Genomic DNA, 72,089 nt, shown 5'->3' on the forward strand with positions numbered 1-72,089 from the left:
TTGAGAAAGCTTATTTATTTGTATGACAAATGTTTACTGTGTTAAGCCTTTTACATCATACCAAGAAATATAAAACATAGCTTTTACTTGTGAAGACTTTATCACCAAATGGGAAGAAAAAAACACATGCATGCATACACATATCCACACACACAGATAAGAAGGGTTAAGGAACACTATACAATTAAGAGTGAAGTGAGTAATTTACACCATGAGTGGTATAGGAATTTGATCGGGGGATGTTTCACTGTTCAGTGGAATTGTGAGAGTTCATAAATGAGTTAGAAAGTGAGCTTGGCCTTCAAAAGAAGAAGTGAATAGGGTTTGGACAGGAAGAGCGGCAGAGCAAGGGCATCCCAGATGAAAGGATAGAACACAAGCGAGGACTTGTAGGCAGAAATGAGCAAAGCATTTAGTGAGAACTCTAAGGGCTGTTCTAGATAAAATGGAGTGCATCTTGTTGGGGGATACTGATATGTACATTTGGGCATATGAGGAAGTGTGATATTTGTGGAAGACCTTGAATGTCAGTCTAGGGAGTTTGGACTTGATCCTTCAGAGAATGGGGAGTCAAAGAACTTTAGGGGAAAGAATATTTTATTTAAAATTATGCCATAGTAACTTCTTTCAAGATATGTCTCCAAAGGCAAAGGAAACAAAAGCGAAAATGAACTTTTGGGACTTCATCAAGATCAAAAGCTTCTGCACAGCAAAGGAAACAGTCAACAAAACAAAGAGGCAACCCACAGAACAGGAGAAGATATTCGCAAATGACAGTACAGACAAAGGGCTCTACAGACAAAGATCTATAAAGAACTCCTCAAACTCAACACACACAAAACAAATAATCATGTCAAAAAATGGGCAGAAAAAAATGGGCAGAAGTCATGAACAGACACTTCTCCAAAGAAGACATACAAATGGCTAACAGGCACATGAAAAAATGCTCATCATCATTACCCATCAGGGAGATTCAAATCAAAACCACATTGAGATACCACCTTATACCAGTTAGAATGGCCAAAATTAACAAGACAGTAAACAACATGTGTTGGAGAGGATGTGGAGAAAAGGAAACCCTCTTACACTGTTGGTGGGAATGCAAGCTGGTACAGCCACTTTGGAAAACAGTATAGAGATTCCTTAGGAAATTAAAAATAGAGTTTCCCTATGACCCTGCAATTGTACTACTGGTATTTATCCCAAAGATAAAGATGTAGTGAAAAGAAGGGCCATCTGTACCCCAATGTTCATAGAAGCAATGGACACAGCCACCAAACTGTGGAAAGAGCCAAGATGTCCTTCAACAGACAAATGTATAAAGAAGATATGGTCCATATATACAATGGAGCATTATGCCTCCATCAGAGAGGATGAATACCCAACTTTTGTATCAACATGGACGGGACTGGAAGAGATTATGCTGAGTAAAATAAGCAGAGAGAGTCAATTATCATATGGTTTCACTTATTTGTGGAGCATAAGGAATAACACAGAGGACATTGGGAGATGGAGAGAAGTGAGTTGGGGAAATCGGAGGGGGAGACAAACCATGAGAGACTGTGTGGACTCTGAGGAACAAACTGAGGGTTTTGGGGGTGGGTGGGGTTAGCCTGGTAGTGGGTATTATGGAGGGCATGTATTGCATGGAGCACGACATGTGGTGCATAAACAATGAATTCTGGAACACAGAAAAGAAATTTTAAAAAATAAATAAAATTTTGTTAAAAAAAGATTTCTTTCTCAAGGATATATAGGGTGACTCAGTGAGGAGAAGGAAGCAAGGAACTCATTTTTTCCTGTTTTTTTCAATTTTTTAAATTTTTCTCTTTATTAATAAAACAAATATAAAGTAAAAACTCATGGTTAGAGTGAACATCTATGAACCCACATCCCAGTTTCTGATGAGGAATAAGACCATTATCTGACAGTTCTCTGTTTGGTTCTTCAAATCTCTCCCTTCTCCCACTACCTGATAGCTAACCCCTATCTTGAACTTTTAGTTTATCATCCCTTTGCATTTCTTCATAGAGCTACTACTTAAATTTGGTCCCTAAAAATATGTTAAACAACTTTGTATAAAAATGAAAATTAATTAATCAGTAAACTTAAATAAATAAATAAGAACAGTAAAAGAAATTAAGATAAATCAGGAGAAATATATGAAAAAATGAGAAACTAATTGACTTTAAATAAAACAAAATCACAACTGACAACTAAAATCAAGGCATATTTCTTCAAATATAACAATAAAAGTGGTACACTTCTGGCAACTGAGATCAGGGAGAAAAGAGAGGAGAGTGTAAGTAAATAATGTTTGAAATGAAAAAAAGATGCTTTAAAATTATATAATGTATCTTCATTAATTATTTTGAGAATCTACATTAAATAAAAGAATTTATGGGAAAACATAACTGACCAAAATTACTTAAGACATATAAACAGCAGTGATAGATAGGAAAACATTCTCAAAGATAGATAGAAAACATTCTCAAAGATTTACTATACAAAAAGGCGCTTGGCTCATATTTGTATATAAATGGAGCCTATCATTTTATTTTATTATTTTTTTTATTATGTTAGTCACTACACAGTAGTGACACAGTAGTGACTAACATCATTAGTTTTTGATGTAGTCATTCACTATAGTCACTCACTATATAGTACATCATTAGTTTTTGATGTAGACCATCATTTTTTTAGGATATTTCTGGAATTATTATATTAAAACAGGTATTTCTTGGACTATTTAAATAGCCCCATAAAACAGAGAAATATGGAAATCTTTCCAATTCATTTGTTCATAGGTAGTATTAGTTTGATATCAAAGTCTGACAAATAAAACACAAATCACCTATTTATAATTTTAATGGTAAATATCTAAACCAAAAAATAAAAAACTAAATATTGGAAGATTATATTTAGCAGTATCTGTATATGTGTATCATGACTAAATAGGGTCTTTTCAGGAATGCAAGGTATTTTAACAGTAGAACATTAAAATCCAGCATAATTAATTAACTACATAATGATTAACAGAATAATTTTTTAAATGCACTGTCCTCATTAAATATTCAAAAGACATTTGATAAAACCCAATATCCATTCCTCTTTTTAAATAACATTTCTTAGTAAATTTTCAAAAAGTCTTAGTATGATAAATGGGAAATATAAAACTTAATGAATGGTATAATAAAAACATTGTCTTCAAATTTAGAAACAATACAAGTGTCTGTTTTCATTATTATGATTCGACATTTTTATAGTGATTTCTGCCCATACAATAAGGCAAGGAAAAAAAAACAAATAGGAATATTAAAAAGGAAAAGAGTAAATGATGGTTATTTATAGTTCATATTATATTCTACTAGCTTAATTAGAAGTCTAATTTCCTCCAAGGCTATAGGACGAGTATCTGTAATAATTGAGGCTAGAAGCTTCCCTGTCTATGTCTGAAGAGATGATAGAGACCTGGATTCTTATAGCTTTCAAAGAATTGAGGAATTCCTTTGCAAAACCCTAGAAAGCTTCTTCTTCAATAGGCTCAAATTCAATCACATTTTTATTCCTGAACCAGGCATATTTTGGGGGGGTGCGGGGAATGATTCTGATAGGTTTAGACTAATCAGTGCTTACTCTTAAACCTGGGTTAATTGATCTTACACCCAAAGCCTATAATTGTGTAGAATAAAGGGTAGAGATCCAAATGAAAATCTGGTACTATTAGAAGGAGAATTTATTCGTGCTCACTTCAGTAGCACATATAGAAGGAGGATTTAATAGATGACAAGTAGACAATCAGTAATTTTCACTATAATATCAACTAGAATCTTGTGTGAAAGTATAAGAAAGTTCATTAGGATGAACAGTTAATAGATATATGTATATAGAAATAGACTTTTGCTTGTAATAGTCAGCTTGAAAACAGAATAAAATAAGGGATTCTTTCCTAACTCCAAAAATAAATACAACCAAATATCAAAAAAACTTAAGAATTTGCAAGACCAATGGAGAATGGGTGCAATGTAATTTTACTGGAGAACAAAAAAGACTTGAATAAATGGAGAGATGGGAATAATATATCTGAATGGAAAAATTCATATTATAACTTTATAAAGTTAATGCTTTCTCATTCATTACAGTTGGGAAGAGAAGGAACTTAAAAAATAATTCAAAATTCACCTAGCAAATAAATATTTGAAAATAATAATGAGGAGTTTACCTACTCTAAGCAGAAAGACATCAAAAAGTACAGCAGGACTAGAGTAATTTTAAAAATCACAATTTTATTTTGGGGAATTTTTTATGTAAGATAGATGGAATTTCAAATCAAATAGTGTTGGAAAACATGTCAAAATAATTGGGAAATATATTAGAGTCCTACCTTATGCTATATATCATATTCTAGAAAAATTTAAAATTTAAGTATAAAAAGAAAAATTATGAAAATATTGGAAAAAATATAGGACAAAATTTGATACTTTTGTAATTTTGGCGTTGATCAGGTCTTTTTTAGAATAAATAACAACATTGGAAACCATATAGAAAAAGGCTTATAGGCTTGAATACATAATTTTTTTACATTTCTATGTGGCAGCCATATACTATCATAAGTTAAAAATAAATGATTAACTGGAAAACAATTTGCCACATATAACAGATAAAAGATTTATATCCTATATTGTAAAGAGTGACAAAAAATAAATTAAAAATTAATCATTGTATTAAAAATTGATAGAGAACAATAACATGAAATCCATAAATGAATAAATACAAATAGCTAACACAGGAAAGATGTTCAACCTCACCGTTAACCAAAGAAATGCATATTAAAACAATATTATTTTTTAGCTGTTATATCAGGGGAACATTGAAAAAATTTATATTAACCAATATTGAAAAGAATGGGAGCAATAGGTACTTTAAAGCACTTGATAGATGCATATTCTTTGATAAGTAAATAATTCAATTTCAAGGAAGTTGTGCCAAGAGGTAAGTAAGTAGATACAGAAGAATGTTAATTTAATGGTGGAAAGTTAGAAACATCTGTCTATCAAAAGGAGCTGGTTAAATTATGGCATATTTGTACAATGGAATGTTATGCAGTCATTAAAAAATGAGTTATACAGGGGTGCCTGGGTGGCTCAGTCAATTAAGCATATGACTCTTGATCTCAGCTCAGGTATTGATCTCAGGGTCCTGTGTTCAAGCCCCCTATTGGGAGTTGTACATTCGCATTGAAAGATAAACAGAGTAAATTGGAAGGGGAGGTGAATCATGAGAGACTATAGACTCTGAAAAACAATCTGAGGGGTTTGAAGTAGCAGGGGGGTGGGAGGTTGGGGTACCAGATGGTGGGTATTATAGAGGGCACGGATTGCATGGAGCACTGGGTGTGGTGAAAAAATAATGAATACTGTTATGCTGAAAATAAATTAATTAATTTTAAAAATCCACTAACCTAATATCAAGGGAAAAAGTATTTATATAGATCTACTGAAAAAGAATTCTGCAGATATATATTCCAGCCTGTTAACAGTGGTTATCTCTGAGGGCTAGAATTAGGGGAGGTTTTTATGTTTTAATTTAAATATTTCTGAATTAGTTTTATTTTTTTCAATGTAATATGATTTTATGCTGGCTATTTTCTCCCCAAATAGAAAAGAAAGAATGTGGAGAAAACCAGTGAAATGGTTGCCCAGAATTGCTTATTTATATTTTCCCCCAAATTTGTATGTTTAAGGCCCTAATCCCCAATGTGCTAAGATTCAGAGGTGGGGCCCTTGGGAGGAAACTGATTTTGAATGAAGTCTTGAGACCACAGTCCCCATCATGGGACTGGTGTCCTTAACAGGCAATAAATAGATAGGATGTCTCCCAGCCACATAAAGATACAGCGAGAAGATGGCTATCTGCAAACCAGGAAGTGTGCCCTCACCCAAACCCAACCACACTGACACCTTAATTTCAGTCTTGTTGTAATGGCCCAAATGATAAAACAAGGAATTTGAAGTGGAACAACTCTAAAGGAATGTTTTTCTGGACAGGTAAAACCTGAAGTTGCTTGTCAGCACTGGGAAAGAAATCAGCGGAGGAAAGAGATTGAAAGTGTGAGGAGTTTATTAATCAGTGGAGATCCTAGAGGGGCTAGAACAGTACAGTAGCATCAGGGCTAGGCTTAGAAAGAAGGAAAGAAAAGGAGGACGACACAGGTAAAATTAGGGCAATTTTTTTTAGTAGGAGAGGCACAAAAGCTACTATAGCTAATGAACTCATGTTTTTCCCCAATGGATTCAGAGAAAAGTATATCAGCTGAGCAAGAGGTTTGGGACAGCTCTCTGGAGGGGCATAGAAAATGTATTGATGCTGCATAAAATGAAATAAAGCAGGGTATCTGAGTCATCGGGTATATGCTTATGAGATCCCTGAACTCCATACCGCATTTGCTAAATCATTATCTCTGAAGGTGAGTGATCTTAATGCACACAAGAGTCCAGAACCTTTGAAATAAATGGTTTACTAAGAATATGCACCTACTGCTGATGCTAGATCACAATGATCTGAAACAGATGTCTAGTGCTAAGGCATTATATAGTCTAAGAGACAAAGACTTCCAAATGAATATCATATAGTAAAACAGAAGCATATGGAAAGTACTGAACTAAAATTCCACCTATCCCCACATGGACATCTGAGAGGTCACTGTACATTGCCAACATATTGACTCGTTTTGCCACCAAGAGTTCTAGAACCATGCTCTCATGATCTAGAGTAACCGTCTTTTCCTCCAAAATCAATATGTCAATATGATATTCTCCAGCATCATTCAACACGCCGGGAAGACAGTATTTGAGAGAAACAGGTGGCTAGGTATACTCAGAGTTAGGCTTTAGCAACCTAGATGGGGAATGAAATCAGTGTCAGTGGATCCCGAGATACTAGTAAGCACATCGTTAACCTGGAGGATCATGAGGTTAAGAACTGGGTGGAGAGGAGGGAAATGAGAGACTGAAATTTATGAGAAGGATGTGTAGCACATTTGCGAAAGAGTAGTGAAAAGTGAGAAGTGGAAGTTTTAGTCAGTGAGATGTGCCATGTTGTGAAAGATTTTCAAAGAGGAGATGGTGACACATCCCAACAATGGCCATCAAAGGGGCTTCTTAACTAGAGTGGAAATAGAGTTGGCCAAGTAGAAGAGGTTGAGGAAGTGAGGTCAGAGTGTGATATAGTTCTTCTGATGAACACCAGACTTGCTGAATCCCATGAATGGAGGAAGAGATGGTTACTCAAGGTCCAACTAGATAGAAGAGAACGTTGGTGTCATGGAGTGACAGAATCAGGAGGAAATGGGTAACCTGGCCCTGGAGAATCAGCATGGCACTGCATCTAGGGGGGCATGGTTCTAGAATTCTTGGTGGCAGCACGAGTCAATATGTTGGCAATGTACGGTGATCTCTCAGACGTCCATGTGGGGATAAGGGGAATTTTAGTTCAGTGTTTTCCATGTGCTTCTATCTTACTATATGATGTATTCACTTGGAAGTCTTTGTCACTTAGATTATAATAATGCTTTAGCACCAGACATCTGTTTTCCTAATTTTTGAGTCCCATATATCTGACACATGGTATATACTCAATGCAAGTTTTTTCTAAATTAGTAAGTGAATGAAGGAATGGATGGATGGATGGATGGATGGATGGATGGATGAATGAAACTAAGTGCCCCTATATTTCCAATAGGAACTTTGGTGTGAGGGTGCAAAGGAGAGTGTGAGTTGCGCTTGTCAAGAAGCTGTTCATGGTGAGGCAGGCGAGAGTGTGCTGTCATCTGGAAGCAGAATAAATCAGATAACAAGGATTTCATACTCCACATGTGCATGGGATGTCCAGTACTGCAAATTCAACCTCTGCTTTCTTCAAATTCTGCCCTCAGGCAAGCTAACCTTTATTCTTGGCTTCAATTATCACGTCTATGAGCACGCAGTCCTCTCCTCTGACTCTAATATCACATCCCTTCCTACGCACTGGCTTCTCTCCGAAGCACCAGAGAGCCCCTGAGGCTTGATCTGCCCATACAGATGTCATGGTCTGCTGCAGCAGTCCTGGTCCTCTCTGGTATTTTCTCTCCCAGTACTTAGCACCTCCTTCCCCAGCAATCAACTTTGCTGAGTCCCTCTCCTCACCTTTCATAGCCAAACTTTCAAGTTCTTCCAATTTTAAGATATGAAGAACTCTTGAATCCTTGCATTTCTCTCCATTGTCAAAGCCACCCAGTCCTGGAAGTCCATAATATCCCCCAATGGGTGCGTCCTGGAATTCTGTAATATCCCCCAATGGGTCTACCTATGCTTGCTTTAGGCGCTCTCCAATCTCCGTTCCACCTCACAGCCAGGACAATTTTTTTTTTTCAAAGATTTATTTATTCATTTGACAGACAGAGATCACAAGTAGGCAGAGAGGCAGACAGAGAGAGAGGAGGAAGCAGGCTCCCTGCTGAGCAGAGAGCCTCGACGTGGGGCTCGATCCCAGGACCCTGGGATCACGACCTGAGCCGAAAGCAGAGGCTTTAACCCACTGAGCAACCCAGGCGCCCCCAATTTTTTTTTTAACTCAAATTTGGTAGTGTCATGTTCTCGTTGCTTTTAGCCTGAATATGATTTATAGGCTCCGTATGTGTGGTCTGACTCCCACCCATGGCTCCGGGCTCATTTTGCACCGTGTTCCTTCACTGTCTCTGGGCGTCCAGCAGTAGGTTTCTTTTGTTCTTGGACAGGCATCATGCTGATTCCCACCTCCACTCCCCAAGGCCATTGTATGTGCACTTCCTTCCCCACTTCATGCAGTTAAACCCTACACTTCCTTCTGATCTCAGCACGGACATGACCTCCCCGGAGAAGCCATCAGAGATATCTATTGAGGTGAAATCCCCCTCTTTTATTTTGCTCATAGAAATGTGTCTTCCATCTTTATAGCGTACATCTCTGTTGCGATTATCATATTCCTGCATGTGTGATTTATTTCACTATACCTACTTCCCTCACTAGACTCCGAGTTCTGTAAAGGGCAAGAACAGTGTGTGCTTTGGTAAGTGCCGTGCTTGGCACATAAGTATGCCATAAATATTTGTTAGATGAGTGAACGAAGAGACCAAAGAACACCCTTGTGTGGTGTTTGTTCATCACAGCTGTAAAGTCCTGTTCCTCTGGTCCGTCCACTGGGACTTGGGAATAGGGCAGTCATAAGTAATCCTTCTAGACAAAGGTATCCATGATAACTTAACCAAGAGTTAAAGCCGAAACGCTGCATTCTTGTCCTGGCTCTACAATGGCGTGCCCTCCGGAAAGCTCTAATTTCTTTAGGCTTCAACTCTGTATTTTACGTATAGATTGGGTATCTCCTCTGTACTTAGGCTCTCAATAGCTGTTTTTTCTAGATCTCTCCTCCCTTCCTGCCTCCTCAGCTGGAAATGACTGTAGGCCTCCTGCAAAGGGCGGGGAAGGCCTGAAACAGAACTGGCTTCTCTGTGGGGGGACTGGGAGGAAGCACAGAGCATGGGTACTAATTCCATGAAACTGGCTTGGTATTCAGAAACAACTGCTGGATTCTCTTTCTTCAGACAAACTTGTTTTGAGAAGCAAGGCTGGAAAGTTGACATGGCAGAATGCTAGTCCTAAACAGCCTGTTGTCGGCAAGGATGGTAATTCATCACACTTAAATGATATAACCTAGAAGCCTTGTTTCAGTGTGTTTAATCCCTTTCTTATTTAACTGGGGTGTCTCTCTGATCTTCAAGCTGTGTGGTTTCAAGTTTACCTTCTATGTAATTTTGCTTAAATATTTCATGGAAAATGAAGGGGAGCACCTTGGTTCTCAAACTGGAATCCTTCTTTAGAAGAAAGTCAACAAGTTGCTCTCTCCGTCATTTTGATTCTTGGATCCCGGTCTGTCCTCAGTAGATGAAACCCAGCTACAGTAATCAAGGAGGAGAGCCATCCTGTCCTAAAGTCTTGCAATGTGAAACTTGCAGTGGTTTCTTTGTATGTTAATTTCTCCATCTCTAGAATGGATACAATTGTTTTTACCACCCCCTCCCCTTAGGGAGGGATCATTTAAATCACTGAAATGATATTGGAAGAAAACAAGAGTGATTTTATCTTGCAGAACACCACATCTGTATTTTCTCCATATTCTCCAACGTGCATGAAAAGTTCCTTCAGAAGAGAATGTTTACACGGGATGTATGTATACCTGATTTGATAATCCCAAACTTCTCCTCAACCACCCACTTCTGAATAGGGGGAAAAAAAAAACCAGAAGCCTGCAATTGTGTAACATGCAAATCTCTTCTGGACCAGAGCCCATCGCTGTGGTTTGGCAATACAACGAGCACAACATCTCTTTTCTCATCTCTTAAAAACAAAACAAAACAAAACATAACAAAAACCAACAGAGGAAAAAAAATATCTTGAGAATAAAGGTAATGATTAATCTATCAGGCACAGAAAGAATCGTTTTTGGGGATTTCAGATTCTAACTTGCTAAGTCAGGTAAACAGCCGTGGACAGGAGATGACAATTTCACCAGAAGAGGATTAAGTCACGGGCTCTAATTGGGACAGCATTTGCACAGTCAGAGAATCTCACCAGACATCTCCAGGAATCTGTGAGCAGTTGTCAAAACTTCCATTTTCACGTGCGAGTGAAGTAAGGACCAGAAGAAGCGGGTACTGGTGGAGAGAGTGATCCTTGGAGAAACCTCACGATGCAGCCTGGGAAGGGAAGAAAGGGGAAAAGCTTCAAGCAAAGGCTGGTCTTGAAGAGCAGCTTAGCTAAAGAAACCATCTCTGAGTTCTTGGGCACCTTCATAATGATCGTAAGTATTTCCTGGATTTTGACCCAATTATGCCTCTCCTTCGTAGCCGGTGGCGGATGTTTTGTTTTCTTTAAGTTTGTCACGAGAGTCATCTTTTCCAGGCAAGAGCACATTACTTCCAGGCTATTTTGGGCTATTTACTGGCCACAGGTTAGGTTTCCATTTACTCATTTTGTTTATTCACAAGAGTTTGGGGGTGGAAGAAGGGGAGTCAACTACTTTCTTCATTTCAGAGATTTACTCAGACTCTGAGCTAGCTTTGATAGAAAGCCAGTCAATAGAAACTTTTCTCATTGATTAACTGATGTATACCTTGTTTGTTTCCCACAAACACTGAGGTGACTCAGTCCCTTGAAATAAGGATCGGCAGTCAATAAATATGAATGGCAAGAAACAACTCAGTAGTACAAATGCTTAGCAAAGGACTGTGTTGTCAGAGCACTTGACTTTTAGTCAGAAATTTCCCTAGATAGAAATATGTTTTCTGCAACCCTCCAGATTTGGTTTCACGTGATTTTCCCCCCTCTGTTTACCTTAAGCCAATCCCTAAGGTCTTTAACGAGACAGATCTATATACAAAGGAAGGACTGATTCTAAGAACCATTCAAGGATCTTGGCCAGGAAATTGTGCAGCTATTAACGGAAGATTGGACAGTCTACTAAAGTGGCATGGGCTCTAGGCTTCCGTCCTACTGCACATCATCGTATTCTTTGGATGCTGAGTTTTTAGTTGGAGCCAGACCATTTGTGAGCAAAAAATGAAATGTTCAATTATTCTCATATGCAACAACTACCGACTTTAACTAGCTCTTAAAAAAAAAAAAAACCACAAACACCCTGCTCAAAGATTCCCTACTTTAGGCATTAATAATTTCATTTTTCTTAAAGTTATAGAGAGTTGTCCATAAATTTTTTACTTTAAAAGTTCTCTGGTAATGTACAGCATGGTGACTACAGTTAGTAACATTATATATTTGAAAGTTCCTAAGAGGGGCTCCTGGGTGGCTCAGTTATTAAGATCTGCCTTCAGCTCAGGTCATGATTCCAGGGTCCTGGGATTAAGCCCCTCATTGGGCTCCCTGCTCAACAGGAAGCCTGCTTCTCCCTCTCCCACTCCCCCTGCTTGTGTTCCTTCTCTCTTGCTGTCTCTCTCTGTCAAATGATGAATAACCTTAAAAAAAAAAAAAAGAAAAGAAAGTTCCTAAGAGAATAGGTCTTTAAAGGTTGTTATCAGGAGAAAGGAATGTGTAACTATGTGGTGATAAGTGTTAATTAGACTCACTGTGGTGATCATTTTGAAATATATATAAATATTGAATCATTATGTTGTATACCTGAAGCTACTATAATGTTATATGTCAGCTATATCTTAAAAAAAAAAAAAAGTTCTTTGCTTGGTATAAATACATTATAATTTAGGGGATAAGCCTAAGAGCAAGAAACAAGTGTGAACTCAAACATTTGAACTCATGAAAATTGAGAGAGAGTCCTAAGTTTTCTGGTCTCTGAGATTCTCTTTTTACTGGATTCACTTGAGTATTTTCAAGGCATATGGACAACTCCTTCTTGACTATCCTCACTTATCTGAGTTAGGAATGTGGATAAAGTGAGTAGTTTGAAGGAAAAGAGAGAAAATAAAAGCCCATGATTCTTCTGATCTTACTCAGTGCTTTCTGGAACATCACCCTCAGTGAGACAGGAATGCTGGGGTCATATTAATTGACAATTTGGTCCCAGTGAGGAGAGTCAATTCAGCTCTTTAGTGACCTGAGGTACAGAGAAGTAAAGCAATTCAGTTATAATCTGCAGGGCCCTGCAGAAAACACAGGAGGAAGTGAACTAAACACCCATTTTGCAATTTGAAAAAGCTAAAACCTCCTTTATTTCTTAATAAGAAGCTGTTTCTGGACCTGGGTGGCTCAGATAGTTAAGCGTCTGCCTTTGGCTCAGGTCATGATCTCTGAGAAGCTGTTTCGTAATTCTATCCCCTCTGTGTTGAGTAAATAAAAGTTGCTTTCAGATGTTCACCATTCTACTCATATAAGTAGTAGCATATCTTCCTCTAGTATTCAAGGTGGGAGCTAAAGAAATATCTTCATATTATATGTTGAATAAAACTTTGTATCTTCTGGTGAAAGAAAATAATTGCCTAAATGTTTCATTTCCACCTACATTGCACACTTACTTTTTAAGGCAACCTCTGATGGAATCCATAATTGTGATTATAATCTTTTTTTTTTAAGGTTTTATTTATTTATCAGAGGGGGGGGGGAGAGAGAGCGAGCACAGGCAGACAGACTGGCAGGCAGAGGCAGAGGGAGAAGCAGGCTCCCTGGCGAGCAAGGAGCCCGATGTGGGACTCGATCCCAGGACACTGGGATCATGACCTGAGCCGAAGGCAGCTGCTTAACCAACTGAGCCACCCAGGCGTCCCTGATTATTATAATCTTTTTATTGAGGCTTGAGGGGTATATAAACAAGGCATTTTTGCACAAACACAATATTTTTTTTTAACCAATTAGTCTTCGTGGTTTTGCTCAACTATTAACGAAAGTCATTGTTGGTATGCTTCTGTATAGTAAAAAGCTTTTCACGTTGATAATCCATGGGCAAAAGGGAACATAAAAATGGATATACAGGACACACCAGTACTTCAGATATGGTTTGCCCCCAGATGTTGGGAATCCGGTGCCATTTTCCCCCCTCCTCACAAAACCTGCTCTTAGGAGAAGCATCTTAAACTCATTTACACCATGGCGTAAATGACCGATGAGGCCCACTTATCATTACCATTGAAGTCCATGAAAAATTCTCTGTAAACTACAACTAAAAACAGCAATGATTAAGTCATAAGCCAATGAATTAGCTCTAATTTGGGCTTGTAGTCATGGGATAAGTAGGCTTTTTTGCCTTTGCTTGGTTTATAATGTATCTTCCCTGATACGTAGAAGAGGTTTTGAAGACTTGAGCTGTAAAGGTAGGGAAGAGCATGTATTAAGTACCTCCCATATGTTAGCTTTTTATATACGTCTGTTTAACCCTACAATAGCTACAGTAGGAAGGCTTTATTAACACTCATAAACAGTTGGAGAGATGAGGGCTCAAAGAGATGAAGCAACTGGGCCAAACCAGGAAAGCACTGAACTGGGATCCCTTCTAATTCTAGAGCCTACACTTCCCATCTACTGCTGGAATTCCTTCCCCGGTGTCCCTGATAGATAGTAAATCCGACTCTCTCTACTTTAACATCTCCGTAGCTTGGAACTGTGCATGAGCTCTCTTTGGCTCGTGGGCATTTCAGTTTAGCTGATGAGCACCTGGTAAGACCAGACCATGAGTTGTACCCCAAAGCTGTCTGAAGCAGAAAAGACAGCTCCGGGGGAGCCAACAGATAGGAGGGGAAGGTAGAGCACAGGGGACTGCTCAGTCCCCTGCTCATGGCTTGTGGCCTGGGGATTTCAAGCTGCACATTACACATCCACTCCATGGAAATTTCCCGATGTACGAAACACTCATTAAATGTTGGCTCCCTGTCCCAGTCCCCGTGCCTTCCCCTCTTCCACTTGAGAGTTTTCGTAGTGTCTGAAAGAACTGCTTTGTCTCCTTCCGGACATCTTGTAGGCTCCTTTCCACCAACATCTGCCACAGAACTCTGCACGTACATGACTGGGATTCCCCCAAAGGGGTGTTCAATTAAAATGTCTTTCAGGGGCTGTTACCTCCCAGAATCTCTAGTCATTCCTTGCAGTAGCTGTGTTCACTCCTCCCTATTCTATAGAGAAGTGACATAGAGGAGAGATTCTCTGACATAGCATTCGCCCTGCCGAAGATGCTGAAGTGAACAAGCAGCCATATTTCCCCCCGCGGCCGAACGGCGTCCTTCCGGGGCTGGATTTATGAGTGGGTAATTATCTACTTGGGTAATGAGAAAGACTCTAAATTGTTGTCTCACTCTGTCAAGCTTCCACATTAGAGATCTACCTTTTGGCATCTCTAAGAAAGAAAAAATGTAAATACTTGCTATAGCCTTGATCTGTGCCCCGAAGGGAGACAGGATGAGCAGAGACCCGGGACATAGGATATGGAAGGCATCGGGGAATGGGCCACGCAGGAGAGAGGGCAGAAGTGGGGTGGACGGGATGTGAGGAATGTCAGACCCCACAGTGTTTTCTGAAACTGCTCTTGCCTTCCTCCACGACTACATGACCAAACTCCCCACCTTGCCAGAGTCACTGAGTTGGTCATTCTGTCTTGAAGAGATCTCAGATATGCTGACTATAGAAATTCTGTGGCTTTAAAATTATTATTACAAAGCGTGCTCAGATCTTGGAGTGGGTGGAGTGCAGATTAGAAAGCTTTTGAAATAAAAGAATATATGATTAGCATTTACAGTAAAATGGGAAAATTCTTAAAATAACCCAGTTCTTGGGGCGCCTGGGTGGCTCAGTGGGTTAAGTCTCTGCCTACCTCTCAGGTCACGATCTCAGAGTCCTGGGATGGAGCCCCACCTCGGGCTCTTTGCTCAGAGGAGAGCCTGCTCCCCCCCGCCCCGCCCCCTGCCTGCCTCTCTGCCTACTTGTGATCTCTGTCAAACAAATAAATAAAATCTATATAACAAATAAGCTAGTTCTCAAAACAAGTGCTTTGCAGGGCATAATTCTGCACATTTTGGACTGCTAGGAATTTAGAATCCCCAGGTACTAGTAGGACAGCTCTGAGATAGATGCTGCTTGCCCTTCTTAATTGATGGGGAAGCTGAGGCACGGGCCTATGCAATCTTGTGTCCTTTAAATCAGTGTGGAGCCCAGGTGCCTTGCCCTAAACATGCACTTGCCCTTGGTTTCCACTGTGCATTCCTCCAAGAGGCATAGAATGCTCTCTCATATACATTCTTTCTTTTTTTAGTTCCAGTATCATTAACATACCGTGTTATATTTGTTTCAAGTGCACCACACAGCGATTCAACTATTCTGTATAGTCCTCAGTGCTCGTCACGACAAGTGTGCCCTTAGTCCCCATCACCTACTTCATCCATCCCCCCGCCCACCATCCTTCTGGTAACAACCATCAGTCTAGCGTTAAGAGTCTGTTTTTTGGTTTGTCTCTCTTTTTTTTTTCTTTGTCTGTTTTGTTTCTTAAATTCCACATATGAGCAACATCATGTAGTATTTGTCTTTCTCTGACTGACTTTGCCTAGCATTATAGTCTCTAGATCCACCCACATTGTTGCGAATCTCATATAGATTCTTGTTTATTTTTATATTTATATCTTTCCTGGAAGGTGGGGTGGGGGGAGAAAGAGAGATCAACTCCATTTTGCCAGGTGGAGAAACAGGTGTGACATAATTAAGAGGTTCGCCCAAGTGACCCAGCTTATGAATGCTAGAGCTGGGCTTGATATTGGACGTTAGTTATTCCTGATGTGCCATTGCTTAGTGGGAATTAACTCCTTTCCTGGGAAAGCCCAAGAGAACCTTATTAATTTTATAGTGTAAAATATATTAGACAGTGAAGGCATCAAAAGACGATTATATGGAACAGACATGATCAGGGCAGGGAAACGTTATAGGAGACCTGTTAGCATAGAGTTTATGGGCCACTTCAGTACCTACAAACACATCCAAACCTCTTGTCACATGGGGTTTCTGAGGTGGTTCATTTATATCTTCATGTCCCCCATGAACACATTGACCATGCATTATACTGTGTTCCTTCTAGTGCTTCTATTTCTTGGGTTCTCCTTGAGACCATCCTGTGGCTCAGAGCAAAGGACTGACAGGCCAATGGTCATAAAGAGAAACCGTAACTCCTCTCTCTTGCTTTCCGACTCAGCAGTCACTTGTCCTTCCTCTGATTCCTCCTTGGTCTGGCTCATTGCTTTGCAGAGACCTGCCCCACTCCAAGCTGGGATGTCCATGATGAGGGTCTCACTGAGCTTGAGCTGTCAGTCTTCCCACAGCTGATAGGACAGAAGCCTCTGCTGTCAGCAGTGCCTGGCAGACTCTGACCACAAATGGCATGTCTGTGGGAGCAGTGGGAGAATCTCTGTCCTCAGGCTCTCGTGCACTGCCTTAGAAATGAAGTGGCATCTGTCGTCCTGCCCCTGTGTCTTTCGGATGAGGAAACAGAGACCCACATGCTCACAGAAGTCTTTCAAGTGCTTTTGCCACCACAGGAGGACATCAGAGAGAACTTGCACAGTCAGTCTCACCTGATTCCTATGATTTACTTATGATTTATGTTTGGTTCTCAGCTTCTCATTGACTTATACCTCTGGTGTGTGTGTGGGGGGGGGGCATTCTGTTACTTTAAGACAGTGCCCTCTTCTAACTATGAAAATGAGGAAGTGCTGAACATGGCGGGATGTGTGGACCCCTGCCCTGGGCCTTCAGCTGGCAGGAGGGTGTGAGAAGGCCCAGAGCAGGAAATGCCTTCCCTTCAAGTATGGCAATGTGATGAGGAAAAAAGACAAGGAAAGGGATAACATTTATTGAGCACACACTATACCCAGACACTCTTTAATTCTTTTTTTAAAGATTTTATTAATTTATTTGACAGAAAGAGAGAGAGAGATCACAAGCAGGCAGATGGAGAGAGGGGGAAACAGGCTCCCCGCTAAGCAGAGAGCCCGAGGCGGGGCTCGATCCCAAGACCGCGAGATCATGACGCTAGCGGAAGGCAGGGGCTTAACCCACTGAGCCACCAGGGCCCCCCCCCCACCTTTAAAAAAAAAAAAAAAGATTTTATTTGATACTCTTTAATTCTGGAAACATCCATGAGGTAAAGGAGTTGTTCTTATTTTACAGATGAGGAAATGAAGGCTTAGTACCATCAAGCCCCTTGCCCACAGGCGAGTGTGTGGTGGAGCAGGGATTAGAGTCAAATCCCGGTTTTGCCTTCACCGTGCTCGAATTATTCTCACATAGGCTTTTGAGCCTTTACTACTGTTGCCTGGAAGACTATATGCTACAGTTTTGGACGTTTTTAAAATGTACAAATGTGTATTCTTGAGTTAACAAAGTTTAAAGTGAGTCAACATCTCTTTCCTTCGGATCAACAGGAAAACTTTTTAAAATCCTGACCGTAATCAACCATTCCATCTCACGCGTCATTATGGCCTGACATTTTAATTCTACCCTCATTATTTTTATTATTGGTGTTTTTAATAGTGATCACTTGCTTAAATTTGCTATCATTTATCGGTTTGTTTGCTAATTATTCCTACATGCATGCACCTCTTTTAGGTGCAGTTTCCTTCTTTGCGCAGTAAGAAAGCTTTCTTTGGGAAAGCGTGTATGAGGGATAAACTTTCTCAGTCTCTGTCTGAGTTTGTCTTTATTTCGCTCTCAAGTTTCAATGATTGGCTGATAAATTTTAGGTTGATGATTGGTTTTGCTTGGCATTTTGCAGGTGTCATTCCAGTGTCTCTTGTTGCTGTTGACAAGTCTGTTGCTTGTCTAATTGTTGTTCTTCATCTGAATTCCTCTGATTACTACTAAGAGTTTCTTTATGTAGCACGCGCGTGCGCGCGCACACACACACACACACACACACAGAAATTTTCAGCCATAAAGCAAGGATGAGATCTTGTCTTTTTTTAACGACAGGGGCAGACCTAGAAGTTATTATGCTAAGTGAAATAAGTCAGACCGAGAAAGACAAATACCATATGATTTCACTCAAATGTAGAATCTTAAAAAACATAATGAATGAATGAATAAATAAAAAGCAAAATCAGACCTACAAATACAGAGGACAAACTGATGGATGCCAGAGGGAAGGGCAGGGGACAGACAAAATGCATGAAGGGGAGAGGGAGATACAGGCTTCCAGTTATGGAATGAATAAGTCACAGAAGTCACGGGAACAAAAGGTACAGCATGTATATATATAGGAACATAGTCAATGGTACTGTAATAGTGTTGTTGTGCTGTGACACATGGAAGCCACCCTTGTGGTGAGAATAGCATAACCTATAGAGAAACTGAATCAGGACGTCATATACCTGAAACTAGTATAACACTGCATGTCAGCTATACTGAAATTTTAAAAACAACAATAACAAAAAGAGTTTCTCTTTCTTTTCCCCTGAAATTTCACTACAATATGACTAAGAGTTATTCACTACAATGAAACTAAGGTTTGTTTGTAGTGCTCAGGATTCATCATTTATCAGAACTTAAAGATTCAGAATTTTTACCAATTCTGGAAAATTCTCCACTGCATTACTTTGCCTTCCCCCAGTCTGTTTTCTCCTTTTATAACTTCTATTATGTATGCAAATATGCCCAACTCTCTCACTTTTTTTCTTTATGTCTTTAACCATTCTCTCATTTCTGTATCTCTTAATCTTTCCATGATGAATTTTATGATTTTATTTAATTTTATTATTCCTCAGTGTTCCAAAATTCGTTGTTTATGCACCTCATTCATGTTTTCATTTCAAGAAGTTCTGTTTGGTTCCTTTTAAAGATGGCTTTTATTTTCTTCTGCATTTGTTTCTTTTTGTCTCTTTAACTCACTAAAGTCTAATGTATTTACGGTATTTTATGATGATTCTGTCATATCAAGTTTTGAGGGAGCTAATAATCCTCTTTATCTTATCTACTAACTCTCATGGACAAAGGATCATTTCCTTTAGTGTTTTGTAAATTTGTATTATAAACTCTTCAGGAAAGTTTGTTCTTTTCTGTGGGAATTCTACATGGCCTGGGCTGTGGGGTCATTCTTTGACAGCGGTTTGCATTTGCTTCTGCTATGTTGCCCAGGTGTATCACCTACCAGATATGATTAGTGTGAAGTGGAAACCTGGAAAAGGAAGACTGATGTGCATGCTCCGTTGAAGAGAACTTTCCCCCCAAAATGGCTCTCCATGCCCTTCCCCCAACATGGGATGTGTGACCATGAATGATTAGGAAATCCCATGCTTTCTCCAAATGAAGCAGGTTTTTTTCAAGTCCTTAGAACCTGAGTCAGGATCAGCTGAAGGAGGACTTTCCTGTAGACTTCCCCTGGTCAGCAGTGAACATGAAGGGCCAGACTAGCCCGGAAAATTTCAGAGTTCCAAAGGCCTTGGGGAGAAAAGTCCATGCTGGGTCACTGATCTGAAGATTACAGATACCTAAAGCCAAACACTTCTGCCAAACAGAACTCTGCTTTTGATCCCTGAGTTTGAATTTTGGCTCAGAAAACTTGCCGCTTTCATTGACTTTCTATGAGGAAGTACTTTTGTTTTCTACTTTCCAGAATGGGTTTGGCTGGTTTTGCTTTAGTGACAGAGCCCGTTGCAACATGTTCCCATTACTTGACAAGAAAAAAGAACATAGACATGAGAGCAGAAGTTGCCTCCTCTTCACTCATCAGGCTTGTGACGAGGACACCACATAGAGTGAGGGACCATGAGAGAGAGAATCCTCATAAAAGTGAGGTAACTGATAGAGCTGAGCAAAATGCTGAAACAGCCCCCAAATGAAGGCTCCTCTGTACATCTGGTGGGCACCTTATTTCATGCCTGAAGTAGGATTCCTAAGCCCATTGAACCCACAAAGCAAAGCAAATGCTTTAGAAGAAAATATGCCAACAAAATGTGGCCCCTTCTTGGTAGATTGATTGAACATACTAAGACACACAGTCCTGGCTTGGCCAGCCAAGACCAAAAAGGACCTGAGGGCTTAGTGCTTCTCAGCCTAGAATCAGCCTACATGTGTTAGTCTCTATTTTGAAGTTTAAATTTTCTTAGGAGAAAACTTCCCCCAAAACCTATACCTCTATCAACAGGTAAGTGGTTAAAGAAATTGGGGTGTATCCTTACAATGGACACCTATGTAGCCATTAAAGATAATGAAGCCAATTTTTATATGCTGATATGAAAAGATTCACTAAACTATTGAATTTAAAAAAACAGGAAGAAAATGGTATGTATAAAATACTCCTGAAACACACACACACAATTTTTGACAGAATATGCCAGAAAGTATTGATATTAGTTACCATAAAGAATAAAACATAAGGGGCACCTGGGTGGCTCAGTTGGTTAAGTGACTGCCTTTGGCTCAGGTCATGATCCTGGGGTCCTGGGAACGAGTCCCATATCAGGCTTTCCCTACTCTGCGGGGAGCCTACTTTTCCTTATGCCTGCCACTCCCCATGCTTGTGCTCTCTCTCTGTCAAAAAGATTTTTTTTTTTAAGAAGAATAAAATATAAAATCTGGGATAGAAAAGAGACAAATTTCTTATATCTTATGGTACACCTTTTGCAATTGAAAAAAATCTTACATATTAATGTACAGTTTCTTCACTCTCCTGCTCCTCCTAAATGAGCTCACTGAGCAGAATTTCTCCCTTCCTGGTGTTTTAGGGAGTTGCTCAAAATGTGTTCTAAAGAACACTAGTTTCATGAGATGCAAATAAAAATTTGTGAAAGAAAATAGGCTGACCTTCCCAAATATGTTTGGAAAACAGTAGATTATACTAAGTTAAGCAGTTTTTTCAACTATAGGATTTATCAGAGCTTCTAACACTCACTATAAACTCTAAGAGGGGAATAGAATACATAGATGTGCCTGGACTCACTTGAGCACAAATCTCTTTTTCAAATTTTAATTCCAGTAAAGTTAATATACAGTGTTATATTGATTTCAGGTGTACAGTATAGTGATTCAGCAATTCTCTACATAACCCAGTGTTCATCAAGATGAGTGTACTCTTAATCTCATTCACCTATTTCACCCATCCCCCCACTTACCTCCCTCCCCCACTTCCAATCTGTTCTCTAGAGTTAAGAGTCTGTTTCTTGGTTTGTCTCCATTTTTCCTTTGTTCGTTTGATTTCTTTCTTAAATTCCACATATGAGTAAAATCATACGGTGTGTGTCTTTCTCTGACTTATTTTGCTTAGCATATACTCTCTAGATCCATCCATGTTGTTGCAAAGGCAAGATTCATTCCTTTTTTTGGCTGGATAATATTCCATTATATACATCTTCTTTATCCATTCATCTATCATTAGACACTGGGCTTCTTCCGTAATTTGACTGTTGTAAATTAAGCTGCAATAAACATAGGGATGTATATATCCTCTTGAATCAATGTTTTCATAGTCTTTGAGTAAATACCTGGTAGTGCGATTACTGGATGATATAGTAGCTCTATTTTTAATTTTTTGAGGAATATTCATACTGTTTTCCAGAGTGGCTACACTAGCTTCCATTCCCACCAACAGTGCACAAAGGTTCCTACTTCTCCACATCCTCACCAATACTTGTTATTTCTTGTGTTTTTGATTTTAGCCATTCTGAAAAGTGTAAGGTGATATCTCATTGTAGTTTTGATTTTTACTTCCCTGCTGATGAGTGATTTTGAGCATGTTTTCATGTGTCTGTTGGCCATCTATATATCTTCTTTGGAGAAAAATGGAAATGACACAAAGAAGATTTGCATGGCACCTGCACAAATCCCTTTTTTGAGGAGTATCTCATGGAATTGATGATCTGTGGAACATACTTTGGGAATTGAAGGGCCTGGAATGAATCTAAGAAACTAATCAGCCCCAGAATTCTTCTGTCTTCAGGGATCTTCCAGACTGAAAGTGACCCAAGGTGTATTTATCATTGTTAGACCACTCTGTCTTGAGCAACCCTCCAACCACATTCAGCATAATCCATCCATGGTTATCTTAATATGAACACTCACACCTTAATAAATAAATGCTTAGTTAGTTCCTTATTCAGGCCCTGGCATCATGATCAAGTTCTCGTCCAAGCTAGCGTTATTTGGATGAGTTGAGGGATGTGAATGCCTGATGTAGGTCAGACAAGGAAAGCATTGTTCTTTTTTTAGCTTGTGAGAAATAATGGTGTTTAATCACCTTATATTTCTGAGGCCCAATTTTGTTCTTGGTACTCTTTTCTACTCAGAGAGCTCTGAGGTTGGCCATCTGCCCATTCACCTGCTTCTCAAGTCTCAGATTCCTCAGTTTTTATGAACCTGCCCTAATATCATCTCTTCTCAAGTACAGCTGGTTCTTGAGTGGTGATTGATCTTATCCTGATATTCTCAGGCTCCGTGCCACCAAATGATTTTTAACCAGAATATCCAGGTTTCAGTCTTGGGGTTTTTTTCTTTCTTTCTTTCTTTTTGTGTGTGACTATTTTGTTATGAGTGAGAACATTTTATTTTCCAATTGGAAAATGAACTCACCGGAAAGCCGCACATGAATATGCATTCTGGGAACAAGCAGACCCACAGAAACAGTAGCAATTGTCAGAAGAGGAACACAGAACCAGGAATCTGAAAACCTGGCTCCGGGTTCAGATTCTGCCACTTACTAGCCGTATGAATTTTGTCAAATTGTCCAGTCTTCCGCTTTTTAAGTCTTTATTTTCATTCCAGTTAGTTAACATACAGGGCAATATGAGTTCCAGGTGTATAATATAGTGAATCAACACGTCCGTGCAATACCAAGTGTTCATCACGAACGCACGCCTTAACCCCCCTCACCTATGTCACCCATCCCCCCGCCCCCGCCACACCACCTCACCGCTGGGGACCATCAGTTTGTTTTCTAGAGTTGAGTCTGTTTCTGGGTTGCCTCTTTCCAGTCATCTACTTTTGAAATTCAGGTTAAACGTCGGCAGGTAATGTGCTTGACAGCGCGGTATACGTGCTATAAAGGGGTGTTTATTCTCCTATCCAGTGCTCAGAATTATGTGTAGTCACACCTGGGCCCCACTGCTGACTACTCGTGTGAGGGTGGGAAATTCTCTTAACCCATCTAAAAATTTCATTCCCTTATTTGCGAAATGGAGGAAGTAAGAGGACCTGACTCACAGGGTTGTTGTGAGGACCAATGAATGGAAAATGCTTAGCTCATAAAAAACATGCAATAAACATTAGTTGTTGTTGTGACTATGATCATTCTGTGTTTCAATGGATACAGTCACATAAACTGAGATCTATGACAGGCAGGGTGTGCGACTTCTGGTAACATATACCTACAGCACAGGCTGGAGGACCAAGGTTTGCAGAGAATGTACTGACAGAAGGGCATCTGTTCTCCTTCCTCTCCAGTTACCCAAAAAAAAAAAAAAAAATGTCAGGAGATGGGGAACCGCTGGGAAGCCCTAAAGTGACTCCTGTTTCAAGAATGGGCACCAGGGGGCGCCAGTATGGCTCAGTGGGTTAACCCTCTGCTTTAGGCTCAGGTTATAATCTCAGGGTCCTGGAATCAAGGCCTGCATTGGGCCCTCTGCTCATCGGGGAGCCTGCTTCCTCCTCTCTCTCTCTCTCTCTCTCTCTCTCTGCCTGCCCTTCTGCCTACGTGTGATCTCTCTCTGTCAAATAAATAAATAAAATCTTAAAAGAAAAAAAGAACGGGCACCAGGTTTTTGGTCTCCCTATCATAGCCATTTTAGATAAAGTCATGCCCGCAATCAGTCCTTTATTTGACGGTCCCCACAGATTCTCCCTCCAGCAACTAAGCCACTAAGAGGCTGCGCTACCTCTCATCCCAGAGATGTTATCATCGTGCCATCTGTGGGACCAAAAATTCACTGGCACTAGAAGCTCAATGGGTTTCTCCTCCCAGGACTTTGGATGGGGGTGAGTTGCCCCAAAGCTTATTGAGATGAGGCAGGTCACATATATGAGTGAAGGGGACATGGTGGATTTAAGGAGCAAAGGGACCATGTATGTCCTCTCTTGGGACGCTTCTGCCTCCCAGGCTCTCTCCACTGTGGCCAACTAGGAAAGGGGTGGCCTTTGATTTCCTCAGAAATCAAAAGTTCTATGCAATTTTCCCCCTTTTTATTACTCTATTTATCTTTATTAGTTCTATTTATAATTATTGAGTATTTTATTATTTATTCATTTATTATTTATCCTCATGTATCTCTTTTTATTACAGTATTACTGGCAACAATTCCTAAAATTGAAAAAAAAAAAAAAAAGGCACCACCACGTAGGCCAAACCAACAGATCTCTGAGTCATTCCCACTCATAGGCTGTCTTCAGCCTTGGACCACCAGTCTGTGACTCTGCTGTAAAGTGTCCTTAACCAAATTCTACAAAGACAATATATTTTCACCAGAAAAGGGCAAATGGAGAGATTGTGAGGGTCTCAGCCTTCTGTTCAATATCATCTGTTTATAAGAGGCCTGGCTATGAGAAATCTAATTCCTGCACACGAGATGGTTGTGCTTTTCTTTTCCTGTCCTAACACCTGGCAAAACTGATTGAGGCAATCGTGTGAAACCCATTTTTTAAAAGATATTATTTATTGATTTAAGAGAGAGCACAAGCAGGGAGAGGGGCAGAGGGAGAAGCAGACTCTCCGCTGAGCAGGGAGTCGGATCACCTGAGCCAAAGGCAAACACTGAACAGACTGAGCCACCCTGTCGCCACGTGAAAACCACTTTTTTTTTTTTCAGGCAATACCAGAAGAGAAATCTTGATCTTATGTAATTCTAATCAGGTTTCTCATGAGGCCAATCTGTCATGTGCATATATTAATATATCTCAGATTTAACAGTATTATGTCTGATGGTTCAGTAATTTGGGGTATTAATCAAATGATTCAATAATTGGGGAGACTTAAATGTCAAAATAACCACCCCTAGGTCCCCTCCCCTCTCGGTCTGTGAATGCTGGGCCCAGCAGGTCTAGCTCAGACGGCAGACCCTGCAGCTGATCAGTTAGGAGGCACGTTTGACTGCAGGGAACATTCGTGCTTCCAGAACGTTTGGGGATGAATTGGGTATAAGTAATTGCTATAAAACTAAGTAAACAAAAAGTAAGGCAATGAATAAAAAATGGTGTAATGTGGGAAATAAAATCCTAATTCAGTGCATGTTCTAGCTGTGAACAACATCTGCATAACCACAATGACAGCAAATACAAAATACTGATTTGACAAAAAACTGATACAACTAAGTTGGGAAGACAGGGGTGGGATGTATGGTTGTCTAGAAAACATAATAAAATTTCAGAAATGGGGGGGGCGCCTGGGTGGCTCAGTGGGTTAAGCCTCTGCTTTCGGCTCAGGTCATGATCGCAGGGTCCTGGGATTGAGCCCCGAATCGGGGGCTCCCTGCTGAGCAGAGAGCCTGCTTCTTCCTCTCTCTCTGCCTGCCTCTCTGCCTACTTGTGATCTCTCTCTGTCAAATAAATAAATAAAAATCTTTAAAAATAAATAAAAAATAAATTTAAAAAAATTTTTAAAATTTCAGAAATGGGAAGTCCTGGATGACTTCTAAAATGTTGAAAATCATAATTAGTAATAGAAATGTGTTGTATAGAAATATCAAAGTTTAAAGAGATAGAAAGAAACTAAAAACTTTAAAGCATTTCTTGTGAGCTGTGGAGAAGGGAAACAGAAATGGAAGTTTTCAGAAGGCTGGGGCAGACAACTGCTGACTTTCTTATATGTCACGGAGTAGCACCTGACTTTTTAAAATTATGTGCACATATTCCTTTAGTAAGAATTAAATTACATTTTTAGAAGGAAAAAAAACCCCATCTCCTACTTAATAAGGCAAAATTATAAAACCTTATAAAACCACATCTTCATGTACACTTTCCCTAGGTGTAAATGCTTAAGGCATTTTTTTAATAATAAGACTACAATTTTAAAGATTTTATTTATTTATTTGACAGAGAGAGATCACAAGTAGACAAAGAGGCAGGCAGAGAGAGGGGGGAAGCAGGGTCCCTGTTGAGCAGAGAGCCCGATGCAGGACTCGAACCCAGGACCCTGAGATCATGACCTGAGCCAAAGGCAGCGGCTTAACCTACTGAGCCACCCAGGCGCCCAAGACTACAATTTTAAATAACAGTACCATCCTTCATCCATACTTTTCTTACCAGTTCTCAGCTATCTTACCTTTCCTACCAGTCTGTGAGCTCCCAGGGGACCTGTGCCTGGTTGGTTGGTTGATTTGTTTGGCCTCTCTGCTACCACCAGGCATCATGCATAGCACTGAGAATTTTTGAATGGACCTATATATGGAGGAAGAAGTGAAGAGAGGAAGGAATGGCTGAAGGAATGCCAAATTCCAGTTGGGACTACTTGCAGAATCAAGGATCTTAATTTCCTCCAATTTTGCTTTTTCAAAGACACACGTATAAAGCATAATCTGGACAAACTGCTTATTTGGCTCAGGAACGGTTAAGGGCAGTTTAGTTTAAGTGAAGAAATACAACCTTTGGACCCAAATGTTAATTTCAGGTTCCAAAAGATCTTTTCACTAGCTGCCTGTCCTGCGGCAAATTATTTGATCTCTTTGTCCCAAGGTTTCTTTGGATGAAAACAGTAGAGTTTTCCTCCCCCTCAGATTACTATGGGGACTAAAAGAGTATTTGTAATGTGTGCGTGGGTAAACAAATCAGTTTCTTGAAACACAAAAGAAAGCAGTTTATTTAAAACACAAATGTTGCCCCAGCTATACTCTTTTAATGTTGACTTCGGTCTGGTGAACATTTACGCTAAATGACAAATTTTCTATTTAAAATATAGTGCTTATTTGTGTCCAAGAAGACAGGCAGCAACATACAAGGTCAACAGCCGTACATGACTCACATTCTTGGGTCCCATTGTTGCCACCCCCATGACTCACAGCAAACATGCCCCAGACTGGCACTACCGGATTAAAGGATACTAACTAACTTCCTACAGAAGTTTTCAGGAGAATGGTAATAAATAAATACTAGCCAGGTGAGGTTGGAAGCTACTGGGGCATTTTATTATTAGTGGCCACTTGGGTCATTCTTTGGCTCTTTCTTTTTTTTCTTTTTAAAGATTTTATTTATTTATTTGACACAGAGAGATCACAAGTAGGCAGAGATGCAGGTAGAGAGAGAGGAGGAAGCAGGCTCCCCGCCAAGCAGAGAGCCTGAGGTGGGGCTCGATCTCAGGACCCTGAGATCATGACCCAAGCCCCCTGAGATCATGACCCAAGCCGAAGGTAGAGGCTTAACCCACTGAGCCACCCAGGTGCCCCCACTTCTTTGGCTCTTAAAGGGGCAGGTGGGAGTGGAGGAAGTGCTTGGCTTCTCAGGTCTTGGTGTTGAGAACAGATATGAGGGCTATTAAGTCTGGAGAGGCTGGCTAGTGCCACGAGAAATGTCTGTGGCTCGTGGGTGTGGTTCATCTGTGCACAAAGGCCCGCTCCACCATTATCTCAGCCCACTCACTTCCCGCACCGGCCAGTTTGGCCAGCATTAGGGGCATGAGCGTGCCTGCTGCTGCTGACCACAAAGTTGGGAGACACGACGAGAAAAGGAGCAAGCCACAAAGAACGAGAGAAAAGGGTTTGATGGGCTTTCTGGTCTAGTATTCTCCTGGTGAGTGTTTAGTCATCTAGCAGAAGCTGTCTGTGCGGGCAGGAGCTAGAAAGCAAGCCAAGGGTACTCAGCGAAAGTTGGTTTTGTATAAACCGAAAAGCTGCTCTTAATCACTGGCCTGTCTCCTCGCCCTCTGAGAAAGGAGGCGAATGAGGCTGAAGAGGAGGTCTCCCTAGGTCACTAGAGGCTTTGGTGAAACAACCCAAGTGTTGGGTATTTTTCGGAACCAGAGGGACCACGTGTTGTCACCAGAAAAGCAACTTGTCCTAGTACAAAAACCCAGAACTACAAGAAGATTCCCTAGTGAGCTTCATCCTCAGTCCGTTTTCCTCAGACGGACGCGTCTGGTTTAGAGTGAGGGTGGGGTAGATGGGTACCGGATGGCTATTTGGCTCTCCAGGCCCTTCGGCACTCCCGGCCAGCCCTTCACCTGTGGTGTGCAGGTGGGAAAGCTGGTGCTCCAACCCCGCCGTTCCTGGGACCTCACTGGTCTCTCCGGATGTGGCCATGCATTCTTGGGGGTGTTGGTTGCTACCAGTGACCTTTCACTACATCCATTGTGCAATGGTTAAAAGCGCAGGCCTCTGAATAAGCAGACCTGGGATCCAAGCCAGGTTCTGTCTCCTGTGTTTTTATTATGCAAACCTGGAGAACTTGCTTGGCCTCTCCCGGCCTCCATTTGCTCATCCATAAAGTAGAGGTCGTAATGCTGTCCTCCTCTCCCCGGGTGAGCAGATGTTGGCAGGGATGAAGTGGTACAGGTATTTGTGTCTGGGCACAGAGAGTGTACCTGCTGTTTGTACTTCTTTGCTCATACTGCCCTAAACAGATGAGGACAGACACTAAACATTTCACACAGCCTTAGCATCAAAGTCCATGACAATACTGGCCCAGAAGCCCTTTCAACTGTTCTCTCAGTATCCATTAATTCTGAAAGCTCTGAACTACAGAAGGTAGATACAAGACATGTTACCCTTTCCTTCTTTGGACAATGTTTGATGAGAACAGAGAATCACAGACGCCCTGCAATAATCAGAGGGGTCTCCTGGTGATCTCTGGCCAACCATTGCATGCACCTGCAAACATTTTCTAAGGAATCCTTGGCCTTTATTAACTACTGCTTTTCCGAAAGGGCTCCGTTTGTACCTACTGACTGAACAGACACTTGTTCAGTGTCTGTTATACACTGTATCCGTGTTAGGAACATCTTAGTTTGCACTTTTTTTTAAAAAAAGATTTTATTTATTTATTTGACAGAGAGAGAAAACACAAACGGGAAGCAGCAGATGGACAGGGAGAAGCAGGCTCCCAGCTGAGTGGGCAGCCCAATGTGGGGCTCGACCCCAGGACCCTGGGATCATGACTTGAGCCAAAGGCAGATGCTCAACTGATTGAGCCACCCAGGTACCCTTTAGTTTGGACTTCAAACAAGGTACTAGATAGGCAAGAGATTGAGAACAGTCAAATGAAATAAAATCTGTGTAGTTATGATTTATTTGTGATAGTTGCTTTACCTCTTTAGGTTTTACATTCTGTCCAGTAATCAGCTTGTCTTAGGGGTCATGGCTCAACTTCCCACCAGCCCAGCTGAGATTTCCTAGAAATTACACCTACCACTTCTCACAACCTATCCCCTGTTTCTACTGAAAAGACATTTACAGGGGTGCCTGGATGGCTCAGTGGGTTAAGCCTCTGCCTTTGGCTGAGGTCATGACCCTAGGGTCCTAGGATCGAGTCCCACATTGGGCTCTCTGCTCAGTGGGAAGCCTGCTTCCCCCCACCCCCCTGCCTGCCTCTCTGACTACTTGTGATCTCTGTCAAATAAATAAATAAAATCTTAAAAAAAAAAAAAAGATATTTACCCATAGGGACCCCCCCCCCCAGCTTATGTTTAGACATTTTCCTATGCTCCATCAGATATTGTTTGAGCGTGGCATATGGAGATGCATGAGCTGCTGTGGTGGACATCACAGTCTTGTCGGGGTGGCCCGAGGCGAGGTGGATCGTCACAAAATGCCATCATAAAGACATAGTAGATGAAGCAGAGGAGTCCTCTGAGGGCTTGAGTTGTCAAAGGAAAGCCCCACAGAAAAGACAAGATTTTAGCTCAGTGTCAAGAGTACATGGAGTTTGGTTGTGGAAAAGGACAGACAGAGAAGGGACATTCTGCCAGACAGGAGAGCACGAGCCAGTGTGCAGCGCGGGAACGAGTGTCAATGAACTCAAAGGACTCGCAGCGACAAGGATGCCAGCCTGGCTGATGCAGATTTCTGTTGGAGAAAACTGGGCATGAAGTGGATGGGGTCGAAAGGCAAGACCCTGGAGAGCCCTGAGTACCAGGGGAGGGCTGTGCTGCCATTTCCCACCTAAGGGGGGGGGGAAAGGGGAGGGTGCTAAGTCATGCTCCATCAGGCAGGGTCACTGAGTGGGGAGACACTGGGGGTAGGGACGCTGGTTGGGGGCTGCAGAAGAAGCCTCCAAAGATTTGGGAATGACTGACTATAGGTGGCCAAGGGAGAGAAGAGGAAGGAATATGAAATGATTCCAGAATGTTTGGCCTGGGTGATTGAGAATGACTAGCCACCAGTCGGCCTTTTGTAGGAATTCCGCCTTTCAAATGTCCTTCTTGCTTTCCCACTGACTTTCTCCCATTCCTGCCGTGTGCGGCACCTGAGGAGAGTGACAGTATTTACCCTCTCCTTTTTTCTAGTGTGGCTTTCCCACCCAAAGCACTAAAATCTTGCCAACTACAAAGGGACCCAGAGGAATCACAAGTAAGCAAAGCAACACGAAGCTCTCGTCAGCTTCCCACTTCCCCTCTTCTGCAAATTTTGATCCTGTGACTAGGAATGAAACAGCAACTATTTCTAGCATCTGTCACAGATGTGGTTTTCTCCCTATTCTTACTGCCAGTCAGTGAGTCAGCGGTTAAGTTCACGGGTCCCTTTGTCTTAACTACATTGGGGGTTTCCTTTTGAGTTTATCCTAAGAGCAACAATATCCTGCACTTTCCATTGCCCTTTGTGGTTTAAAAAGTGCTTTCATTATTGTTCTCCCGTTTGAACCTTTACCAAACTATCCTACGAGACAAGCCTGGCTGGTGTCATTATTATGCTTTAATGATGATCAAGCTGACACCGAGAAGTGTCATTTACACAGACATACTGTCATACCTGGAAATAGCACCTGGAATCTGGTTATTTAATTCCCTCCAATATACTAGGTGCTGTGCAGAGACAAAGATGTTTCATACAGGATCTTGAGAACCCGATAAAATTGGGAAAACCGGGCATAGATCCGTAAGCAGTTAAAGTACATCCTGTGCATGAATGTCCCACTAGATGGCAACAGAAGCAATGAGCAGAAGGTACAGGCTGACTTATCAGGTCCTAATGCAATGCACAAACACAGAAGGATTGTGTCCATGTCTGGGCTCTGTATTTTGTTTTTTTAAGATTTTATTTGACAGAGAGAGATCACAAGTAGGCAGAGAGGCAGGCAGAGAGAGAGAGAGGGAAGCAGGCTCCCCACCGAGCAGGGAGCCCAATGCGGGGCCTGATCCCAGGACCCTGAGATCATGACCTGAGCCCAAAGGCAGAGGCTTAACCCAGGTGCCCCTGGGCTCTGTGTTTTAAGAGAGACACTGACAACCCAGAGCTTGACTGGGTGAAACTCACCAGGAATCAAAGATGAAGGGAGAGGCGTCCAGGAAAGTGAACCCCCTCCAGTTATCGGAAGACCTGGAGTGTGGAAGAGGTTTATGATTTATGGTCCCAAGAGTGGGATGAGAGCTAACAGAGAGAAGTTACAGGAAAGAAGACTCCAACTTCCTGTAAGGAAAGACTCCCTAGCTACTGGAACAATAAAAAATATCTAGAACTAGCTGCCTGATGTGGTAATAAGCTCCCCGTGTCTCACAGTAATCCAACACAGACCAGATGAATGCCAGTTTAGGATGTTGTAGGGAAAATGCCTGTGTCTATAAGATCCAGTATCTGTGCCATTGGGTTTAGAACTAGTGTAGGGGTGAGGCATGGTGCAGGGTCTGAGACCACGGGTTCTGGAGACTCCGTGGTGCTTGCCCCTGGAAGCCAGCCACAGGGCTGTGAAGAAGCCAGGCCACATGGAGAGGCCATTTGTAGGTGCTTTGGCCAACCCTCCAGCCAAGGCATCAGCTGACAGCCAGTATCAACCACTAAACACGCGAATGGGTTAGTCTTCAGATCATTCTAATCCTCCAAATTTGAACCATCACACTTGACACCAAGTGGAGCAGAGATGGGATACCCTGCCCAGCCTTGGCCAAATTCCAGATTCACAAGCAAAATTAAGTGTTACCATTTTAAGCCAGTAAATCTGGGGGGTAGTTACGTAGGGCTAGATAACTGGGACATGATGTTTATGTGTTATTCTAAATTGCCACCGATCTTCAAGGCAACTCACTGATGCAGAGTTAAGTAGAATCTGGTGTTTTTTGCAGAAAGGGGGGCTGGGGGACTGGGCTGAGAGAAGACAAAGCTTGGTGAAGCTATTGGGCAACTGTGAATGAGAGGTGAATGAGGAGTTTTGGGGGTACAGTGAAGGGCACGGTAAGAACTGGATCCATGGTTGGTCATACCCTCCCTCCCCTGCATGGTTCTGTGAGTTTTCTAAATCTCCCAGAGAAGGAAGCTTGACTGAAGAGATTCCAGATCCTGACAAGAAGGTGGAAGAGAACTTGGAGGTGTGTAGATGGCCAGCGCAGGAGGAGAGGGTGGCGGGCTTGGGAAACACAACACCTAAGGAAACACAATGAAACGATATAGCCCACATATGGTTGCTGTTGGTACCGAAAGAAATCTTCGAGATTATTTTCTAGATAAGAAGAACCAAGCTCTGGCACTTGGAAAAGAACGAAGCACTAATTGTATAGTAGGGAGAGTACAATTGAATTTCAGAGAACACAGGTTCAGTGTGGCGAGAGCATGAATGAGTAGTGGGTCCAAAACAGCTTTCCAGATAGGGGGTTCAGAAAATTGAAACAAGCTAGATAATAATAAGCTCTTTTCTGTATCTAAGAAGGGGAATGGTAGGGCAGTTCCTTTAAAGGTGAGGGCAGGGAGTCATGTTGGAAAGCTTCTCCATGATACCATGAAGGACAGATCTCTCATTTTGGAAGGGAAAAAATTATACCAGGTGCACAGAAGAGCGAGCCCAGAGTGGGTAACCAATTTCCCATCAGTCTGGCTGCGGTACTTCAGGATACCCAAGGTCTGTCTGCCTGCCTGGTGCGTGGATGCAGCGGGGAGGAAGCAAGCAAGAGATGATACTAGAAGGGAGTTACCTGACTTCCTCATTGCCTTTGAGGCTATAATAAATATATTTTATTTTTTTAAGATTTTATTTATTTATGACAGAGAGAGAGATCACAAGTAGGCAGAGAGGCAGGCAGAGAGAGAGAGGAAGCAGGCTCCCTGCTGAGCAGAGCCTGATGATGCAGGGCTTGATCCCAGGACTCTGGGATCATGACCTGAGCCAAAGGCAGAGGCTTAACCCACTGAGCCATGCAGGCACTCCAATAAATATATTTTAAAACTAAAAACCAATGACTTAGGGGCGCCTGAGTGGCTCAGTCGGTTAAGTGTCTGCCTTCAGCTCAGGTCCTGATCTCAGGGTCCTGGGATCTAGCCCTGCCTCCGGCTCCCTGCTGAGCAGGGAGCCTGCCTCTCTGAATTCTTCCTCTGCCCCTTCCCCTTCCTGTGTGTGCGTCTACTCTCTTTCAAATACGTAAACAAAAATATTTTTTAAAAAATTAAAATAAAAAGCACTGATGTGAATCTGGGCTGAAATCTTCTGCGTGGCGATTTCTGATGAAGGTCACTGAAGCCCCCACATTGCTCATTTCTCCTCCTTCCTTTCCTGCAACACCCTGCATCAATTATCCTCTCGAGGAAAGAACAATAAACAATTTCAGTATCTAGAGTAGAGGAGGAGAGTATTTATCATAGTGGAAGTTGACAGGGCAGAACCTTCCCTAAACCCACCCGAGCTATTTAAAGCTTTCTGCCCCCTCTAGACTAGCACAGGGGCACGCGCATCAGACCTCAGAAGAGGGAAGACGCTTATACAGAACGCAGCACTATGTCAGGATGGGCCCTTGTCTGGATGTGTCTCCTCTTATGCCCCGTTGTCTAAATCAGGTCATGTCAGCTGTCAGTAACATTTCATTCTTCTTTTCAGAAGATGCTGTCAAAATGCCAGTTAGCTTAGAAGTTGTGCAGGGAGTGGTTAATTGGCTTTAAATTAAAAAGAGAGACGCCAATGTGGTGCTGGTTTTAATGCAGAGAATTATTCTAATAGATAGGGATTCTAGAAAAAAAATAGGTTAAGTCTAAATGGAATTGATAGGCTATGAATGAACCCAGGCGATGTTTTTGAATAGGGAAAAGGGAACGTGTTACTACTACAACCTTAGTTAGGATTCACTGCAGGGTCCGGAGCCCAGCCTGTGCATATGTGATGTGTAGCCCAAGGGCTTCCCTGAAGATGTCAAGCCCACGTACTTAACCCTCCTGTCCAGCCGGTGGAACGAGGATGAGGCAATATGTCTTAGAATTGGGGATTATAGAAGCTGTTGAAAGATCAAGAGAATTTCTCTGCCTTCAGGGAAGGATAAACTAAAATCATTCTATATGTATTAAATTATTGTTTGTAAATTATATTTCTATGAAAGACCTCAAAAAGGCACCCTGGGGGAGCTATTTAGAATTAATTCATCGCTGTCGGGAAATTGTTCACATGCAACCTCTCATAATTCAAGCTCAGACTTCCCCTTCTCATCCTGTTGTGGAGAGACACGCAGTGACTGGTTATTATCTTCTTGATAAGAAGCATCCACCTTCTTAATCTCTTTTTCCTTGTGCATATTTGATCCTGAAACCTTTCCTCATATGCCCTTAAGCAATATTCATTGCCTCATGCTGAGCTCTTCCTGAAGTCGGTTGCTCTTTCATTGTGAAACCCAAGCTGGGCTGTGTATTCTAGAAAAAGTCTGGCCAATTCAACCTATAAAGAGCTATGATTTAATGATCCTATGGTCCAGAACTTCCTCCCCCAGGGCCACACTCGCTCTTTAAACCACAGCATGAGGATGGCTGATGGCCATTTACTGTCTTGGCGCGTGACTATTCCGTCTTTCTCAATACACTCCTTCACCAAATGTTTCCTTCGTGGGCCAGGATTAAATGGTTTTGATTGGTTGTTCAGTGAGGATATGGGACCCATTTTCTAAACATTAGGAACTACACGGTGGAACAGTCAGAATGTTTGTGTCCCCCACCCCCCAATTCACTTAGTTACTGAGCTTCCTCTCATTCCAGGTCCTTGGCTGTGGCTCTGTCGCCCAGGCCATCCTCAGTCGAGGACACTTTGGAGGAATTGTCACTATCAATGTTGGATTTGCCATGGCAGTGGTAATGGCCATTTACGTGACCGGAGGTGTCTCTGGTAAGTCATAAGAATAACAGCCGCCGTGCATCCATTCCGATGTGCTCGCTCAGCGCTGGGGGCTTTGCATACCCAGTGTGTTTGCATCCCAGCCACCCTGCAAGAATATGTATTTGATTCTGTTTTTATAGATGTTAAAATCAAAATGGCCAACAGTGAGTGACTTGTGCAAAAGCAACATTTAACTAAAGACGAGAGATGGTCTTGATGAAGTCCTGAAAGTTCATTTTTACTTTTGTTCTCTTTGCTCTTGGAGACATATCTTGAAAGAAGTTGCTGTGACTGATGTCGAAAAGGTTGCTGCCTATGTTATCCTCTAGGATTTTGATAGATTCCTGACTCATGTTGAGGTCTTTTATCCCTTTCGAGTTTATCTTTGTGTATGGTGTCAAGAGAGTGGTCGAGTTTCATTCTTTTACACATAGCTGTCCAATTTTCCCAGCACCATTTATTAAAGAGACTGTCTTTTTTCCACTGTATATTTTTTCCTGCTATGTCAAAGATTATTTGACCATAGAGTTGAGGGACCATATCTGGGCTCTCTACTCTGTTCCCCTGGTCTATGTGTCTGTTTTTGTGCCAGTACCATGCTGTCTTGGTGATCACAACTTTGTAGTAAACTTGAAATCAGGCAACATGATGCCCCGTTTTTTTTTTTTTTTTTCCTTTTTCAACATTTCCTTAGCAATTCAGGTTCTCTTCTGGTTCCATACAAATTTTAGGATTGTTTGTTCCAGCTCTTTGAAAAATGCCCATGGAATTTCGATTGGGATGGCATTGAAAGTATAGATGGTTCTGGGCAGTATGGACATTTTAACAGTGTTTATTCTTCTGATCCATAAGCATAGAATGCTCTTCCATCTTTTTGTGTGTTCTTCAATTTCTTTCATGAGTATTCCGTAGTTCTTCGAGTACAGATCCTTTACCTCTTTGGTTATGTTTATTCCCAGGTATCTTATGGTTCTTGGTGCTATTGTAAATGGAATCGATCCTCTAATTTCCCTTTCTATTTTTTCACTGTTAGTGTATAAGAAAGCAACTAATTTCTGTACATTGACTTCATATCCTGCCACATTACCAAATTGGTGTATGAGTTCTAGTAGTTTGTGGGTGGAGTCTTTTGGGTTTTCCATGTAAAGTATCATGTCATCTGAGAAGAGAGAGAGTTTGACTTCTTCTTGCCAATTTGAATACCTTTTATTTCTTTTTGTTGTCTGATTGCTGTTGCTAGGACTTCTAGTACTATGTTGAATAACAGTGGCAAGAATGGACATCCTTGTCATGTTCCTGATCTCAAAAGGAAGGCTGTCAGCTTTTCCCCATTGAGAATGATATTCACTGTGGGTTTTTCATAGATAGATTTTATGAAGTTGAAGAATGTTTCCTCTATCCCTATACTTTGAATCATTTTAATCAGGAACAGATGCTATATCTTGTCAAATGCTTTTTCTGCATCAACTGAGAGGACCATGTGGTTATTCTCTCTTCTCTTATTGATTTGTTCTATCACATTGATTGATTTGCGAATATTGAACCACACTTGCATTCCATGGATAAATCCCATCTGGTCATGGTGGACAATCATTTTAATGTACTGTTGGATCCCATTAGTTAGGATCTTGTTGAGAATCTTGGCATTCATCAAGATATTGGTCTGAAATTCTCCTTTTTGGTGGGGAACTTTATCAAGATCAAAAGCAAAGGAAACAGTCAACAAAATGAAGAGGCAACCCACGAAATGGTAGAAGATATTCGCAAATGACAGTACAGACAAAGGGCTGATATCCAAGATCTATAAAGAACTCCTCAAATGCAACACACACAAAACAGATAATCCCGTCAAAAAATGGGCAGAAGACATGAACAGACACTTCTCCAAAGAAGACATACAGATGGCTAATAGGCACATCAAAAAATGTTCATCATTAGCCATCAGGGAGATTCAAATCAAAACCACAGTGAGATACCACCTTATACCAGTTAGAATGGCCAAAATTAAAAAGACAGTAAACAACATGTGTGAAAAACAAATTTTTTTAAAAGAGAGAGACAAGAGATGGGGGTTAGGACTCAGAACTGGCTGGTTTCTTTCTTTCTTTCTTTCTTTCTTTTTAAGATTTTATTTACTTATTTGAGAGAGTGTATGTGTGTGAGCATGAGCAGAGTGAGGCGCAGAGGAAAAGGGAGAAGCAGACCCCTTGTTGAGCAGGGAGCCCGATTCGGAGCTCAATCCCAGGACCCTGGGATCATGACCTGAGCTGAAGGCAGATGCTTAACTGATGGAGCCACCCAGGCACCCCTGAACTGGCTAATTCCTAAATGGAACTCCTACATCCTGTTCTTCATGCGCCAGTATGATCTTTTGCCTGTTTCTACCCCATGATTGGAAGCCATTCCCAGAGACCCTGCTCAGAGCCCAGTGAAGATCACTCCAACAGAGCCAAGTCCCTGCACCTTTACCCACAGCAATCACAGAAGTCTGGGCTACTTGCAAAATGGCTGGTGTTCTCGTGGGTGGGCAGGTCTCACAGAGCAGCACTCTTGGTTGAATTCTGCCCAACGGGTGGGCTGATTAGAAACCATTCACAGAGTTCTGAGAAGCAAAAATGAAATGATGCTACTTAATGCAGCTTGTAACTCCAGAGAGATCTGTGGAAATGATGCAGTTCTCAAAGGTGCTTGGAATTTTCCAGCAGCCTGGTCAGAACACTGAGGCAAGCTGGCCGAGGCCAAGGGACAACAGGGAAGCCCACGCACAGTGGGGCTCTGTGCAGGTTGCTGTGCATACTCTGTCCCCTTTCTCTACAGCAGTGCTTTGCAGCAGGCATTCCAATCTCCATGCCCCCAAGTGACCCAGAGCTCGGAAATAGTAAAACAACGGCGAGAGTCCCACAGAGGCAGAGCAAAAACTTGCTCCAGGTCTACATGAAAGCAGAGCTCCTGTCCCCACCATTACACAGTGTTCGCAATGGTCTATTCTGGGCAGGGCATGACATTGCAAGCAGGGCCTTTGGGCAGAACAACCCTGGCAGAGGATCCTACAGTCAAGCCAGCCGGCCTGGTGGCAGCTGCTGCCACCGGAACATTGAAGAATGGCTGCCCCAACCCCCTGGGAGCCCCACTGGGCTGGGCCCCTGGAACAGTCATCTGCTGGCTGTCCCCTTTCCAGAGCGCGTAGACTCAGATCGTGCAGTGCTGCGGGTTAGGGATGCCTGTGTGTGTGGTTGCTTCGGCATGAGCTGTGTCTATGTTCACACTCTTGTCAAGTCTCTGCTGTGATCCCAGCACTGTAGTGTCCACCTAGACACCAGAGTAGGCAGTGGACTCTCCTAATGATAGTGGAGGAGACAGTGGACACAGATCAGTCCTGGTCTTAAATCAGCTTTCGAGACATTCCACTGCTGCCCCCTCTGTGCTCCCACTGCGTTCACACAAGGCTGGTGGCCACAGACTGGGGAATAGAAAGGTGGGTGTACTTTTGGGGTAGAGACATAGTTTTGGAATATTTCACCTGCATAATACCCTGAATTGAACTTCATCACATATTTATTTAGAAGAAATTGGTCCCAGACCCAACCAGTGTAGGTAATAGCTTTCATCACCAACGTGGCCCATGTCTGTTTGCATCTATTGATATACTCAGGGATTTGGGCAGTCTCCATAGGAAAAAAAGAGCAGAGACCAACAGGCAGAGGGCGAGAGGGTGGGAGATGGCATGAAGACTTCCCATCTGGGCCCTGAACTGGGGTTAAGGCCAGGTGCTCAGATGAGTGAGAGCTAGAGCTTATAGGACTATTTCTACCAGAGGTTCTTTCCAAGATGAGGGTTAAGAGCCAACCAAATTGTTCACCAGAGTCTGTGAGACCCCCAAATATAAGTAGAGCAGTTTCTGAGCCTGGTTTATATAAGGCAGTATTGGGCTGTAAAGGAAACTTAATGCCCCATCTCTGGAACCTAGCGATCCTAGGCTCCTTGAGGACGGGTGGCTTTGGGAATGTGCAGAGACCACACACCAGCCCACCGTTGACATGCATACAGACATCAGTATTAGTTTAAGCAGCCACAGGAATGGGACAGGAAGACTGTTGTGGAGAAGAGGTGACTTTCTCCTGTGGCTACAGCTAACATACTGGTTTGGGAGCATGTAGGAGGCCCACTTTGAGGATTCCAAAAATAACCAATGCATAGTGGGTATAAACATAAGTAAGATCCTACTTTGTGGCCACAGACTGGTGAGGTCAACTGACATCTGGTTTTGCAATATAAAACATTACCTTCCTGGAAGGATGTTACTATACCTTTCTTCCCTGTGAACATGCCAGTGGTCTGTCCCTTGAATCTGGCCAATCAGAACTCATGACTCCCCCATTAATGATGCAGCATCCAACGTTGTATATGCTGCCTTCTTACATGGTGGCTGTTTTTGATGCAGCATTTTATAAGCCATGTAAATTCTTGCAAAAGCAAAAGAACTTTGATCCCGACAAATAAAATATTAAGGTTGTCTCTATCACAGTGTGGGAAAGGAGGCGATCTGCCCAGGGCAGCATCTGAAAGGGTTCATTCTGCTCACCTAAGACTTTCATCTCAGGCCTGGTGGGCTCCAGCTCTGCCCTGGGCTCTTCTTAAGAATCATCTGATCGTCACAACAACCTGGATGGAGCCAAGACTTGAGGGCAGCGCTCCCGAGTCCCTCACTCGTGTTCTTTCCACTACACTGCTCTGCTTTGTGTTACAGTGAGCCAGGCTGGGCACTCACCCCTGCAAGGAGAAATCTTCCTGTTGCTTTGCAACACACTCTCCTGGAAACACCCTCTCGGATTCCTAAACAACTTTCCCTCTCGGCAGGCCTTCACCGTCTGCGCTACCCATTGACTGACTCAACTTTCATATTTGGAACACCTACTGCCTGCCTTGCATTGTGTAAAGTCCAAGATGAAGAATGAGCACCCTGCCTCGGAGTGCTTGTGAGGGGCTAAAAAGCAGAAACCTACCCACAGGAAGTTTTATTTTGGAAGAGGAGCTTGCTAAACGGAACTCTGTAACTCTCGCATTGATGGGCTCATCTGCGGGGAGCAGTTTTTGACTGGGGCTGATTTCTTATGGGCCCTTATCCTTTCACAATGGATCTCTCTGCGCTGGCTGGGTGCTGGCTCCCCTCCAAACAGCCTCTGGGAAAAGAGAAACAGGGCTGGCTTCGGGAACTTTCCACTGCCTGTGCACTCCCGTCTCCTAACCCCTGTTCCCAGCTACCTTAGTAAGTGGTGCTCCTGCTGGTCTCCAGACTTGGGGCTCTCTTAGATTTCAAAGTAAAACAAGCCAGTTGAGGTGTTTGTAAGGCTTCAGGAAATCACCCATGCTTTGATATACTGGCATTTTCTTACTCGGATGAGCCCCTAAGAGGCAGGGGCAGGTGAAGAAAGGATCCTTGAGGCTTAGCCAGCAGTGAGAACCGCTCCCTGCAAGCCCACTTGGGCTTGGAGACTCAAGAAAACATTCTTTATTCATGCGGGGAGACCTTCCAGAAACGGCTGACCTATAGGTTTTATAGAGTCAGATGGTGAAAGTTTCTTCTCTCTCCTCCTCCTCCTTCATCATCATCACCGCCATCATCATCATCATCATCATCATCATCATCACCTGTTGTTCCAACCATGTCCCTACCCCAAAGGTCTACATTTCAGTGTGGTCACATTGACAGTGACTCTAATTCCCCCTCCACACAAAGTATACACTTCAAATGAACATCTTTCGTTCTTATTTTTGCGGGGGAGAGACTTTTACTTTCCTATTTTGTATTATGTTCATTGGGATGAGCAGTGGGTGTTATACACAACTAATGAATCATTGAACACTAAACAAAAACTTACGATGCACTATATGCTGGCTAACAGAACTAATGAACATCTTTCATTTTCAGGAACTAACCCCATTTGCACTCAAAGACGATATTTGAAATGTGGTTTTCTTTCTGCCCACTAAGGCAGGGAAGGCTTATGAACATGGTGTATACCACTTCCATGTCTGGAAGCAGTATAGCACAGAACACAGACTCTAGAATTCATATCAACCTGCATTTGAATCTGATTCCCACCACTTAACTAATCATGTGGCCTTAAAAAAGTTACTTTACTTTTGTGCCTCAGTTTCCTCACCAGTTAGAGAGTAATACCCACCTCACTGAGTTCTTATAAGGGTAAAATGTGTATAATACCCCAATAATAACATATGGCAAGTTTTCAGTAAATGTTGCTACTAGCAAAGCCACGGGGGTATTGGTGACCTACCACTGAGCAAACCCTCTGTGTGATCTGGTGACCAAATGAGAAACCAGGAGGCTGATTCTCTAGCAGGAGCTTAGATTGGGGTGTTGGAAGCATTGCTACATTTGCATGTGTGAGAGAAACACATTATTCCTGCAGAGGAACTGAGCAGAATCCAGACACTGTAATCACCTCAAAGTACATGGAGCCCCTTACCTCAGTGAGAGGCACAGTCCACCAACCAAGGTTCATTTTCCCCTTAGACATCTCTTTTTCATCTTAAGATTGTTGTATCTCCTCTGGACATGGGCTGAGGAACTGCTAGATGCAGATTTAAATATTAAACAATATGTTGTATAAATATATTGACTTAAAAACATATTGATGTTAACAGATTATATCAATCTCTTGGAGGTAATTATTTCATAGACAGTTAAAAGCCTGGGACGTCAATGATAGCGACATTGATAGCGACAGTAGATCGACGATAGAGACAGAAAATGGACCTCTTGAGTACAAGTTTCTTTCCATGTCACTCCCTTCTCAGGAAGCTAAACTTCCTAGACAATGTCTAATGGTTCATGTGGATTACTCGTCTCCCTTTCCTCCCCATTCAAACACATGCATGCGCACGTGTGCGCACACACACACACACACACGTGCACACTGAGCTCACACACTCACCTATACGAAAGCCTCTGTCTCTTCACACAGTTCTCTACCTAGAAGACTGAATTCTGCCTGAGGTTTCTAGATAAGATTTTCTGTGTTAGAATTCTCCCTGGCCTGCTGCTAACATCCCTAACCGTCTTTCTTTCTTGCAGGTGGCCACATCAACCCAGCTGTGTCTTTTGCAATGTGTCTCTTTGGACGAATGAAATGGTTCAAATTTCCTTTTTATGTGGGAGCTCAGTTCTTGGGAGCCTTTGTAGGAGCTGCAGCCCTCTTTGGCATTTACTATGGTGAGTAGGACTCCTAAGCCCAGAGGTTAGGGAGAGCTGGCCCTGACTGGGGAGTCAGAATTACTTGTTAAGAACAGATGAGCTAAGGCAGGAACAGGGAAGTGTTCCACATTCAGCAGGCAGTTCTAAGAATTCGAAGTTCTGAATAATGTGGCCAACATTATCATTAGGACAAATTCACAAAGTCTCTTAAGAAAATGGTCACAATTTAAATGGAGGGCAGGACTAGAAGTCTGTCTTTAGGTCCAATCAGTACTACAGTGTGACCAGGCACAAAATTAATGATAGGCCAGTGGATTCTCCATAAGCTTTCTCTGACTTGGCTGGGAGAGAGGGTGTTGACTGGTAGCAAAGGTTGTGATTAAGTATTCAGAGCAGGAATCTGGAACAAAGTCTTTGAAGGAAAGGGCACGGTTGAGAATAGGCTAGGTGGGGAATCTCTTCCCCATTCTGTCCAACAACAAGGACATCTGATCTCCAACAGTCCTGGAGGAGAAACAGTAATGGTGATCAAAGACCCAGACTTTAATTCTGTACTACGTCAGTAAGTAGCTGGGGGACTAATGTAAGCCATCTGACTTTGTCAGTCTCAGTTTCCTCCTCTGCAAAATGAGGGACTTGACTTCTAAGACCCTTCAAACAAAAAAAATCTTGAGATTGCATGAAATCAACTGTTGAAGTAGTTCCTTCTGTCTAACCCCCATAGAATATGAGTTTCCTGACCCACTGGCTAAGGTTGACTCAAGTGTGGAGTGAACCATGGAGGGCAGCCAGGGCTTGACGTGACATCCTAGAATTTCTATGGGCATCTCTAAAACTGCCAGGCTATGAAATGAGGAGAGAGAAATGGAATAGGTCCAACAAGCTGGACCTGAGTGTTTTTGGTTGTTTTGCACAAGACCCGGCAGAGGCCTCCCTCAGCTTTGCCCAGAGAACACTAATGTACCAGAGTTCTTTCTTCCACAGATGGACTTATGGCCTTTGCCGGTGGAAAACTGCTCATCGTGGGAGAAAATGCAACAGCCCACATTTTTGCAACGTACCCCGCTCCATATCTGTCTCTGACAAATGCTTTTGCAGACCAGGTAAGTGCCTGTTTGGTTACCAAAGACTGGACTTCAGGGAAAAGATACGATCTCATAAGGGGAATGCACAGGAACATTATAGTCCATCAGACTGGGAAGGCTGTGTTCCCAAAGTCAGAGGTCACTAGGCATAACCCAGGCATTTTTGACCAGTTTTTCCCTTTACCAAAGTCGATATCACTAACAAAGTTTTCTGCTTCCTTGTTAATAGATACACTTGAGGGCACCTGGGTGACTCAGTTGGTTGAGTGTCTGACTCTTGATTTCATCTCAGGTCATGATCTCAAGGTCATGGGATGGAGCCCCACCACGGGCTCCCCACTGGGCGGGGAGTCTGCTTGAGATTCTCTCCCTCTCCCTCGGTTTCTCACCTTGCTCTCTCTCTCTCTCTCTCTCTTAAATAAATAAAATAAGTCTTTAAAAAAACCTGCATACACTTGTTTTGCACTGGTTGAGGTCCAGAAAAGAATGGACAACAGGACATTTCAACCCCTAAAGGGGAAAATAGGGTTTGCTTTCTGATCACTGTCTCTGCCACACTCTGAACATGGAGGCCACAAGAAAAGACATTTCCATCACAGTTCAAGGACTATGAAGTGTGACCGTTGAACCTAGAGCATCGCTGGATCCTCTGAGTCTCCTCAGGCACATAGGTTTATCGAACCTCAAGGTAGCTAGAAGAGTCTCTGCTCTGTGGACATCTTAACAAGCTGCACCCAGACACCTGCGATGTAGCAGACAGCACGGTTCTTCTGGTCACCTTGTGGCAGGACCAACCTTGTCAACCTGAGGGCCTCTTCCTCCCTTACCACAACCCAGAAAGCCGGCTGGTCAGCCCGGAAGGAAGAAAGGAGGGAGAGAGGCAAGGAGGGAGGACATCTCCAGCAACTCTCAGTCGTTCTCTTGTGATCACGATGGGGCAGGCTAGAGCGGGCATGTGTATAAAACGGAACTTCCAGATTGCCAACTCTGTCCACCTCCATTTGATGGAGAGATGAGAAAATCCATGCCCTCATGTCCTCGGTCTTTTTCCTCTCCACTTTGATCAATAAACCAACAGGCAACAAGTCTTTCTTGAGCTCTCTCCATATGCTCAGCGCCGTGGCTGGAGCTTGAGGGACTGACAAGTCAATGTGAGACGGAAAGATCTGAGATTTGGAGTCTGAGTGCCGGAATTAAAATAACAGTTCTGTGCCAACTCCCTGAGAAACTTTAGCTCGATTACTGAGCTCTGGGGGTCTCATGTTTTCATTTGTAAAGTGGGGATAATATGAGCACTTATCAGATTACTTTGTAAGGATGAAGTGAATAATAGGAGGAAAATGCATTATAAACAGTCTCTGCCCAGGAATTTTGAATAAAATGAAGAACAAAATGATCACCTGAAGACAAAAGGAACAACGCAAAAGCGAAGACCATTAGACTATAGGAGTCACATTAGTCATTTGGCACCAAGAGCTGGGATGATGAGAAAAGTTCTGATGGAAAAGATACAGAGAGCTGTAGCTGCCAGAAAAAGAATGTTCTCCTAAGCTGGAAAAATAGAAGGATAGTATTCAGATGAAGTAGTTTAGGGTCTTACACTCTATTCCGTATGGGAATATTAGATTCATTCAAAATATCACAGTTCAAGACGGCATATACTACTAAAAGACATGAGCCAAAAGATGTCACACAGCAATGAGTGCAGAATGGGGATGTTTGCTCTAGGGGGTGTGTGCGGGAGCTGGGGGGACGGAGGTGACGAGATGGACAAGTAGCTCCCAAAGAGTTGAAGGAGTGTCAAGTGCAAAAGAAGTTAGACTTGGTATGCACATGCTCCCTGGAGATTTGATGGAAGTTAGTACATAACAGGTGCTCAATAAATATTGATTAATAGACTTATATATTAATTATGTAGTATGTATACACTAATATTTCTATACTAATTATAAAATTCTTGGCCCATGAAATTATGGTGAGATAAAGTTACATTATATTTAATAAAAAGAAGACCTTTCTAACAATCGGGACTGGGCTTTCTCTTTCAAGATTTCTCATTTGAGGTAAGAAAGAAAGAATGCTGACATTCTCTCTCTCAAACCTTGGCTTGCGTTGAAAAGGACAGTATCTTCATTCCTTTTGAAAGTGGCAGGTTTCATTCTTCTAGAAGAGCCTGAGAGAACTGCTGTCATTCCCCTAACGTTTAGTACGGTTTGCATCTCTTCATTACAAATCAGTTTTTCCCACGTATCTGTTTCTTAGTTCTATTTTTCTCTTATGAACTTCTGTTCATTTCCTTTGCCCATTTATCCGTTGACTCCTCATGTTGTTTTTCTCGCCCGTCTGACGGGGCATCTCAACTGTTCTGCCAGCTGGCGGCTTGCCTTTCTGTTGAGCACAATGGTAGCTTAGCAGGATAGTTGTCTCGAAGCTAAGTCTCTGGAGCTGAGCTCTCAGGGTCCACACCTGACTGCCACTGACTGGGCAGGCGACCTCAGCACATCACGAATGTGTAAACGATGCCAGCCCCACATCAGGGCTCGCTGTTACGAGAAGAGAGCCTGGCCTGCTGTGCCCGCCAGTGCGTGTTGTTTGTTACCACGTTTGTTTTTCACCAGAAGGGGTGAATTCTGAGGTGGGCGAGTGAGTGGAATACAAGTTAAATCCCTTGTGCATTTTCTCCCTCCCCCAGGTAGTGGCCACCATGTTCCTCCTCATGATTGTCTTCGCCATTTTTGACTCCAGAAACTTGGGAGTCCCCAAAGGACTAGAGCCCATTGTCATCGGCCTCCTGATTATTGCCATTGCTTCTTCCTTGGGACTGAACAGTGGCTGTGCCATGAACCCGGCTCGAGACCTGAGTCCCAGACTTTTCACTGCTTTGGCAGGATGGGGGTTTGAGGTCTTCACGTAAGTAATGGTGGTGTTGGGGGAAGAGAGAGTCATGCTGCGCCTTTACTGGGAAGGGCTGCGCTTGGACCCTGGAGGTCTAGGAGAGTTCAGTTGGGAGTGTGGAGATTAAGTGCATGTTCTGGTCATCGGCGTGGATTGTTTCACTGGTGCTTTGTGATATGGGGTGTGGGGGCAGGGAGGGGAGTGAGAGGAGACACATATGGACACAGATACAGAGAAAGAGGAAGAGAGACAGGGAGAGAGAGGCTCTAGGTAAATTCAAAAGAGATGGGCTTGGCCTATATAATAATAGTACTCAGTTGGTAGATGGTTTTATGTGAATATTTTGGTTGTACAAGTTGTCTGCAGATTCATTTTGTGATAAAGTTGGGCCTAGAGTTTCCATCTTCTGATACGACTCTAGGGTTCTTGGTAGTGAACCATGCTATGCTTCACTCATTCAACAGATCTTTACTGGATGCTATCTGTGCTGTGGTCACTGTGCTATGTAAAGGGAGATTTCGAAATCAGCTAAAACCCTAGCTTTGAGCAATACAATAAGAGCTCTGGCAACCGACAAAACAAAGTGTTCAACCAACGCAGATGAGAGAGTGACTAGTTACACCTCGGAAGTTGGGAAAAGCATCACCAAAGAAGTGAGGGCTGAGTCAGGTCTTGAGGTATGAGTAGGAAATCCCTGGCAGAACAGACATGAAAGAGAGCCCGTGCACGGGAAATGGCAAGACACCATACTTTCTACCTCAGAATGTGCTGAGGAAATACGTCAGCTGTTGGTACCAATCTTCTAGGACACACTGTGCCCATTTATTCCTTCCCGCTTTTGCCCCCATGCAACCACAGTGGTCTGTCCCCATCCACTTAGCATATCTCTCTATGGAAGAGGAACTCACGTTGGTTCATCAAGAAACAGGGCTCTAACAGGGAGAAAGAGAAGTAGGAAAGACACATGTGAGGAAATTCTAGGTTCACATTTGCTGTGAGAAAAGACTTGAATGTCCTTAAAGGCTGACCTGCACGTATAATCATACACATGCGATGACTTATTTAAGTGAAAGTTTGGGCTGCCTTCACCAGTGTGAAAAAGTAGTTATTTAAATAACTGACACCAGTCAGATCACCACCACAGACAGGGCTGAGAGCTGCTGGAAGGTAAGCATCCTGAGGGCTGGGACCCAGCAGCATCCTCACCACTGTCCCCACGGTGATGAGACCAGAGGCTGGCATATACAGAGTCTCCAGAGAAGTTAATATAAGTCTGAATGAAAGAATGGTCAAATGTTATGTGCCAGACATGACCCAGGAGATGAGGAATACAAAGAAAATCAAGCAACATCCCCTATCTTTAAGAAACTGATAATGCAATGAGTTTTCTAGAGCAGTGGTTCTCAACTAGAGGTGATTTTTTTTTTCCCACCCAAAGACGGTTGGCAATGCCTGGAGACATGTCTGGTTGTCACAGCTGGGGAGGGTAGAAGAGAAGGTTGTTACTGGCATCGTGGGTAGAGAGAGGTCAGGGATATTGCCAAGTATCCTCCAGCACCCAGAACAGATTCCCACAAGAAAGAATTATTTGGCCAAAAATGAAAGAATGCTCCACAGATGAGGAGCTCTTGTTCCAGAATGATTACCATTAGGACATGAAAAGGTTGAACAGAACATCCCCTACCAGGAAGGTTCTTTTGTATCCTTCCAAAAGAGAATGCAAAACATATATCAGCAAGATTCTCAGAGCCCAGAATTAACCTGACTTTCATTAATCCCAGCTCCTAGAGCCTCACTCTAGGTTACTGCTGCCCCCATGACCTGGTCACCTGTTAGCTTCACACAGACCCTTGGAACAAAGAGGCCTCGAAGCCTCTTTTTGAGCCCTGTTTCAGGACTCACCCGAACTCTAGGAGGGATGGTCATTCTAAGATAGATAAAGGTCTTGTCTATCCTCTCTTGGCTTTGTGAAGTCAATGGTAGGAGATCACATCTGGCAAAATGCTAGAATCCCCTACTGCCAGACGAGCTCCACGTCCCTGTCCCTCCATGTCAGGGTCTTTTCCTCTCACACGTTCATTTATTCACCCCTGCAGCTACCTGAGCTGTTGGTCCAGGCCCTGGGCTGAGATGATGAAACCCAGCAGCTGCCTTTCTGCTTCCTTTGTGCTCTGTTCAGCGGGCTCAGCCTAGCCGCTTCCACAGGCTGAAGCTGTCAAGTGTCGTTTAAGAGATTGACTCGTTCACTTCAGCACGTGGGAGGTTTGCAGCTCCAAAGTTAGGAATTATGGGGGTGGAAGTAGGGGCATTTTATAGTGTTTGGATGTGCCTGAATGGGGGACAGAGAGGAGACTGCGGGCAGAGAGGATCTGTTTATTATGTTTAAGTAACAAGTGATCTCATCTAGCTGGAAGGGTGTGTGGAGAAGTCTAGAAAGGTCAGCGTGCTGGATCGCAGAGGATCTAGACTCCCAGAATGAAAACTTGGGGTTTGGGCTGCCCCATCTTTTTAATTATTTATTTATTTATTTGTTTGTTTATTTTGAATTAATTTATTTATTTTCAGAAAAACAGTATTCATTATTTTTTTCACCACACCCAGTGCTCCATGCCCCATCTTTTTTAGATTATGGGAAGCAACAAAGGGTTTCGAGGGGAAGTTTGAGGGGCACCTGGGTGGCTCAGTGGGTTAAAGCCTCTGCCTTCGGCTCAGGTCATGATCTCAGGGTCCTGGGATCAAGCCACTCGTCGGGCTCTCTGCTCAGCAGGAAGCCTGCTTCTCCCTCTCTCTGCCTGCTTCTCTGCCTACTTGTGATCTCTCTCTGTCAAATAAATAAATAAAATCTTAAAAAAAAAAAGAAGAAGAAGAAGAAGATGGGATGTTTGACATGGTTAGAACTCCAATTTAGTTAAATTAATCTGATGTCACCATCTAAAATGGATTAAAAAGGAGAGGGTAGAGGAGTAGAAGCCAGTTAGGAAAGAGCTGGCTGGCTGGTAATCTTCAAAAATGCCCAAGAAAACCTTGGAGGGATAACAGATCCCCAAAGTGTTTCTAGATCATCCCACCTTTTCAGGGTTCCTCATCCCCAGTAAGCATCTCAGTAGCTACATTAGCCTGGGTCTACCCCCAAGATTGCCTAACTCTCGGGTCCCCACTCACCCCAGTCTGGCCAGCACTGAGGATGACCAGGGGAGGGGATCACCAGACAAGGGCCTGTCAATAGACCCCGGCTGACTCCGGCTTTTCCTTTCAACATTATAGTGTTTTCCATCTAAGCGCTCTCCACGAATTCCCATTAAGGTGTTCATGACTTCATGGATGAAGGATCTCAGGGAGATTGTTAATATTTTAAATATTACTCAAAGGAATGAATCCCCGATGCTGGTCCGTACCTTAAGCAAGTAACAAAGACATTGTCCTGACATCCCCCAAATCATGGCGTGTGAATGACACTGAGGACCCCTAAGACCGGACCAGGCAGGAACCCACGTTTGAAGGCCTCCATTTCTGACCGGTGACCCTGGCACAACACATTCAGCCCCGACAGAAGGAAGAGTCTGGCCAGTGAAAGAAGGACATGTGTCCTGGCAGATACACGGGACCTGGATCTGTTCGAGGACAGTGAGATTCAGTGGCTAAGTCACGATGAAAGAAAAGAAATGAGAGACAAATAAGGTGGCTTATACGTGCTTCATGTGTTTGCCCAAGAGAAGGTCCCTAGCTCTGTAAAGCCCATGCGCCTCTCCCAGGAAAGTCCTCCTGGATTTGGGGACTCTGAGAGAGCCTCGAAGTGCGCGTCATCTCAGCTGCGCAGTAAGAGTGACCTCTGGTGGCCATTGTGCTCAACCTCAGGGCCCTTCCCCTGAGCCTGCACTCGTGAGCTAAGATTTCTGGGGACGACCCAGGGGAAAGGGATCACCAGACAGAGGGAAGGATGGAGGTCAAGCATGGGGCTTAGTTCCTTTATTATTCTTTCCAATCCAAATGTGATACAAACAAAAGGCCACCTGGAACATATATGTGGTGACTAAGCATAATGATAAAAAGAACAGCCCGCAAGCCTTTCCCCAACTGTGAAGTCCTCAAACAGCTCCTGCTGTTTCCCCTGCCTCCTCCGCATTATTCTCAGTGGTAGTGATTATCATTCCCCTGCTTTATGAAAGTTTTTTTTTTAAGATTTTATTTATTTATTTGACAGAGAAAAAGATCACAGGTAGGCAGAGAGGCAGGCAGAGAGAGAAGGGGAAGCAGGCTCCCTGCTGAGCAGAGAGCCCGATGCGGGGCTCAATCCCAGGACCCTGAGATCATGACCTAAGCCGAAAGCAGAGGCTTAACCCACTGAGCCACCTAGGCGCCCCCGAAAGATTTATCTGAAATATATACACCCTTAAATAACTTTATAGTATTATTGAATAATTTTGCTTGCTTCTGAGCATTGTGTTCCTTCCTATGGAGTTACTTCATGGATTTCCTGCCTCTGAAGAAGATGGTGACAATTTACAAAGGCACCTGCTTTCTTCCGGAACTCTACTTTCAGTACAATTACTGTGATTGAGGACTTCTGGAATCATGGCAGAAAAGAGAATCATGGCAGGAAAGGCTTATCAGAGAGTAACTTTAAGCTGTGACCTTGGGGTGCCTGGGTGGCTAATGGGTTAAAGCCTCTGCCTTTGGCTCAGGTCACAGTCTCAGGGTCCTGGGATCAAGCCCCGCGTTGTGCTATCTGCTCAGCAGGGACCCTGCTTCCTCCTCTCTCTCTCTCTGCCTGTCTCTCTGCCTACTTGTGATCTCTCTCGGTCAAATAAATTAATAAAATCTTAAAAAAAAAAAAAGCTGTGACCTCAAAAAATAAGCATGAAATTAAATTATATTTAGTAGGTAATTCATATATCCACCTTTCATTTTTTTTAAATCCATTCATTGGCAAACATTTCCTGTTTATTTACTCTGTGGTTGCCCTCCTAGACCAACTATCCAGGAACCTCTCCACATCCTTCCATTCATAATCCCCAGGACTCATCATTTCAGGATTGAGGGCAAAGCAGTTCCTAAATAATCAACCAGGATTGTCCCCAGATGACTTCAGTTTTGACAGTGGGTTCAGGGACTCTGTTTTCTGAAAGGAAAATAAAGGGGACCTATTCTCTCACAGGTAATAATAGCACAATGGACTAGATCATCTGAAATGAGGTATATGAAAAATCTAGGATGATGCTTGCCAAGCTACAGTGAATGTGCTTATACTTAGCTCTTGCTGAATTAAAAGGGAACCATGAGCATGGGAAACACTGGCTTGTTAGGGAATAGCTAGTAATACCAGGAGGGAGATCCAAGTGGTGTATCACTAACTTCTTGTTTGTTTTCAGAGCTGGAAATAACTTCTGGTGGATTCCGGTAGTGGGCCCTTTGGTTGGTGCTGTGATTGGAGGCCTCATCTATGTTCTTGTCATTGAAATCCACCACCCGGATCCTGACCCAGACTTCGAGACAGAACCATCTGAGGACAAACCAGATAAATATGAACTTAGTGTGATAATGTAGTCGTGTGCTCAGGTTGGGTTTGCAATTGGCTGCACTAGTATTTTCATCAGAAAAGATGGCATTCAGGTGTCTGTATTTTCATAAGAGTAGGATGGAATCCACCCAATTTTCTCTGCTAGCCATGTGAGGTGCATAATTATAACTGCATTCAAGTCAAAGCTGGCAAATTCTGACCTCTCCTTCACCAGTTTCCCCCAAAATAGCACTGACTGTCCCCTGAATTTCAGGCAGCCTTATCTCCTGCTCTGTTTGTTTCATCCTTTGATGGGAATCCTTATTACTAGGCCAGCACTGATAACTTCGAACCTTGACCGTGGACTTACTTGGATGATCTCAGCTGCACTACCTGTATGTAATAGCATTATGAAAGCTTTGTTTTTCCACAAAGATTATGTTTTGAGTATCAACCAAAACTAAATTGAAAGACAAAACTGTGATTTCAGTTAATATATCCATGAATTAGGGAGCCAGTAGGTCAACTGCGCGGTTACATTCTGCCACTATATTTGTGTAAATACAGATACTCCTCAAACCTAGGGATTGGGAAACAGTAGATTACAGCTAGAAAGCACAGGGGAAGGGCACTGTGGCATTCAGAAACCTCAGGAGACAAGATAAATTTGGGAAACCAAATGGAATTTTTTAATGGAAACCATTTATCAGATTAATCTCTTGCTCTTTGCATTTGAGAGGGCGCCAATTAATTTTCTTGTCTTTAGTATATAATAACCTAAAATACAGCCGTAACCTCAGTCATGAAAATTACATCACCCTATATTTTTAACTCAAATGCATTTTCCTAATTGTCCACTTGAGGACAGACATTTGACAAGTTAAGTCAATGGCTGCACTCATCCATTGTTCTACACGTGCCCTAGAAGCCAAAACTGGAAGCCATGGGATCCTGGTCTAGTGGAGTCTTCAGGAGAGAAGGACCCCAGAAAGATAGTGTTACCTTATTGGGCTTTTCCATTCACAAAAACACTTTCCCATTTATTATCTCATTTAATCCTCATAATGACTGTCCAAGGTAAATGCTGTGCTGCCCATTTATTCAGACAAGGAAACAAAGTCTCAGGGAAGTTGAGTGAGTTGCCTAAGGTCAAATGGAAAGTTGAACCTCATCTAACGCAGCCTACACCTTTCAGAAGATCAATAACTAGTCAAGAATCTTGGCCAGCCCTCCTTGGCTGACCAGAAGACATGGGGCTGGCAGCGGCCAGAATGTGTACACTTTCTGGATATAATGTTCCTGGGACCCTAAAATATAAAGAACTTCATCGTGTGGTTTTATTCCTGCCGTTATTGAAACACTAACCAAGGAAAGACATAGTAATTAGGTCCTATTTTTCATGTGTTGAAAAACATTGTCTGAAGGTCTCCCTTCCTCGCCCACCATTGCTCCTTCTAACTCTCGCTCCTCCTTCCCTGCCAATCACAGAGATTACATGTGGGGACTTTCCCCTTGGTCAGGCTCTTCCCTGTGAAGTTCCCTAATTGATGTCACTTTGGTGACAAGTGTCGGTGAGTTACAAGCACCAGAGAAATTGCTCTACATCAAACGATGCACCTTCAGTCAAACTGTTAAAAAACCCAGCATTCCCAGAGGTGTCCAGTTCCCATTGCGTTGTGATGATAACAGAACAAAAAGCAAATGTGAAATGTCTCCAGTGGCCTATGTTCTATAATCTACCAACATGGAATTTTTTTTTCTTGCTCTGGAACTACCTGGATATTTCCCATTTGAAATAAAATTGGTGGCTTTTTTTTTTTTCTAAGTTTTTATGAGTGCTATGACTATTAAGGGCACGTTTTACCCCGTCTATAAATTGAGATCTCCTGGGGAGTTCTTAAAAAATACTAATGTCCCAGTTAATCATTTGTAAATATTGCAGTGACTCAAATGTGCAGTGGAGGTCGAGAATATTGACTTGGTTAGATTACATGTGTCTAAGGTTTCTTTGAGAACCATGTCTAGGGGTGGCCAGATGATTTCTGGAAGGATTCTCAGGCTTGGGATTCTTACGGATTTGAGAGCAGCGGTTCTCAATAATGGGCAGCTCTACCCCCTTCTCAGTTCCTTCCACCACCCCTGCAAGGGGATATGTGGCAATGTCTGGAGTGATTTTTGGTTGTCACAGTTAGGGTGGGAGAGTTGCTGGTGGGTAGTGGGTAGAGGTCAGGCTGCTGCTAAACATCCTACAAAGAAAAGGACAGCCTCCCCCAACCCCCACAGCCCACAATAAAGAATTCTTCAGTTGAAAATGGCAATTTGTGCAGAGGTCGAAAGATTCTGGATTTGAGAAAAGGCGAGGGGAGGAATAAGAGAAGACGCTGAAGTCCTGTGCCCTGATTCACATTCTGCAAAAACAGAAATGCCAAACACGTGAGGAACAACCCTGGGGGTTGGTGGATTATAATTATTAGAGAAAGAGGCAACCTAAATTTTGAGTTTTCAGGTTGGATTGTGGAATCTATGATCCATGCAGGTGATCATTAAACACTAACTGGTGATTAATGACTGGGATCATGAAAGGAAAATGCACCTTAGGAAATCAGCCCCAGGAAGACTTATTTAAATGGGGAAAAAAAGAAAAAAGTCCTCTTGTTCTACGTGTTCACATTCAAGTTCTCCCTCTCCCCCAGTTTACAAGTGGGTTTGCCTGTGGTGGATTCTTATGCCAGAGAATGTCTTTGTGTTTGAATGATCTGTATCACAAGTCAAGTAGAGCCAAATAACCTATATTTTAAATAGATCCTTTAGGAGGTGGAATTTTAACAATGCCCCCCCTTCCTTGTCAATCACAAAACTTAACAGAATCATTTATTTTATGCCAAAAACAATTTCTCCATGATTCCCCAACCCTTTGAGATCTCAAAGTATGTCAGATGTAGGACTTTTCTCACCAGTAGGAACCAGAGTCAATACTCAGCTGTTGAACAGGCTAAATGAAGTAGAAATTTAACATTTAAAATCTGATCCTTAAGCTTTAAATTAAATTGTTTACACACACACACACACACAGTCTTACATAAAGACACATTGGTACTCAAAAATACCATCACGGAAAAAGATATACAACTTCCAGTTAAAGAGAAGGGTTTACAAGTTTTATTCAGCTACAGTCTGCCTGTGTATCACCATGCTACTGCCGTCTGCCCCCACGCAGCCCAATGCTGAAGGGTTTTTGAACAGAAACTGTAGGTGTGTAGGGGATCTTCAGAACATAATTTGAAAGCCGTTGATAAAGGACTTGGAACAAGTTGTTGATGAACATTTTTGTAAAAGGATTAGATTCAAGGACAGAACCTACCAAAGGTCATGATAGTTCAATCTTGGGTAATTTTCCAGACTTCGTAAATTTTTTAAAAAAGATTTTGTTTATTTATTTGACAAAGAGAGACACAGCCAGAGAAGAAACACAAGCAGGGGGAAGTGGCCCAGGGAGAAGCAGGCTTCCCACCGAGCAGGGACCCAGATGCAGGGCTCAATCCCAGGACCATGGGATCGTGACCCAAGCCAAAGGCAGAGACTTAACAATGGAGCCACCTTAAACAGAACTACTTAACTCACCAAAAATCACTCACGAAGATGTTGATCAGTTCTCAAACTGGGAATTTAAGTTCTCTGAAATAACATATTTACTAATCACAGCAAATGTAGAGAAGCAATATTAGTCCTGGGTTAATTACTGGGTTGACTCTCTAGGTCTCTATAAAAATAAGTAGATAGATAGATAGATAGATAGATAATAAATAGGTAGGTAGATAGATAGACTGATCCACCAAGCCTGTCTCCGTCTGCCGCTCCCCCTGCCTGTGCTCCTTCATGCTCTCTGTCAAACAAATAAAATCTTAAAAAAAGAAAGAAAGAGAGAAAGAGAGGGAAGAAGGAAGGGAGGGAGGGAGGAAGAAAGAAAGGAAGGAAGGAAGATGGAAAATAAATGAATGTGTGCACCACAGACTGGGAAAAAATATTTGTAATACCTATTAGCTAACAAAGGACTTGTACCCAGAACATCTAAAGTACTCCTTAAACTCAATAAAAAAGACAAACATATCAAATTTTTAAGTGAGCTAAGGACTTAAATAGACACTTTATTAAGGAATGTATATGAATGGACAATAAGAATATCAGTGAAGTTCAAATTAAAATCACAATAATACATCATGTTACAGGCACTAGAAAGGCTAATTCCAGAATAGACTGGACAAAGTCAAATAACAGTATCTGAATTCATATATTATCAGTGGAAGTGTAAAGTGGTACTACTTTGTGAAAATGTTTTTTTATAAAGTTACACATGCATATGTCCCATAACCGTGCATTTCACTCTCAAGTATTTACCCAAGTTAAACAGAAAATATGTCCACCAAAAAACCTTATACAAGAATGTTCAGGGGTGCCTGAGGGCTCAGTCAATTAAGCATCTGCCTTTGGCTCAGGTCATGATCTCAGGGTCCTGGGATCAAGTCGCACATCGGGCTCCCTGATCAGCAGAGAGTCTGTTTCTCTCTTCCTCTGCCCCTCCCTCCACTCATGCTCACTCTCTTTCTCTTCCTTTTGCTGGCTCTCTCAAGAAAAAAAAAAAAAAAGAATGTTACTAATGTTTTTATTCATTATAGCCCTAATCTGGAAAAAATCCAAGTTGCCATCAACAGGAAAATGGATATGAAATTTGTAGTATATTCTTCCAATGAAACATTAGTCAACAATAAAAAATAACGTTATTATACATGTCACAACTTGGATAAATCTTTAAAACATACAGAGTAAAAAAAGAGACATAAAAAGTACATAATATATGATTCTATTTTTATAGAGCTCAAGGACAGGAAAAAGAAATCAGAGTAGTAGATGCTGTAGAGGTGGACAATAGTATTGGTTATAAAAGGACTAGAGGAAATTTCCTGTAAATATGGAAGTTTTATAGTTTTTGATTGGTTTAGACAGTATATAGATGAATACATACATCAAAACTTAACAAACCTTACACTTAAAAAATCGGTGCAACTCATGTGTGTAAATAATAATAATACAAGAACTCTTTAAAAACTATAGAGGATATAAGTCAGTGGAATATAGTAAATTCAAAGTAATAAAAGTAAAAGATGGTCAAGAAAGAATTCTATGTCCAGCAAAACTATCCTTTAAAATAAAGGAAAAGTTAAGACTTACCCAGATAAACAAAAATAGAGAATTTGCCACTAGCAGATCTGCACTACTTGAAATACTTACCATAGGAATGGCAGTCAAAAGAGAAGTATCTATACTAAAATCAGAAAAATGGGTTTTAATGAAAGAGTGTTACCAGAGACAAAGAAAGCATTTAAAAATGAAAAAAGAGCCCATCTATCAAGAAAACATAAGAAGTATAAACATACATGTACTTAAAAATAGAGCTCCAAAATACACGAAGCAAAAATGTACAGAATTAAAGAGAAAAACAGGCAATTCAACAGTTATAGTTAAATATACTACTAGTTCACTTTCAATGATGGAAAGAACAACTAGACAGAGGAAATAAAAATCTTGAACAACATCATAAACCAAATAGACCTAACAGTGTCTGTAGAACACTCAACCCATAAGACAGCAGAAAACATATTCTTCTCAAGCGCATATGAAACATTCTCCAGGATGGACCACAGGTAGGCCAATAAATTTAAAGGGATTGAAATCATACAAAATATGTTCTCTGACCACAACTGAAATGAAATGAAAAGTCAATTACTAGGAAATTTGGGAAATTCACAAATATGTATAAACAGCACACTATTACATAATCAATGGGTCAAAGAAGAAATCACAAAGGAAATTAGAATATATTCTGAGATGAATGAAAACGAAAACATGACATATGGAAGTTTATGGGATTGGGTGGGAGCATTGCTCAGAGGAAGACTTATAGCTATAAATATGTACATTAAAAGAGAACAATCACCAATCAACAACCTAATCTTCTACCTTAAGATACTGAAAAAGAAGGTCAAGCTAACCTCACAGCACTGTTAACTATATTGGAATAAAAAAACCAAACCAAAACAAAGTGAGCAAAAGGAATGAAGTAATAAGTACTAGAGTAAAAATTAATGAAACAAGAAATAGAAAAACAATAGATAAAATTAACAAAAAAAGTCAGAGAAAGACGAATTTCACTCATATGTGCAATTTAAGAAACAAAACAGATGAACATGGTCCATAGGAAGAGGAAAGGGAGAGTGACTGCTAATAGTAACCAGATTTCTTCTGGAGGTGCTGAAAATGTTCTGTAATTATATGCACAAGTCTGTGAATAATCTAAAACCCACTGAATTACATACATTAAGAAGAGAATTTTATGGTAAGCAAGTCATTTCTCAAATAAAAAAAAAAAGTTATGACCATTTAGATAAGCATTTTTTTTTCCAGGCAAGCACTATGCCCAACATGAGGATTGAACTCATGACCCCAAGAGCAAGAGCTGCATGTTCTACTGATTGAGCCAGTCAGGCACATTTGACCACAACCTAGAAGCATTTAGTTACAGTAGATATTTGTATGCTTATGACTCCGCAGTCTCACTCCTATCCATATACCTCTGGTAATCAGATCCATAGGGACATATGCATGGGCATGTTTACTGTGTTGTTGTTTTTTGTTTTTTTTTTTCTAAAGATTTTATTTACATATTTGACAGACAGAGATCACAAGTAGGCAGAGAGGCAGGTAGAGAGAGAGGAGGAAGCAGGCTCCCCGCTGAGCATAGAGCCCGATGCGGGGCTCGATCCCAGGGATCATGACCTGAGCCGAAGGCAGAGGCTTTTTAACCCACTGAGCCACCCAGGTGCCCCACTGTGTTGTTTTTGATAGCAGGACGTCAGAAATAATCTAGAAGTCCCTGACTCAGGAAATAGATAAATGAAATATGGTGGATGTCCGTTATCAACCACCATGCAACAGCCAGCAGCAATGAGCCAGACATTTTGCACTCTAAATAGATCATAAACGTAGTGTTGAGTTAAAAAATAAAAAGAAACAGAACAAGACCTAGAGCAAGTACCATTTATGTAAATTAAAAATACACAAATACAATATATTCTTTAATGATGCGTGCAAATACAAGAATAGAGCATCTTAGAATGGCTACCAGTGGCAGCAGTGAGGACGGGGAACAAATATTCAGGATAAAGGCGGAAAATAATAAAATAAAATAGAAGCCAAACCAAGGACATGCAAATGTTGATAATGTGCCATGACTGAGAGGTATAAATAATTCAACTCTCTGTCCTTGAGGTCTAAGGAGAGAAAGAGGAGGAGGAGGACAAGGAAGGATGGAGGGATGAGAGAAGGGCAGAAAGAAACTAGCTCAAATACACTCCAAAATGTTAAGAGATGTTCTCTCTAGGAGGTGGGCTTGTGGTGAGGTTTATTTCTCCAATTCTTAAAAGAAAATGGGAGGGGGCATTTTGTTTTGTTTTGCTTTGTTTTGTTTTAAAAGGTTAAGAAATGGTAAAAGTCTGAGATGGCTTTTGAGTGACATTTAAGGGCACCTTGATGTTCTAGACATCTAAAGGATTATAACCAGTACCATTCCCTTAGGTTGTTAAAGTGGATTAAAAAATGACTGCCCTGTGAAGTGTAACCCATCACTGCCTCTCTCCACTCTTATCAGATCTGTTCTAACATAAAATTGACATTTTGAGTACTCAGAGTCAGCAGTGACCTGGATCCCACTCAGCTGTAGTCAAATATTGTCATCTTGCTGAAAGACAGACATCTGATAGGTTTCTATCTAGACTTACAATAAAGCCATGTTTCAAAAGTCTCAGAAATTGGTTAAGAAAGGCTCTCCAGGATTTAACTCAAAACCAACTTCAAGAACTGGATGGGATAAGCAAGTGTCAGGAATCTTGGAAACCCTCTGAGAGGACATCTTTGTACCTCACTGGGCTCTCTGCATCACTGAGGTCCACCTATTTCTACTTACAATTCAACTCAGACCTAAGATCCAACACCTTCAGCCTTAGGGGTAGTGTGTGTGTGTGGGGGGTGCTATGAGAGGAAACCTGGATTTGGTACTTTCTAGGACCTCACTGTATCAGCTTTGTGTCTGGTTCTATGACTTGGTACCCATATCCTTGCTGATGTAATTCTACTTCATTTCCCTTTCTGGTGCCCCAATTTCCCTTGCTTCTCCAAACCCTACTCCCTAACCCCAGATCTCATGACTTCTTAGGGTTGACTTGCTATCTACCCAATCCTGGCAGAGCTAAGTAACTTCTAGTACTGGCCTAACCTACTCCTGGGTTGACAGACCTATGACAGGATGAGAGACCTATGCAAAATACGGCAGGAGCAAGAGTAGCCCCAATGGGTGTCTGATGGAGGTTGGAGCCTCAAATGAATTGAGCCCCTGAAACATGCCAGGAACACAAAAGGTATGAGTTGGGCGCAGAGGTGGGAGACACACTTTAATCAGTGTTTTGAGCAGGAAGGAAAAAAGGGATAGGCCCATTGCTTCGGGCAGATGGTTAATGTTAACAGATGGCAGATAGAAGGAAGCACTATTTTTATTTTTGCTATATTCTTCAACACAGCACTATAAGACTAGGGATAGGCATATATTATTCAAATCTTCAGAGAAGTGCAAAGAAAAGAGGTCAATTTTAGAAACTACTGATTGAGTAACAACTCATTGTTACCGTAATAAAACAGGAAAAATAATGAAACCCAACACGTATTGACGTATTACACGATGAGCAAGGTGCTAAACGTTTTCCGTACCGTCTCTCATTTTGATCAGCACATCAAACCCCTAAAGAAAGTATCATCATCCTCATTTTACAGCTGAAATGGAGGCTCAGAGAAGCTGAACAACTTGGCTTAGTTCTCAATTAAAAATAGCCAGTCTTTCAACCCAGGTGTGTTTAACGCCAAACCTGTGCTGTTCAAATTCTACCACAAATTGTCTCTGACTGTGTAGAAAATAAAGTCCTGTTTTTGTTAGGAGCCTACGTGAGTTGATTAAGAGCCAATCATGTCAGACTAAATTGGAACCACCTTACTGGAAAGTTATACCCACGAAGTTCAGGGAAAGCAAATGCTCTGCGATATTGTTGTGAAGAACAAAAGAAAAGCAGCTCAGGGAACAACAGGCCACACACACTTGGAGCTGGAACGATCGTTTCCCAAGAGTCACCCAATCAGTAGAACAAACCTATTCCTCACAGAAGCCTTTGGTGCCCATCTGAAGGACTCGAAATCTGCCTGGTCCCATTCAACAATTTTATCACAGGGGTTTGAATAAGATATATATGGTATGTTTCTCAGATTGCAGAGGGCACAAGAGATCATTATTATCTTAGATAACGGTGCAAAATGTTTTTCCAAAAATCTCATCGAGCTGGAATGATGAGTCACAACAGGCGAGATGAAAATTATCAAGGAAAAAGATATAAAATCTTTTATTTGTGTCCCTAATACCTTTCGGGAAGACATTGAAGAGAAGTAGCCAAACAGCCATCCTGTGACAAATGCTGGATATGTATAGTTAGCTACACATTCAATCTGATGATATGACTGTTAATGCAAAGTAAGTCCAGGATAGTGTTAATAGTATGAAGATAAACAGGCATTATTCCTCCCATCCTCGGCAGTGGACAACCAATTTGGGTTCTGGAAGTTCTTTTTTTAGTGGTTTGTTTCAGTTATTGGTGTAGAACAAACCACTCAAACTTAGTAGCTCAAGGGGCGCCTGGGTGGCTCAGTGGGTTAAGCCGCTGCCTTCGGCTCAGGTCATGATCTCAGGGTCCTGGGATCGAGTCCCGCATTGGGCTCTCTGCTCAGCAGGGAGCCTGCTTCCTCCTCTCTCTCTGCCTGCCTCTCTGCCTACTTGTGATCTCTCTCTGTCAAATAAATAAATAAAATCTTTAAAAAAAAAAAAAAACTTAGTATCTCAATAAATGTTATCCTTATCTCTCATGATTCTGTGTGTTGACTGGTCTCAGTCGTGTGGTTCTTCTCTCGATTTTGCTTGGAAACTCTCTTGTAGTTGTGGTCAGTTGGCAGCTGGGGCTGAAATACTTTAGAGGCCCTTGGGCAGGAACATTCAAGAGGGTCGCATCACTCCCAGACCTGAGGCCTTCCACCTTCATACAGTGTCTTACCCTCCAAGGCCTTTCCTCCCCAGTGGGGCAGCCAGACTTCTTACATGTTGGCTAGCTTCCAAGAGCACAGAGACGCTAGGTGTCAGGCTTTCTTAAGGCTTAATACCAGAATTGGCACAGTCACTTCTGCCAATGTCAGTCAAAGGACAGCCAAAATTCAGGATGGGAAGGCCTACACAAGGACAGAGATACCAGGAGGAGTCATTCACTGGAGGCCATCTTTGGAGTTCATTGGAGCAGGACAATGAGATTTGTAGGGAATTTTAATTTTAGGATTTATATATAATGGGAAAAACAAATACATTTGGGGATTTTAGCACAGACATGATGCTTTCCAAGTTCACAAGGGTTGTTTCCAAATTTGGGGAGGACTGTGTACAGAAGATGGCTTAAATATATCCTATATAGCTCCGGGGAACAGGATTGGGACTGGAGGTAGGTTTCAACTCAACTGCTAAGTATTCAAAGTCAGGGATAGGAAGAGAAGTTTCTTTTCCTTTTTTCTTAAGATTTTATTTATTTATTTGACAGAGAGAGACACAGCGAGAGAGGGAACACAAGCAGGGGAAGTGCGAGAGGAAGAAGCCGGCTTCCACTGAGCAGGGAGCTCAATGTGGGGCTCGATCCCAGGATCCTGGAATCATGATCTGAGCAGAAGAGAGACGCTCAATGACTGAGCCTCCCAGGTGCCCCAAGAAGCTTCTGTCAAAGCAAAAATTCACACAAGATAGCTTCTAAGGCCCCCTTCAACCTCAAAATCTAAGCTTCTAATTACATGCTTCCTCCTGTTAATTATTTCTTAGTATATTAGTTCTATCTCCTCAGCCAGACTTTACATTGAAGAAGCTAGACAAAAAAATAAATAAATAAGGGATTTCTGGACTCGCTTCTAGTATTAGCTCTACCAGCAGTCAGCTGCTGTATGACTGTGGGTAAATCACTTAACGTCCCTGGGCCTCAATTTCTTCAACTGGAAAAGGAGGACTTGGGATTTTAACTTCCCTCCAGGGCAAACTGAGGATCATAAACAGCAGCTTTGGCTTACTTTAAGAATAAATTGAAAATGAAAGTAGAGAAAGTACTTTAGATAGACAGTGGCCTATTGTCTGTACTTAATAAATATTAGTTCTTGTTTATTTCTTTTTTTTTAATATTTTATTTATTTATTTGACAGAGAGAGAGAGATCACAAGTAGGCAGAGAGGCAAGCAGAGAGAGAGGAGGAAGCAGGAGGAGAGAGGAGGAAGCAGGCTCTCTGCTGAGCAGAGAGCCTGATGCGGGGCTTGATCCCAGGATCCTGAGATCATGACCCGAGCCGAAGGCAGAGGCTTAACCCACTGAGCCACCCAGGAGCCCCAGTTCTTGTTTATTTCCATCATGATGATGGTGGTGGTGGTGATGATTCTATGATTTCCCACATATACAATAAAATCTTGAATTACTTTAGACCTTCACTTCTTTTGTTTTGCTGAGTGGTGATCAGGAAGTGACTTACCATTATTACTGGTCTAAGTTTTCTCAGCAGGTAACCAGGTGCCCACCGCGACCTTGGAAAGGACAAACCTTTGATTAATGATTGAAATAAACCCAAAATGGTTTGGGCAACCAATGTGTTCTCTTGCTCCATGTCAGCAGAGGGAGCCAAAGAAAAGGAACACATCCTTTCTCAGATTAGGTGCCAGAGAGGGAGACAGGTCATGGGCGTTTGGAGAAGTATCCTATCCACCTTCCCCACCCTCATATTATAGACTGTGAAACAGACCAGTGGAGGAAAGGGGACTTCCTAAGTTTACCAACTAACAAGTGGTAAGTTTCTCAGAAAAGCAAGCCTGTGTTCTCTCAGTCCTGGTTCCTGGGTCTTTGACTCATGGTTCTTCCTAGGCTACCATGTTATTTTCTTCCTCTTCAAGGAAATCAGCTGCAGACAACTGCAACTTCGGGGCTCTCTTTTGCCTAACTTATCTGATAGCATCGCCTTTCAGTTCGAATCCTGACTCTGCTCATTACTAACCTTGTGACCATGGGCAGGGTACCCAGCCTCTCTAGCATTCAGTATCATGTTTTTAAGTGGTTGTAATAATTGTACTTATCTCAAAGGGTTTGGGGGAGAAGCAAATGAAATAAAGTAATATAAAATGTCTCACAAGGCATTTCACGCCTTGATGCATGAGATGCCTTAACAGATATAAGTACCTATTTTTGTCAAAATAATTTTATCTAAGTGAATTGAAGATGGATAATGTAGATCCTAAACCCAGATGCTTCCAGGAGCTAGCCATTTAAATAAAGCTGTCTGGATATATAACAACAGGGACTTCCAGGGACTGTGGCAAACCACAGAGTTCATGGCCATGGGAGAAAACCTTCACCAGGAGGAAAATTCAAGCCCACTGTTGTCAGATCTTCCGGCACGTTGAGAGAAATAGGAAATCTGGATTTTTATGTGCAAATTTCTGACTTTCAAAAATATTGTACAGGCCAAATAAAATCCAGGCCAGCAGCTTGTTATTTTCAAGTTAATTTTAGAAAGCCATCTGCAGCAGACACACAACACACTAGTACTAAGAAAGTCAGCCCAATAAACGCAGGAGAAGATATTATGTCTCCCATTTGGACCGCCAATAATATGAATCCACGGGAATGTTTTTCCAAGGACCTTACTCAGCAAACACACTGAACCCCCGAGGATTATTTTACAATCTCTAGAATATCCTCCAGCTTTTCTTGGTGAGTTCAGATTTTCTGCCCACTCCACGGCTGATGCCAGTTGGGTTGCCAGAGTCTTCCAGCTTGACTATAAATTATACATTCCACGCTGATGTATTTTTTTTCTTTACAAGGTAGAAAATAACATTTCACAATTTTATACATAACATTCATTTTTATTTAACAGCTACCTTCATCAGATATTCATTGAAAAGAGGCTCATTGTAAGCAACAACGAGGTGGGGGGAAAGGGGCTGAGCATCTAGAATTTTGTATACCGAACGGCCAATACACATGAAGACGAACAATCATTTTGTTCTGGTGAACAACAACAAAATAAACTGCAGGCTCATCAGAATAGGGAAGAGAAAACGTAATGGTAAATACAAATGAAAAAAGGGGAGGCATCAACTAGCAGACTAGTTCCATCCAGACTGAGTTGTTCCCACTCTCCCACGTCGGCAGGCGTCAGACCCATGCTCGATTTCCAGAGAGCTTCTGCACCATGATCCCCAGGCTAATTGGGAAAAGTTTCGTTTTTGTGGTTTCACTGACTTACAAAATGTTCTCAGCCCTGTAGTTTTATTTATAGGTTGGTGCGTTTCAAGCTACCTTTCTGGAGATTGTAGGAAGATAGTGCCCTGGGTCTAACCTTTTGTTTAAAACGGAGGTTTCCAATTAGCATGCCAAGTGTGATCATGTTGACTTGGTTGTATTAGAATTTGTTTCAATTCTGCAAAGAAGCTGTTTAAAAACCAGCCCAGAAATATTAAGAACCAATGCTCGATTTGGGTCCGTGGGAGTGGCACCAAGTTAATGAAACAAGGAGACGGTGAAGCCCTGGGGGCTGGGCTGGGGGCTGAGGGGAACCACCTAGGAGAGCACGAGGGTGTCCTGTGGGCCAGAGGCCAGGCGCAGCTTTAGCGAGCAGGGGGAAACCAAGGCCCTAGGGAGAGAGACAACATGGCCTGCCCTCCCCCATTCATTTTAATATGGAAAAGCCAGTGTGATGCTAGAAGAGATTAAAAAGAATTTTATATTAAAACGTGAGTCTAATTTTCATGAGACAGCAAAGAGAGTGGAAATAAGACTGCGGGCCAGCTCTCTTGCTTGCTGACTCTGGAGCCTCGGGCAAGCTGCTTCACCCCCATGGGTTTAAATTTTCCAATTCACAAAAGGAAAGATTTAGAAGATAAAAATTGAAGGACCCTTCCAAGTCTTATTTTAATACAGTTAGGTTTTTTCCCCCAAGCGTTTTATTGGGAAAAAATTCAAGTCTATAGAAAAAAACTGAACTAACTAACATCCATACACTCTTCATCTAGTTTCACCAATTTTGCTGTGTTTGTTTAATTTTCTGTTTCTGTCTTTATCTCTATCTCCTACCATTTATCAGTCAGCTATTCATCTATAGAACCACAATATCATAATCACATCTAAGAAAAATGATAATAATTCCACATATTCTAATATCCAAGTCGTAGTCATATTTCTTTTTTTTTTTTAAGATTTTATTTATTTATTTGACAGAGAGAAATCACAAGTAGTCAGAGAGGCAGGCAGAGAGAGAGAGAGGAGGAAGCAGGCTCCCTGCTGAGCAGAGAGCCCCACACGGGACCCGATCCCAGGACCCTGAGATCATGACCTGAGCCGAAGGCAGTGGCTTAACCCACAGAGCCACCCAGGTGCCTCCGTAGTCATATTTCTAATTGTACCAAATTCTTGCACTCAATTAGGTGTTTAGCCTTTAGCATTTTTAAGATACTGAACAGGGCTTCCTTTTCTTTTTCTTTTTTTTTTTTAATTTATTTACATTCACTTTCCAAGCCACCCCGTATTCTGAAGAACACTTCACACATTCTGAACATGGCCTCTCCCTTGTCGTGAAATCTCGCGTGTTCCTCTAGGCCTGTATATTCTGTATATACCTAAAGTTAGCTCTGGTGACTTTCAGATTCAGGTCAACACCTCTGGCAAGAATGGTTCTGGGGCGATTTTGTGTTCTTCATATTGATTCCCACCAGAAGCCACTTCACGTCAAGCTGTCCTAGTATTTGTGATGTTAAGTCTGGTCCCTTGGTTAAGGTGGTGACGGCCAAGTGTCCCCCAAGTATAGGTGCATTTTCTCCTCCTTTGTCACTAGTAATCTGTGGGATAACACTTTGATGTCATACGAACAAACTTCTCACCCGACTGTTGTAGCACCATCGAGATCCTTACCTGAATTCGTCATTATGTTGGGTTTGTGGGGATTGCCTCATTTTACCCTCCCTTCTATATTTGTTAGCTAACATTATTCTGTAAAGATGAACTTTTATTTTTTCTTCTCTCTCTCTTCCTCTCTCTGTCTCTCCCTCTGTCTGTCTCTTCCCTGCCCCCTTTCTCTCTTCCACTCTGTATGTGTGTCTCTCTCTGCCTCCCCTTCCCCCAGTGAGTCACCAGGCAATGCTGTTCAAAAAAGATCCCACCAAAAGCCTCCACATACTGGGGCCTTTGCAGTTCTTACAGATGAAGGGTCTTCTGGCCATCATACCCTGGTTCTTCCTAGACAAGGGGCATAACTCCAACTGGGTAAGTCACCGCTGGGGTCCTGAGCACAGGCATTTTCCTGGTGATGAAACCTCAACATTCTCTAGGATCTGAGGTAAAATATGGACCACTGCCTGCAGGAAGATCATGAAGAATTGGAAAACACCACTGTAAACACCAAACCCTCAATTATAATACCAATTTGCAAAACAAATTCCATGAGCTTCCGTTTTTGCATCCATGAGATGAAGTCCAAGAATGCCTGCTTCACACGGGTGTCTTGCTCAGGGAATGCTGATTAAGTGAATCACTGAACTATTTAATTTGCTGACTAGAGGCATCAGAGTTCTGGATTGCAAGCAATAGAAACTAATAGGACTTACTTAAAAAGAAAGGAGGGGCGCCTGGGTGGCTCAGTGGGTTAAAGCCTCTGCCTTCGGCTCAGGCCATGATTCCACGGTCCTGAGATGGGGCCCCTCATTGGGCTCTCTGTGCCGCAGGGGGCCTGCTTCCTTGCTCTCTCTCCCTGCCTCTCTGCCTACTTGTGATCCCTGTCTGTTGAATAAATAAGTAAAATCTTAAAAAAAAAAAAAAAAAGAGAGAGAGAGAGAGAGATCAAGAGCCTACTTAAAAAAAAAAAAAAAAAAAAGAAAAGAAAAAGAAAAAAGAAAAAAGAAAGGAACTCTATAGACAAGATACCAGGAAGCTCACAGAACTGGCCAGAAGCAGAAGAGCCAGCCCAAGACTGTGGGTTGGAATTATGGTAGCTGGAAGACAACCAAGGTCTTACAAGCAGAACGAGCCTCTTGGGATGCGGCTGCCAGCACCTGAACCCCCCAGACGTGTCCCATGGCTGCTGGGCCTTCAACACCCTGCCACCCCATTCACCCAGTACACCTCTCCTGTGGGGAAAATAAAAATCGAAATAGGCCCCATTCTGCCTGTCTGGGTCTCTTTGGCTTCACTACATAATGGTTGTAAAATGTCTGAATGGAACCATGAGAAAGAATTACTGCAATTCTGAAATGGCCATTTCTTCCACATCCTGAGGAATTAATTTCAAGTTGAGTCTACACCTGCAAATCTGCTTCTGCCAGGGATTTGAGCACTTCAGTTAAAAAAAAAAAAAAAAAAATGATGGAGGGACAGACATGTCAATGGACAGAAAGGTAAACCAAAAGATAATTCATTTAAAAAGTAGCCAAAGGAAACTCTATCTCAGGCACTGACTTAAGCCAGTGAGGACATTTGGACAACATCTTCGACGCTAAGATTTCTGGCACTCAAGACTTGGAGGAAAATGCGAAGGATTATATGGTTTTCATTTTCCTTTTCACACCAGAATTTTATCTCTAGAGACAAAATGTTTTCTGGCAATAATCTCACGCAGATTTTCATGTGGCTTCGACATGAAAGGTGTTACATGAGCTCGTAGATGGTATCGCCCGTTATGGTTTCACAGATTTTTGAAATAGATGAACTTGACGTGAAGTATTTTCTGAAGGCACAATGCATCTCCGAATGACAGGGCCCTCCAACGCCCCCACATCCCACATACAACCGGCTGGGTCCGGAAGTCCGCCTGTGGCTGGCCTCCCCTTGCCAAGGCCGGATATGCAAAAGCAAGGTTGGGACTGGGGTTGTACCTCCACGCAGGGAGAAACCAATCTTCAAACATGGCCCCGAGGGGCTTAGGCCTCAGACTCCAGACAGGAGAAGGCAGACTGATCCTTTGTTCTAGAAGGTTTGACACCCAACGTATGTTCTTGCCCACACAGCTTAGCCTCAGCAGCAGCACTCTCTGTGCATGGAAAGGCTTCTTTTTCTCTTTCTTTTTCTGGAAGTTGCTCAGTGGCTGCTCCAACTCCTGTACAGTAATAGAACCTCGGTGACCTGGGAAGCCTCCTGCCAGCAACGTGGAGGCTTGTCAGAAACAGCATCACCGAGGGTGGGAAGGGCAGAGAGGCCGAGAGGTTAGCCCTATGTCGCTACATGACACAGCAGAGAGTGGCGGGAGGCCCCGGGAGCCTGAAAACCACAGTGAGTTTGAATCCTTATAAAAATGACAAAATGCTGGAAATCGCAACTTGATTTCAGAAAAAGGTTTGAGACAGGTGTGGGTTTTTTTTCCCCCCATTTTAGGAAAAAATCAAGATGAAGGTAAAAATAAAATCAGGTTAGTGAAAGGAAGTGGGTCATCAAAGTGGTTTTCCAGAAATGTATGCCCCGTGATCCCGTCCGTACAAGCCAGCTGTCTGTGCATCTGTGCAGAGAGGGGTGGGGTAGGGCGAGGCATGGAGAAGGGGCCTGGACCCCGAGAAGCAGAAGGAATGGCAGAGGCCTGGATGGACAGACGGCGTTCACCTTTCTTGGAAAAGACCATGTTTTCTCATACTCTGTCTTCAACAGACTGAACTCCACTTCCTCAGGAGCAGATAACGACCTTACTGTCCCAGATGCTTTCCCTGCTGCAGTCCTGTGCCCCGCATCGACCACTTCCCACCTCCCCACCCCCCCCTTCCCTCTGGGTTCCCAGAGCAGTTCTCACACCTTTAACTCTGTGAGGCCAGATGCCTGCGTCTTACTGAAGGAACATCAGTCATAGCAGCATGTGGAAGAGAAGATAGAGTATTCGTGCTCGCCGACCCCCCCCCCGCCCCTTCTGTGATGAGGAAGAGGGGCAGGGAGATACAGGATTCTCCTCTTCCTAAAATCAGAACTAGACCTGAGGTTGTCACTACTTCACTCAGGTCAGCGGACCTAGGCGGAGGGTGAGATCGGGGAGGACCTCGCCTCTGCTTGCCCCAATGCCCCATGCTCCTCCGATGATTTCCAATTCAGCTCAAGCTATTCCCTCTGTGGCAACCAGCCCGCACTCACCGGGGCTCCCAACCCCCCAGAACCCCACAACCAGTCTAGGCCCAGTGCCCCTTCTCCTCTGGTGCAGGTGGCTTTCATCTGCTGTGGGGGACAGAGAGACTGGGGGTATGGACAGAGAGTGTGAGGGGCTCGTGGGAGGGCCTTGAAGGGATGAGGGCCAGCACATGGAGAGGGAATCAGAATTCCTGGGGATATGTCAGGGAAACTCAGTCCTGGCAGCCAGGGGCTAGATAGTAAAAATCTGGAAACTTTGTCTTCAATTTACAAGTGATAATAATGTCCCTGAGACTAACATGTGGCTAACAGAGCGTGCGCGCGCGCACACACACACACACACACACACACAGTATTTGACTCTTAAACCAAGCTAATGACATACATAACTATTATCTCAACCTTACAGACCCAGAAATCCAGCCCTAGGGAAGTGAAATGACATCTCCCCGAAAAGGAACAAAATGCGTAAGTGAGGTTTGAGTCTTCTGCTCCCACAAAGTATGTTGATGATAAAACAATTCATGAACTTTAGCAATTATTTCACATGCTAAAGAATTAAAAAAAGAGAAAAACATAACATAAAAAGGGGGAGATTTACATGTATAAAAGCAATTACAGTTAAGTCCCCCGATGTGAACTAATAACTGTCAAACTCAGTGTGATAATGGTTGTGATGAACCATGTCTGATTAATAAATTTCTTAGATTTTATTTGATTATTATAATCTAAGATCTATACACATGACATTTTCACAAATTATGCACTTCATAGTATCAGCTTATAATATTCTTGTAATCCCTAAGAGATGAAGGTAATCAATTATTTTAATAGTTTCATGGGCTCATAGTACTACACAGCATGAGGTATATATAAATAGAAAAACATAGTCTTTGTTTCACATTGACCCTGTATTCCAAACAAAAAAGACCACAGTATCATATGAGACCACTTGGTATCTTCATAATTTGGCTTTCAAGATTCAATTCCTAAAAAGAAGTCCCTCAGCACACACCAAAAAATGGAAGTTAGGGTGGGTGGTCAAGACTGAATTTACGTACACCGCCACCAGGTGGAGGCAGAGTGCCATGGGCTGTGGAGTCTACAAGGGTCTCTAGAAAATTTGCGAAAATTGCAGATTACAGATCTGGGTTCAAGCTCTAGAGATTTAAAATCATATGTGTTTATATTTCTATCAGAAACATTTGCTGAAATAGCAAAACGCAAACTATTAACAAACATTTTAAATAGCTCTTCAGAGGGATTTTACAAACGAGAAATACAGTTTCATTTTCCCCTTTCATCTCTTAAGGTTCCTTTTCTCACCCATACTTTCCAAAAAAATTATTGGCTCCCCCTTATGCTGCTTTCATACGAAACCCTCCAGATCTCTGGATTGTCTGGCAAA

General features: G+C 42.3%; 1 protein-coding gene across 1 annotated transcript; it reads left to right on the forward strand.

Annotated features, from left to right (window-relative positions):
- The first annotated feature begins 10,321 nt into the window (after nt 1–10,321).
- On the forward strand, nt 10,322–54,202 carry AQP9 (aquaporin 9). Its single transcript, XM_004777288.3, has 6 exons — nt 10,322–10,872; nt 35,567–35,693; nt 42,781–42,918; nt 43,885–44,003; nt 46,678–46,895; nt 52,250–54,202. Exons 1-6 carry the CDS (start codon nt 10,762–10,764, stop codon nt 52,422–52,424), a joined length of 888 nt encoding a protein of 295 aa, XP_004777345.1. The 5' UTR covers nt 10,322–10,761; the 3' UTR covers nt 52,425–54,202.
- The last annotated feature ends 17,887 nt before the right edge of the window (nt 54,203–72,089 follow it).

Source organism: Mustela putorius, unplaced genomic scaffold, assembly GCF_011764305.1.
Source record: "Mustela putorius furo isolate JIRA1106 unplaced genomic scaffold, ASM1176430v1.1 tig00003896_pilon_pilon_pilon, whole genome shotgun sequence".
Lineage (NCBI taxonomy): Eukaryota > Metazoa > Chordata > Mammalia > Carnivora > Mustelidae > Mustela > Mustela putorius.

What these genes read in the sequence shown, in the direction of transcription:
- AQP9 (XM_004777288.3), top strand. Translation starts at nt 10,762, where the DNA reads ATGCAGCCTGGGAAGGGAAGAAAGGGGAAAAGCTTCAAGCAAAGGCTG. An exon ending in TGGGCACCTTCATAATGATC is followed by an intron (nt 10,873 to 35,566) that starts GTAAGTATTTCC and finishes CTCTCATTCCAG; the next exon opens with GTCCTTGGCTGTGGCTCTGT. An exon ending in CGTGACCGGAGGTGTCTCTG is followed by an intron (nt 35,694 to 42,780) that starts GTAAGTCATAAG and finishes TCTTTCTTGCAG; the next exon opens with GTGGCCACATCAACCCAGCT.